Genomic DNA, 72,089 nt, shown 5'->3' with positions numbered 1-72,089 from the left:
CTACAAGAAAATAGAACATTTGTAACAAAAAATTTGTATCAAATTTAAAATTGTTACAAATTATAGCTTTTTTGTAACAATAATTAGTTATTGTTACAAAATAAGAATATTTTGTAACAATAAAAAAATTTGTTACAAAACATTTCAATATTTTGTAACAACTTGATTTGTTTTGTTACAAATTATGTTGGCTTTCGTATCGAATTGTTGTTTTGTTACAAAATGTTATAATGTTTTGTAACAAAAGATTATATTGTTGCAAAAATTCAAAATATTTTGTAACAAAATATCTATTTGTTTTAAAAGCTCTAAATATTTTGTAACAAAAAATTAATTTGTCACAAAATACAATATTTTTGTAACAAGTTATTTATTTGTCACAAAATTCAAAGATTTTTTGTAACTAATAAACAATTTTGTTTCAACGTACTAAATATAAGACTTTGTGTAAGATCTAGAAATTTTAGAAGATCTTATTAAGAGCTAATTTAGATGTATTTATCATTAAATATTTTAATCCCTGAAAATATTTTATTAAAGATAATTGAATCAAATTTTGATTAATTGAGTTTAAAATAATTTAAAATTTTATCTGATTTTATAATTATCGAATTATTTTTTATATTTAGATTATAAAATTTAACAAATGTAAAATAATAAGAATTTTATACGATTCGATTTAAATAATTGAGATTTCAAAATTTAATACTTATTTTTATAAATAAAAAAAATTAATTATATTATCTTATAATTTCAATTAGAGTATTTAATTTCAAATCAACTAATATTTTGATACAATAAATAATATTTTAAAATAATTTTAAAAATTTAATTAATTTTCAGATAAATTCAAAAACTCCAATTTACCCAAAATTCCTAATTTCACTTTTTGTCCCAAAATTAAACTATAATTTCCAAATTAAATCCAAACCTTTAATTTCACCAAATTAAACCCTAACCCCAGTCATCTAACCCTATCCCTCATTTTACTCACTCACCCACTGCCAGTCCCTCTCCCCCATATACACATAACACAGCCTCAGAAAACAAAAAGGAAAGAAAAAAAACGGGGATTAAGGGAGATGAGAGAAAGAAGGTTGAGATCGGAGAGGAGAGAGTGCTGCGAGCCAGGGACAATGCGAGGAAGGAGAGGAGCCGTCGCGCTCGGCCGCTACCAGCTCCGTCGCATCCTGCGCCGCGCCATTGCTGCCCAGACCGCGTCCGTTTCGTTCAGCCACCGCCGCTGCCGTCATGTGGGTGAGAGAGAGAAGCTGAGAAAGGCTCAGCCATGAGAACCAGAGGCGCGTGAGAGAGGGAAGACGCGATCGACAAAGGGAAGGGAAAAGGGTTTCACCACCGCGGTGTCCTGCCACCACTGCTGCCTCCGATCGGAGCCCTAGCCACCGGAGCCCCTACCGTCACCATTGCATGTGGGAGGAGGAGATGATGTTGCCGATTCTGATTCTGCTCAAGTCACTCATCGTCATTGGAATCATGAACCAGAGGCGGAAGGAGGCGTTCCTCCATCGTGAGCCAGCCACCAAGCTATGACCAAATTGGAGACATTGTTTTTATTACCTTCCGTTTTAGTAAGCTTATGAAGAAATTGCCCTGTATCACCTTGCTCTGCAATTGTTTCTGATTCATTTAGTTTTTCAGAGTCATTATTGTCATTGTTCGGCGTTACCGCCCTTGTCTAGAGCTATTGAATGTTTTTGCTGCGAGAATATTACTAGAATCGCTGCTGCTGCCACGAATTGGGGATAAAGGGGATTCCTGCGTCAAATCCTACTATTGCGACATTGAGGTAGGGGGTTCATTTGTAAATTGAAAGCTTTTAAATTAACAATGCCCAAAGATTTTATTGAGTAATGAAAATAACTTATAAATGTTATGTATGGCTAATTGATAAAAGTTAGAATTGTTGGTAATAGTGAATACGATTGATTGTGATAAGATTGATTTGTTGTTGTGTTTTGTTTGAGGATGATTTTTATTTTTTATGTGATTTGATGATGATAAGGGTATGCTTGGAAACTTGGTTGGTAGCTGATGAACTATTATGAACATGTGCTTGATTTCTTAAATGTTTGAGAATGCTGGAAAATTCTGTGTTTCGCTGGTTGTGATAAAGAATTGCCGGAGTTGTGTTTAATTACTGAGTTTTGGCTAATTGAGGTAGGAGATTTTATTTTGAAATTAACTTTAATGCCATGGAAGTCTAGGATTTAATTTATTAGAACTTCTGATTAGGGATATTGTTTTTGATTATCAAAATTTGTGAATATTAGGGCTGTTGATTATTGTTCTGTGTAGTTTTTTTTCTGATTTGTTACTTGTTTTTTTTTACTTGTTCTGATTAGTAATTTAGTATTATTGGAACTTCAAATTATTACTTGTTTTTGTTTTTAATTTGTTCTTAATTTAATTGATGCTAGATTGATGCCCAACAAAATTCATTCATAATAATAATTATTTACATGTTCATACCATCGATTGAGTTGTTACTCTTGAGAAACTTAGGGCTAAAGGAATTGAAGTTTTGGCCCTTGTTTGCCATGTCTCCAACGATCAACAGAGAAAGGATTTAATTCAAAAAACTGCATATTGTGTAATTATGCTGATTTATACATGTTGTACTAACTTGATTTCGTGGGATATTTTTTAATGCAGCTGCCAAGACTCAGAAAAAGGCAAGGGCTGGAAGCGATTTGAGTTTGACAAGGATGCGCCTCTTGAAGATGAGGAAATTGAAGGTTGGACTTGTTTGCCAATTTCATTATTCTAAATAAATTTGTGCAGATTTCTTCATTGAAAATATAATCTGTTTTAATACTATTGTTGTGTGCTTGTTAATACCACTAATACTTCCTAATTTTAATTGTTCATTGCTTAGTCATGGTGATTCTTTTAATTATTGAATGCCAATGATATTTTTTCTTATAAATGATAATGAGTAATGGTTTGGGGTTTGGCTTGAAGCCTGAAACTTAATTGAACTGATTGTATTTGCCCACCTATCTGCAGTGGCTGAAGATGATGCTTCTTTGGTCAAGAAAATTGGTCAGAGTTTCTAGTATTCTAAAATAGAGGTATATTCCTCTTCTTATATTTATGAATAGTCAGTTTTGTTCCTTGTTAACATACATGCATCATCTATGTATGGAAGACTAAACATAGATCGAATCCATTTTCTTATCAAGGCAAGAAGGGAGGAACAAATCCAAGCTGCTCATGACAAAGCCATGTTTGGTGCTTCAGCACTTCCACCTCCTACCAGTACTGACAGTGAGCCTGAAAGGGAGAATGAGAAAGAAGTTGATAAAAAAGCTGTTGTTACAAGCCTCTTAAGTGAAACGGTAAGTGGTTTCACTGCAGACTTATGTGGATAAGCATGATGAGTCATTTAAGTCATCCTTGTATTTGTGTGTGCATTTGTTGTTGAATAATTTCTCAGATTAAGTTGTTATTCCTGCTCTATACTTGCTATTGGTTGCTGCTGATTTTCCACCTCATTACTTGCTTATTGAATGATTGTTAAATTCAATGAAAAAGGAAATGCTGTTGAGTTATTGTTGTTTGTGTTGGAATAGATGATGATTGCTGAACTGAGATTGATTCTATTGATAAATTTGTTGCTGAAATCGTTTAGTTTGACTTGATTGATTTTCTGTTGAGTTAATGGATAAACTGCTATGCCCTTGCTGCTTGCAAGTGTAATGGTTATTGACTTCAATGAGTAGAATGCTGCCTAAATCCAGTACCTTTGTTCATTTTACTGTTTTGGATGCTGTATGATGGGCCATTGATTGCTGTTCTGCTGAGTGCTGCTCTGCTTCTTGCTGGTTGGATTAGTTTTAATTGTTTCCTCATGTTTTCTTGTTGGAATTGGCTTATTTACTTCCTTCCTATGAATTTATTATGATTTTTTGTGTTTTTAACTGTCAAAGAATTCATATGGAATTTGAATTAATTGATTGAGTTGGTATTTAATTGCTTTTGGTTTTCAACTATTGCTAAGCTCAATTGATTGATTATCCGGCTAAGTGCTTCACTGTTTTGGTTGTTGGAAGCTGGAAGCTTTGGGTTTTATTATTCACTATTTGGTTGTTGTCCTATTTGGTTGCTCAATTAAACTGCATTGTGTTGTTTGAAAGGGTGCAAGTTGTGAATTGGTTGTGTTTGTTGGAACCGTGGACGGTGAAAATATCCAAGTTTTAGGGGAGGTTATGCCGAAAATTTTCTAAACATTTTGGATAAAACTTAGTGGAAAATTATAATTAGTGTTATATCTTGTTTCTAACTTTTTTGTTTCGGTTTTTCTTATTTACAGGAGTGTTGAAATGGTGACCATATGCTACCTTGAGGGCTTAAGAATATTTTGATGCATAGAGACACTAATCTATGTTAGAACTTTTATGTTTTGGTTAAACTTTTATGTTAGAACTTTTATGTTTTGGTTGAACTAATCAATGTACTCACTAACTAATGTTATTTTGTTTCAAGACAATTTTAGCTAAAGGATCTTGTTTGACTTATGTATGTTTTTGCATATTATATACAAGTAAACTTGCTTATTAAAAGTGTTAATATATTAGTTAATTTAAAAAATAGTTTAGTAAATTATGCATGTAATTTGTAATAAAAAAAAAGTTGTTACAAAATAATTAATTTGCTTTCGAAATTAAAGAAAAAAAATGTTACAAAATCATGTTACATTTTGTAACAAAATTTTTTGATAGGAAAAAAATTGACTGTCACGAAAAATACCTTCAAGATAAAAAATTGTTACCACTTTTGTAACGGCTTCTGGTTTTTTGTATCAGGAAAAATTGTTACAAAATATGGTATTGAATTGTAACAGTTCCATTTTTCGTTACAAAAACTTTTTGTAACGGGACTTACTGCAATGGACCCTTTTTTTGTTACAAAAAACTTTTGTTTCAAAATTTTGACATTTTGTAACAATATTTTTTGTTACAAATACGTCTTTTTCTTGTAGTGGAGGAGAAGATAGAGGAAGAGAGAGATAAAAAGGAGAGAGGTGAAGAGAGAGAAGAGAGATAAAGGAAGTAGGAGAGATAAGGAGAGATGGAAAAGAGAAGAGGGAGAGAGAGAGGAGAAAGAGAGAGAGAGGAGAAGAAAAGGAGAGAGAGGAGCGGGGGAGAGAAAGAGAGAAAAGAAAAAAGGAGAGAGAGAGGAGGGATAGGAGAGAGAGAAGGGAAAAGAGAGAAAAAGGAGGGAGAGAGAGAGGATGAGGGGGAGAGAGTGGGAGAGGAGAGAGAGAGAAGGGTGGAGAGAGCGGGAGAGAGAGAGAGAGAAAAGAAAAGGAGAGAGAGAAGGGGAAGAGGAGATAGAGAGAAAAAAAGAGTGAGAGAGAGTGAGAAAGAGAAAGGAGACAGAGAGAGAGAAAGAGAAAGGGGAAGTAAGGGAGAGAGGCGGATATGGGAGAGAAAGAGTAGGGGGAGAGAGAAGGAAAGAAAGGGAAAGGAGAGAGAGAAAAGGAAATAGAAGAGAAAGAGAGGGGGAAAGGAGAGAGAAGGAAAGAGAGGAAAATGAGAGAGAGAAGAGGGGGAAAGAGAGAGAGAGACGAGGGGAGAAAGAGGAAAATGAGAGAGAGGAAAAGGAGAGAGGGTGAAGGGGGAGAGAAAGAGAAAAATGAGAGAGAGAGAGAGAGAGAGAGGATGGAAGGGAGGGAGAGAGAGAGAGAAAAAGGGTGGAGAGAGCGGGAGAGAGAGAGAAAGGGAAAGGAGAGAGAGAAGGGGGAGAGGAGATAAAGAGAAAAAAGAGTGAGAGAGAGAGAAAGAAAAAAGAGACACAGAGAGAGAGAGAGAGAGAGAGAGAGAGAGAGAGAGAGAAAGGATAAGTAAGGGGAGAGAGATGGAGATGGGAGAGAAAGAGTAGGGGAGATAGAAGGAGATAGAGGAAAAGAAGAGAGAGAGGGAAATGGGAGAGAAAGAGAGGGGAAAGGAGAGAGAAGGAAAGAGAGGAAAAGGAGAGAGAGACGAGGGGGAGAGAGAGAGAGGAGGGGAAGAAAGAGAAAAATGAGAGAAAGAGGAGGGAGAAAGAAAAGGAAGAGAGATAGAGAGAGAGAGAGAATGGGGAGAAAGAGGAAAAGGAGAGAGAGAGGAGGGGGGAGAAAGAAGAAAATGAGAGAGAGAGGAGGGGGAGAGAAAGAGAGAGAGAGAGGGGGAGGGAAAGAGAGAGAGAGAAGGGAAAGAGAGAGATGAGGAAAGAGACAAGGGAGAGAGGAAGGAGAGAAAGAGGAGAGAGAGGAAGAGAGAAAAAGGAAGGAGAGAGAGAGAGAGAGAGAAAGAGTATGAAAAAACTAATGCTGGAGTTGGAATAAAACCAGTTTTAATTTGGTTTAAAACTAAACTGAACTATAAAAACTGGTTTTTTTTAATAAACTGGTTTTCATAAAAACTATGGTTTCAGTTCAGTATTTTATTTAAAAAAAACTGGTTTATTTAAAACAGTTTTAGTTCAATTTCAATTCAGTTTCAGTGAAACCAGTTTTTTTGCACACCCCTACTAGGACATGAACGTGGAACTCCTCCTCCTCCTCCTCCTCCTCCTCCTCCTCCTCCTCCTCCTCCTCCTCCTCCTCCTCCTCCTCCTCCTCCTCCTCCTCCTCCTCCTCCTCCTCCTCCTCCTCCTCCTCCTCCTCCTCCTCCTCCACTAAATCTTCCCTTAAAACCTGGATGCGCTTTTGCATATAAATATAATAACACAAATTGGTGGATTAATAAGTTGGTGTATATTGGTTAAATTAAAGATAAGTAATATGTAGAGAAGAATATATATCATACCCACAAATGGTAAAAGCCTTCTAGCTACTAGTGGCTCCTTTCACTACCTGAAATATTAAACCATTATTTGTTATAACACAAATTAAACATACAAACTATATTAAAAGAGCTGAATATTCTATTTTACCTTTGATTGGTGGTTGGATCTCTCGAGCTGTTGGGTAGCTGAAGAGTGCAGGAAGGCCATGCAAGCCAAAAGTAACAATGCAATAAAAACTCCCTTCATGCTGTGATTATTCAAAGGTATCAAGAAAAATTCAACACTTAGTTTACAATCTAGTTAAATCTAAAGAGACAAGCAAAATTAGATGAACAGATGTTGCAAAAATTAATAAAAAACACCCAACAAAAGAAAAATAAATCGAAAGAGGTTGAAGAACACAGACCTGAACACGAGGAATTTAGAGAGAGATGGAGGATGTAAAGGATGAAGAGATGAGAGGAGTGAGAGTATACAAAGATGGTATGGGAAAGAGTGATTCTTCTTCACTTGGGTTGTATTTTTTTAAATAATTAATATTATTAGTTTGATTTAATGGGAAATGAAAATGCTTAGCTTGTCTAAAAAAAATTTTTGAATTTTCAAAATCGTTTTCAACTAATTACTTATTTAATCCATCAAAGACCAACCTTGCACTCTACCCCTACCATTCTAATTCTCTCTCTTTCTTCAATTTCTCCTAATACCCAATTTATCATCTCCACGCAAATACTAATATTTAATAGGAGCCAATATTTGTGCAAATAATTAATTTTCTAGTGTAGTAATAAAACTAAAAATGGTTAATGATACTCATCGTACGAAACTTGATCCTTTTTTCTTTTGATCTTTTTATGTATTTCATTGATAATGACATCTACTTTGTTTTATCACCCTTTTCTTTCTTTGTTATTTAATTTGTATCATACTTTAGTCTTCAGCTCCCATTGCTTTTTGCTTTGTCCGAAAAAAAAAAAAGATCATTCATGACAATAATGAAAGTGTAGTTTCTGTTCACGAGGAATTGAAAGAGAAAGAGAGAGATAAAAAATGTGAAGGATGAAGAGATGGGAGAATGGAATGAGAGTATATGAAGATGGCATGGGTTATCATATATTAGCTAAGCCTTCAAATTAGATCCATATGTTAAATTATATCATTTGTTGAATTCACATACATTTTTCTCTGTAATTGATTTATGGCCGAAACAAAACCAACACCCCTATGACCTAACAACAGCCATTCCACTAAAATTGTTTAAAAAGAGTAAAACTTTGAAAAGCAGAAGCTGCCATTTCCATTCTATTCACTCTCTCTTTTTTTGTGACCCACACATCTTTTTCTGCAAACTATGTTTCCTTCCTTCTTTTCTTTCTCACCTTCGTGCCTAGCTAACTCTTTTTCTTTTAATTAAAAAAATTGCTAGCTAACTTATTAGTTATAAGACTAATAAAAAATTGATAATTTATTTCAATAAAATAATTGAAATTTAAAGTTACATAAATATTTTTAATAGAATTTGGTTATGGTTACGATGGGTAACCGGAGATTAGTGGGCTACATTTATTGGGTTGGCCCAATCGTCTGAAGGAGGGAGTTCTTTAGGTAAGTTCGCGTCTGGGAGCATCTGCCCGACTTGTGTATGGGAGAAAGAATGGGGAGTGGTAACTGCAAAGACACTCTGATGCCTAAGTCAGCAAGGGTCTAAGTAAGTTTGGAGAGTATGGGAACTTAGAGATACCTGAGGGGTGTCAGTGTATTTATAGTGGTGAACCAATAACTACCGTTGGAGTAGTTCCACCTTTTAAGGAGGATAACCGTCCCTTTATCTTAGGGAAGTTGAGATATGGCTCCTGGAAGTGGGTTGAGAGATTTTAGGGACAGTCACTTATTCAAATAAGTGTTATCTACCGGCTAACCCTCGTTCCCGACTTCCTTAGGGTGGAGCTTGTGTCGAATCCGACCTCTTCGCAAGAGGTCGGTTACGTGGAGGGGCCAATCTATGAATTGGGCCTTTTATCTTATTTGGTCCTGGGCCTCAGTGTTGGGCCAGGGTATGAATAGTGCCCCTACTAGAGTTCAAGCTCTTTTATTTATCAGTTGGGCTCAAGTATTTAACTCGGGCTTGTAGTCGACTTGGTGAAGGACCGACGTGATTTTTCGTAAACCGACGTGATTCAAAATTCTTCAACCGTCACGTCTAATCAAACGTCGCGTCTCTTTAAGGGGTTTAGCATTTACACGCGGGGAGCAGTTACATTGGTAACGACGCATCTCTTAAATGATTACGTCGCTTTACTGTTATGCCCCTAGCGTGTTAATAAATACTTTTCCCTCTCTTTCCTTGTTTTGTTTCTGAAAACTTTCTTCACTTACACCCTCTGTTCAAAAGAGAAAACTCCTTCCCTTTCGAGTGCTTTGGCTGTTCGTCGTATTTATCTTTTACGTAAGTAAAAGGTCAGTTCCTTTTCTTTCTCCTTTTTTACAAATGTTTTTACTTGCATGTTTTTTTGTTTAGAGCAGCATTGACTGTAGGCCTAGTGACTCTGTTTGTCTGAAAAACTTACTTTAGGCCCTTTAGAGACCCTGTTTTTTATTCTTTTTCCTTTTTTTTTGTAGGGTTCGTCACTCTTTTAGAAAAAGATGTCTTTTTTAGAGTCTCTTTCACTGTGGGTGGATGGCACCGTTCTTGGGGAGAGCCCCCTGGTAGATACCAACTACCTTACTGACCTGCGTACTCATCATAGGATCTGTGCTTTTGATGAGGATGAGCCAAAATATGAATTGATTACCCCGGGTCCAGAAGATCGGGTTTGTTTCGGGAGGACTTCTGATGCGGACCCCATTTCTTCTTTATGTATGAAAGCTTTTTTATCCGCCTGGGTGTTTTTCATCCTTTTTCTGACTTTGAGATAGCTGTTTTATCTCATTGCCGTGTTGCCCCTACTCAGCTTCACCCCAACTCTTGGGGTTTCATGAAAATTTACCAATTCATTAGCCGTGCATTAGATTTTCCGACTTCTTTGAAGATTTTCTTCTTTCTTTTTCACATGATCAAGTCCTTTAGTGGGAAAAATAATAAACAGCAGTGGGTATCTTTCCAAGCCATTCAAGGTCAGAGAGTTTTTACTCTTTTTGATGGATCTTTTCATGACTTCAAAAATTTCTTTTTTAAAGTTCAAGCCGTGGAGGGTCACCACCCCTTTTTTTCTTGGATGAAAATTCTTCTCCCCGTTTCTCCCGTACTGGTTAGAGACCTCTCCTCTAGAGAAATATAACCTGGATGATTTGAATGAGGCATAGGAGGCTATATTGGGGTTCTTCCAAGAAGTTTGGGGAAGAGCCCCTTATCTTGATATAAAAAAGTTCCTCCAGGAGTCTCCGACCTTTGTACAGACTCAATTAGGTAGCTTTATTGTTTATTTTCTATTATTTCCTGACTTGATTTTATTTTCGAGCTGTTGTCTTTGACTTGTAGGCTGATTCTTTTATTACTTAATGGTTTTTGCAGAAATGGTGAAGAAGAATTCCAGCTCCTCTTATCAAAGGGTCCAGGATGCCAAGACAAGATCTCGTGCCAGGGTGAGTGCTGCCAGGGCTGCTGGCATTCTTCCTCCTCTTCCTCCTCACAACTTGGAGACCCCCTCCCGACATATTGTGATATCTTCTTCTGCTTCTTCTCTTCCTTCTCCTCCGCCCTAATCTTTCCCTGAACCAGAAAAGAAGAAGCGCAAGACTTCAGAGTCTGGCTCTTCTTTTGATGGTGAGGCTAAATTTAATGGGCCTCAATTCGTTCGGAATCATGTCTATCCTCAAACTCGAATAAGTATGGATGATGTTTCTGTTCGAAACCATCTTAACATTCTGGTTTAGGGGAGCGTCTGGGCGGCTGGGGTATGTACCAAATTGCTTGATATTTTTGAAAAGACTCCCCTCAACTCTTTGGGTTCTTCCCAAAAGGTTGAGCAGCTGGAGGGGAGAATTTTTTTATATCAAGAGGAAGAGAAGAGGCTTAAGGAGGAGGTCACTGAGTTGAAGGAGGAGAAGGATTATCTCCAAGAGAGGGAGAAGAGGTTGATGGGCCAGTGCGCCATGGCGGAGGGTCTGAAGGAGAAGGCGGAGCAGAACTACATTAGGCTCTTTAGGGAGAATTTGGATCTGAAGAAGGAGTTGGCAGGATGTTGGGAGACCTTCCAGGAGCTGGAGGACTCTGTAGCTGAAGGTTCCGAGGAGGCGTGGAGGATCTTCAAGGAACAGGTGGGAGTTATTGCTCCCGACCTAGATCTTTCTCCACTGGACCCCGACAAGATCGTGGTTGATGGGGCCATTGTTTATCCTCCCCGACCTGAGATGAATTCTGGCCTGAAGACTTGGGGGCAAAGAATAATAGAATCTCCTCCACGACAAGAGGATGTTCCGAGTTCTTCGGGGGTTCCTTCTCAGGGTCCTGATCAGTCTGCTCCGTCCTCCCCTGATGCTGCTCCGACTTCTCTCCCTGGTCCTGGTGGTGCTCCGACTTCTCTCCCTGGTTCTGGTGGTGATGGCCCTTCTCCTGGTGGTGGTGATCTCCCTTCCTCTTAACTGATTATGGCTATATAGGGGACCCAGCCTGTGGGTCCCCTATTTTTTAAACAATTTTTATTTTTGTTTCATTGTGGTGGTTGGTAAACAGTATTTCCTGGCCTTTTGTGGCCGTAAACAAAAAAGATTTAAAAATACCCTTTTTTTGGATAAGGGTTTAGGATATCTTTGTTGCGTGCATGCTTTCCGTTTAGGTTTTGAAAAATCTCTTTGATCTTTTTTGCCTTTTTTGAAAACCTTTTGTCTTAGCTGGCTGTCTTTTGTCTAAGTTATTTTGAATTTTTTCAAAGACTTGGGATAGCCTCTACCTTTGGTTTTTTGACGGATTTTCTTATCTCTTTTTGGTATTCCTCATACTTAACTTTTCTTTTTATTGAGTTTCCATAACTTAGGTTATTTTTACAATGCATTTCATTTCTTCTCGGTTTTTCCGACTTGTAAGTCGACTAATTTTTTAGTTCTTTCATGATCTACTTTTATAACATCTTTACACCGACCTGTATCTCATCGTTTTATCCTGACGACCATCTAGGTCGGTTCATGGAAAGAGTGAGAATAACGTAAAAAGGAACTTATAAAGAGATATGGAAAAAAGATCTTTATTTATTTGCAAAGGTACTTTTTGCTACTAAGGGTTTTGACAATTTGTTCCTCCTTAGTCCCCACTTTGATTCCTCGTTAAAAACCCCCCTTCAGAAAAGCCATTTCTTTGGGAAAAAACCATGAAGTTGGGAAAAGAGTACATCAGGGAGTGGAGTTCGCGTTCAACTATAGTACCTTTTCATATTACAAGCATGCCACGACCTAGGTAGCTCGACGCCGTTTAAGTCGGTCACCTTATAATAGCTTTTTCCTAACACCTCACTAATTTTGTATGGTCCTTTCCAATTGGCAGCAAGCTTTCCATCCCCATATTTGTTGACTTCAATGTCGTTTCTAATCAAAAACCAAGTTTCTGGTGTGAAACTTCTTCGAATGACCTTTTTATTATACCTGTTTGTCATCCTTTGTTTCAACGCTGCTTCTCTTATCTGGGCTTGTTCTCGGATTTTGGGGAGTAGCTCAAGTTCTTCTTTGTGCCCCTGTATGTTTTTGACCTCATCGTAGAAGTTCATCCTTGAACTTTGCTCGTTGATTTCAACTGATATCATGGCTTCTACGCCATAAACAAATGGAAGGGTGTTTCTCCCGTGGCAGACTGAGGTGTAGTCCGATAAGCCCATAGTACTTGTGGGAGTTCTTCAGCCCAAGCTCCCTTTGCATCTTACAACCTTTTCTTTAACCCTGCTAGTATGACTTTATTGGCTGCCTCGACTTGTCTATTTTCTTGTGGATGTTCTACTGAGGTAAACTGATGCTTAATTTTCATACTGGCTTCTAGGTTTCTGAAGATTGAGTCGGTGAACTGAGTGCCATTATCAGTGGTAATGGAGTGAGGTACTCCATACCTTGTGATAATGTTTTTGTAGAGAAACTTCCAACTTCTCTGGGCGTTGATGGTGGCCAATGGTTCTGCTTCGATCTACTTCGTGAAGTAGTTTACCCCCACTATCAGGTATTTTACTTGTCCAGGCGCCGGGAGAAATGGCCCTAACAAGTCCAATCCCCACTTTGCAAAAGGCCATGAAAAAGTTATACTAATGAGCTCCTCGGGGGGAGCGACGTGAAAGTTTGCATGCATTTGGCATGGTTGGCACTTCTTCACGAATTCTGTGACATTTTTCTGCAAGGTCGGCCAGTAGAACCCAGCTCGGATGGCCTTTCTGGCTAATGACCTGGCTCCAAGATGATTTCTGCAGATACCATTGCGGACCTCTTCTAAGACTTCTATTGTCCTTGAGGTTGGGACGCACTTTAATAATAATGTTGATATTCCCCTTTTATAGAGGACGTTTTTCACCAAAGTGTAGTTTTGTGCTTCCCTCCGAATTTTCTTAGCCTCTTTTTTCTCCTTGGGTAGGATGTCGAATTTTAGGTATTCGATTAGAGGGTTCATCCATCCGAGGTCTAATCCAAAGACCTCAAGGATATCTTGCTTGGCCTCTATTTTTTCCACAAAGGGTTCTTGGAGAGTTTCTTGGATCAGGCTTCTGTTATTTTCTCCTGGTTTGGTACTTGCTAACTTGGAGAGGACGTCTGCTCTGCTGTTGAGATCCCGAGTTATGTGTTTGACCTCGATTTCTGCGAAGTGCCTAAGATGTTCCAAGATTTTGTCCAGGTACCTCTTCATATTGGGATCTTTAGCTTGATACTCTCCGTTTATTTGGGAGGTCACCACCTGAGAGTCACTGAATATCACTACTTTTGTAGCACCGACCTCTTCTGCCAGCTTTAATCCTGTAATCAAGGCTTCATATTCTACCTGATTATTGGAAGCCGGGAATTCAAATTTGAGGGAGACTTCTATTTGTATTTCCCCTTTGTTGACCAATATTATGCATGCACCGCTTCCTATTTTGTTTGAGGATCCATCTACATATAGCTCCCATGTAGTAGATTCTTCCTCTTGGTCTCTTGCATATTCTGCTACAAAGTCGGTGAGGCATTGGGCTTTTATTGTTGTCCAAGTTTCGTACTTTAGGTCGAACTCGGATAGCTCTATTGCCCACTGAACCACCCTACCCGTAATATCCATTTTCTGGAGGATTTACTTCATGGGTTGGTTCGTTAGAACTTTGATTGTGTGGGCTTGAACATAAGGTTGTAGCCTCCGTGAGGCTATACTGAGGAGTATGCAAACTTCTTCAGTTCTTGATACCTCAGTTCAGGGCCTTGTAGAACTTTGCTGGTGAAGTATACAGGATGCTGTCTGACCTCATCTTCCTGTATTAGAGCTGATGCCACAGCTTTGTCTACTATGGAAAAATACATGACGAGTTCTTCCCCGACTATAGGTCAGGTCAGAATTGGAGGTTGGCTTAAAAATCTTTTGAACTCCTAGAATGCTTCTTCGCACTCAATAGTCCATTCGAACTGGCATCCTTTCCTTAGTAGAGAGAAGAGTGGTAGGGATCTTAGTGCTGATCCTGCCAAGAAGCTGGAGAGAGCAGTGATAAACCCCTATGTCATGGTTTATCGTGTGCTCAATTGAGTGATTTTTATCAAGTCCTTGCCCACTTATTCATATGATTTGCATGGTTTTACATTCTTCTTCCTGATTTTGTGCTATGATTGAAAATATTCTTCTTTAGCCTTATATTTGCTAATATTAATCCTCTCTTATTACCTTTAGATGCCTTGATATGTGTGTTAAATGATTTCAGAGATTACAGGGCAGGAATGGCTCAGAGGATGGAAAGAAAGCATGCAAAAGTTGAAGGAATACAAGAAGTTGAAGGAACTGCAAAGCTGTCAGCTTGACCCTCTCGAACTAAAACGATCATAACTTGAGCTACAGAAATTCAAATGATGCGGTTCCACTTGCGTTAAAAAGATAACGTCCGGGGCTTCGGTTTGATATATAATTCACCATAGTGGCCGTACAGATATGTGACGCGAACGCGCGCTCCACGCGGACGCATCGCATCTGCGAATCTCATTCTACGCAAATGCGTGGATGACACCTCCGCGTCACTTTGCCGCGACCTGTACGGACCAGATTTCACAATCAGTGATTTCTGGGCTGTTTCTGACCTAGTTTTTGGCCCAGAGAACACAGATTAGAGGTCATAAAGTGGGGGAGTCCACCCATACAACGGAGATACACTCATAACACACTTTTCATAATTTTAGATGTAGTTTTCAGAGAGAGAGGTTCTCTCCTCTTTCTTAGGATTTAAGATTAGGATTTCTATTAGGATTAGGATTGTTTCTTCATACCAGGTTCAATAATTTATGTTTCTCTTCTATTTTTGTTTATTCTGAAGCTTTTATTTGTATTTGATTTATGTTGCCCAATTGACTTATAAACTTTTCCATGTTAGAATTGACATTTCCATGCAATTTAAGGTATTCCAGATATTTATGATTTTAATTTAGTTTTCTATATTCTTGGCTCTGGTTGATTAATTGGTGACTCTTGAGTTATCAAACTCATCGTGATTGATAATTGCTATTTTTACTAATTGAATTGAATTCCAATAACTTTAGTCTTTTCTTAGGAATTGACTAGGACCTGAGGATCAAACTAATTAGTCCATTTGACTTTCCTTTGCTTTAGTAAAGGTTAACTAAGTGGGATTAAACTCAATTCTTAGCACCATCGATAAGGATAACTAGGATAGGACTTCTAATTTCTCATATCTTGCCGAGAGTTTATTTTATAGTTATTTATTTATTTTACCTGTCAATTAACATACTTCTTCCTTACTTTCAAAACCCCCAATTCACAAGACTCATCATAACCAATAATAAGAACATACCTCCCTGCAATTCCTTGAAAAGATGATCCGAGGTTTGAATACTTCGGTTATCAATTTATTTAGGGGTTTGTTACTTATGACAACCAAAACGTTTGTACGAAAGAATTTTTTGTTGGTTTAGAAGCTATACTCACAACGTGACTATATTTTTACAAAATTATTTACTAGCAAAAATCCTAACATCAAAATGGCGCCGTTGCCAGGGAATTTCAAACGTGTGCCTTATTATTGGTTATTGTAAATATTTTTCAAAAAAAATTCAGATTTTTATTTTAAAATTTTTATCTTATCTTATCTTATTTTTTCAAAATTCAAATCTTTTTTCAAAAATTGTATCTTTTTCAAAATCTTATCTTATCCTTTTTCAAAAATCATATCTTTTTCAAAATCTTATCTTATTTTTTTTCAAAAATCATATCTTTTCAAAATATTTTCTTTTTGTTAGTTTTTGCTTTTATTTTCTTCTACTACTATGAACTCTCACCCATTTGGCTATGAGTCTGGTTACAACTATGTTGCAGGAAGAGAAAGCTATAACAGGAATATGCATCAAGGTCAAAGCAATCAAAGATGGACGGAGCCAAGAGGATCTGATCAACCCTTTAGGCGACAACACCTTCCAAGATATCATGGACGAAGACCATTCTATAATGCATACCAAGATGATAGGTATGGTGAACCCCCTTGTAGTTACCAACAAGCCCCATCATATGCCAATAAACCACCTCCTCAACATAGCTTTGAACCACCACACTCACAAGCCCCTTTCCACCATTCACCTCCATATGACCCCAATCCTTATTCACCACACCAGCCACCATATGAACCATACCCAGAACCACCACCTCAATATACACCATCTCCATATCCTTATCAAGAGGAACCACCTCCGTGTTATGAACATTTTCTCCCAACAAATGAACCCTCCTACCCACCCCAAACCTCCATGGAGAGCACACTTGCCTCTATCACTAGTCTCACCTCTACTCTTCAAGCACTTATATCCCGCATGGACCAACCCTCTACCCCCAATATTCAACCCTCAAGCTCCAATGCACTTTCATCTCAACCACATAATGATCCACCCATCCCATCACCACCATCCTTGGAAGAGCACCAACATCCATCAATCCAAGAGCAACATGATCCCACTGATACTATTGACACAGAACAAGAGAGAGAGGATCATCTTCGCGAATCCATACTTCATAAGGAGCTAGAGGAGGCACTAAAGGTGAAGGTAGTAGAGACCCTTGAAGTTGACAGCGCGGTTGAAGAACTAGTGAAGGAAGACAACAAGGAGGATTTTGTACTGAAGAACGTAGCAGGAAGGAGAAGTTAGGCACTCCAGTGGATAGTGAGCAGCACGATTTGGTATTGGAACAAGTGGAGGAAGCTGGAATTATTGAAAAAGAAGAAGTGGTTCAAGACTTAGGAGATGCTGAACCTCCATGGGAAAGTCAAGTTATAGAACCTCCTTCAAAGACGTTTGAACTGATGTTGAGGAAGGTGTACAACCTCCAAGACATATCATGGTTGAAGACTTTGAAGGGAACGATCAAGAGATGGATTCAATCATTAATGAATTCTTATCTACATTTGAATCCTCTCCCATCGGACTTGACATGGAGATTAAAGAAGAAGAAGAACAACCTCCCATGCCCTTGGTGAACAATAAAGAAGAAATTGAATTAGAAGAAAGCTACCAAGAGGAAGAGGTTGATATTGAAGAAGCTTGCAAAGAGGTGGAAGATGTCAAAGAAGAGCACAAAGGAGTGGAGCTTGCAAGTTCATTAGAAACCCCTCCCCCTAAGTTGCCGTCATCCTTCACAACATTCAAGTGGGTAAAATTCATATCCCTTAGCTTTCTAATTCCACTTGAATATGGGCTACTGGAGACGGATGGTCAACTTAGAGCTCTTTGTGGCATTAAGAGTAAGAGGAAGATGGTCAGTGGTAAGAATTGTCCTGTAAGGTTCATTATGGTTGGAAGCTCAAAGTTTAAACGCAAAGGTTGGTATAGAGCTCAACTGAATGAGTCTAGGAAGTTGTTTGGCTGCTTCAGTGAGAATTCAGACTGCTTGCCACCGGATGGAACAATATTGCTCAACAAGAAGACGGGTGCAAAAGCAAGGTTTGGGACCCCGAAATTCATTCTGGCAATCAACACTCTTGGGACCTTGTCACTTGCTTTAACTTACTTGAAGGCTTTCTGCGCCTAGTTTGGGATCCCGGAGGATACTGGAACTCCAAACATTGGTGGAGATTTTTGGATGAATACAAGCACAAGCCACCATGACAGGAAGCTCCTCAAATGTCCAACTTAAGGACTTTAACTAAAAGTGCTAGGTGGGAGACAACCCACCATGGTATGACCGTTCCTTTTTCAGTTTAAATTTTAGTCTGTTTTTGAGTTTTGATTGAACCTAGAATTTTGCATAACATTCATTGCATTCTGTATACTACAAAAAAAGAAGAAATCGCACGCGACGCGTCCGCGTCATAGGTGCGTTGAGAAGAAAACAAAACTGAACAGATAGTCACGCGAGAGCGTGGCTGGAGGCGTGCCTTTGGCACAAATTGATCCACACGACCGCGTCGCTGACGCGTCCACGTCATGTGGGAAAAATGCCTCCCACGCAAACGCGTGCCTTGAAATCGACGTAAAAAGGGTGTATGGCCGAAAGTTGAGCTAGAATTGGGCTGGACTCGTGCTAGAAGCACAAGTCCTGCCACGCGTACGCGTGCCCCACGCGTCCGCGCCGTTTTCAAATTTAGGTCATCCACGCGATCGCGTCAACCACGCGACTGCGTCACCCCAGATTTTTGGCATAAATGCATTTAAACAGAGAGTTGTGCGTATGCGAGGCTACTCTCACGCCACTAGCACAAATCGAGTCACGCGTCCGCGTCACTTGAATTTATCACACCCTACGCGATCGCGTGCACCATGCGTCCGCGTCATATGCGACACACAACTTATCCAGACCAGCGCCAATTATCTTATCTTTTCTTTTCTAATCCTAATTTCTTCTATCTTTTCTTCTTTCTTCCTCCTTTCTTACTTTCGTTTTCTTTTCCATTGGTTTTAAATTTTCTTATTCAACTGTTGTATCTTTTCTGCTATTATCTTGGTGCTTAGTGACTTGTTTTATTCTTGTTAGGTAATATTAATTAAATCAATGCCTATCTTTTATACATGAATTACTTCTGCATTGACATGAATTTATATCATCTCTCTTTACCCACTCTCTTCCCCGTTGTTGCAATTTTTGCACTCTTGATATGCCATTTGCTTCCACTATTTTTTCCGTTGCATGTTGTAGCTACCATGTAATTGAGACCTTTATCATTTGGCATTAACACCCATATTTCATTTATGTTCTTATCTTTACTTCTGGGTTACTTTTCTTCTTTTCCTCTTCTTTCAGGATGGCCACCGAGAAAGGAAAAGGAAAAGCTTCTAAATGGGAAGACAAACAAGTCAATCTGCACAATCTATAGCGAAAGGCATCAGTTGGAGCAGCCCGTCCACTTATACATCTTAGCATGCACCGAGGATGGTGCAACCTTTAAGTGTGGGGAGGTCGGTACCGACTTTCATGGGTTAGTTATTTTCTGACTCAACACCAATGTTTAAACTTCTCTGTAGTTAGTTCTTGTATTTGCATGTTTGATTGCATTATAGTTAGATTTTGTGCATATTTTACCACCACTTGGTTGAAGTAATAAATTTCTTTTCAAGACTTTATTTTATAATATTTCACTAATTTAAATTAAAAATTAAAATTTTCTATGTGTTAAATTTGTTTGAAGTTGTATTTGGAACATGGTTTTTGAGCTAAAGAACACACAACCCGTGAGATTTTGAGCTTAATTGCATGGTTACATTATTTAACCATAATATTTTATTCTTGTGTGTTTTCTTCTCTATGATTGTAATCTTTACTTTGTTTCACTCTATATGTCCAATATAGAATGTAGATACGTACCTGCATATGATTGAGGCCATTATTTAAATTTTTGCTTACTTATCTCAAATAAGCCTATCTTTTACATCACCCTTGTTAGCCCCCTTGAGCCTTTTAATCCCCTTCTGTTCTATAACCACATTACTAGCCTTAAGTAGAAAAACAAATTAAAAAAATCCCAAGTTGAATCCTTAATTAGCTTAAGATAGATATTGTGTATAATTTAAGTGTGGGGAATTTTATGGGAACATGGGATGATAGAAAAAAGTAGGAAATTAAATTAAATAAGTTATTTGAAAATTTGGGAAGCATGCTCATGTGAAATCAAAATAATTAAATTACCATGTGCATTAAAAAAATAAAAAAATAAAAAAATAAAAAAAAATTATTAAGTAATTAAATAAGGAAATACAATATATATATATATATATATATATATATATATATATATATATATATATATATATATATATATATATATATATATTACCCCAAATGCAAAATAAAAAAATTAATGCATATGGGACAAAATTCAAAAATAAGTTTGATACATGAGCATGCAATACAAAAGTGGGAAAAATTTGGGGAGCTAGGTAAAGCATTTTAAATTGTATAAAGTATGTATATGTTAGGTGAGATCTTAGACTAATCAAGGGTTCAATTATTTAGCTCATTTAGCCTTATATATATACCCTTACCCTTACCTTAGCCCCATTACAACCTTGAAAAAGACCTCATATTGTTTGTATGTATACATTAAATATTTGTTGATTGGTTAGATGAAGAACGAAGTTTAGAAAGCATGATTAGAGAAGAATAGAGTGATTGACCCTAGACACTTGAGAGATTAGAGTGATATACACTACCAGTGAGGGTTCAATGCTTGATTCTATGTTCCCTGCTTTCATGAGCTATCTTCTTACAAGTTTACTTGCTTTTTATTGTATAATTTGAATTAGTGGAATTTGGTTCATATTTGTCTTGAAGAACTTATTTACTTTTAACCAAGTAGGTAGAAATATTTTGCACGTAGTTGCATCCGCATAGATAGGTTGCATTGCATACTCTCTATCATTCCTCTTCACTCTTTTATAGCTTCTCTTGAGCTTAGCATGAGGACATTCTAATGTTTAAGTGTGGGGAGGTTGATAAACCCCTATTTCATGATTTATCTTGTGCTCAATTGAGTGATTTTTATCAAGTCCTTGCCCACTTATTCATATGATTTGCATAGTTTTACATTCTCCTTCCTGATTTTGTGCTACGATTGAAAACATGCTTCTTTAGCCTTATATTTGCTAATATTAATCCTCTCTTATTACCATTAGATGCCTTGATATGTGTGTTAAGTGATTTCAGAGATTATAATGCAGGAATGGCTGAGAGGATGGAAAGGAAGTATGCAAAAGTGGAAGGAATACAAGAAGTTGAAGGAACTGCAAAGCTGTCAGCCTGACCCTCTCGCACTAAAACGATCATAACTTGAGTTACAGAGGTCCAAATGATGCGGTTTCACTTTCGTTGGAAAGCTAACGTTCGGGGCTTCAATTTGATATATAATTTGTTATAGTGGCCGTACAGATAAGCAACGCGAACGCGCGCTCCATGTGGATGCATCATATCTGCGAATCTCATTCCACGCAAGCGCGTGGATGACGCCTCCGCGTCACTTTGCCGCGACCTGTACGGACCAGATTTCATAATCAGCGATTTCTGAGCTGTTTCTGACCCAGTTTTCGGCTCAGAGAACATAGATTAGAGGCCATAAAGTGGGGGAGTCCACCCATACAACGGAGATACACTCATAACACACTTTTCATAATTTTAGATGTAGTTTTCAGAGAGAGAGGTTCTCTCCTCTCTCTTAGGATTTAGGATTAAGATTTCTATTAGGATTAGGATTGTTTCTTCATACCAGGTTCAATAATTTATGTTTCTCTTCTATTTTTGTTTATTCTGAAGCTTTTATTTGTATTTGATTTATGTTGCCCAATTGGCTTATGAACTTTTTCATGTTAGAATTGACATCTCCATGCAATTTGAGGTATTCCAGATATTTATGATTTTAATTTAGTTTTCTATATTCTTGGCTCTGGTTGATTAACTGGTGACTCTTGAGTTATCAAACTCATCGTGATTGATAATTGCTATTTTTACTAATTGAATTGAATTCCAATAACTCTAGTCCTTTCTTAGGAATTGACTAGGACCTGAGGATCAAACTAATTAGTCAACTTGACTTTCCTTTGCTTTAGTAAAGGTTAACTAAGTGGGATTAAAACTCAATTCTCATCACCATCGATAAAGATAACTAGGATATGACTTCCAATTTCTCATATCTTGCCAAGAGTTTATTTTATAGTTATTTATTTATTTTACCTGTCAATTAACATGCTTCTTCCTTACTTTCAAAACCCCCAATTCACAAGACTTATCATAACCAATAATAAGAACATACCTCCCTGCAATTTCTTGAGAAGACGACCCGAGGTTTGAATACTTTGGTTATCAATTTATTTAGGGGTTTGTTACTTGTGACAACTAAAACGTTTGTACGAAAGGATTTTTTGTTGGTTTAGAAGCTATACTCACAACGTGGCTATATTTTTACAAAATTCTTTACCAGCAAAAATCCTAACGTCAAGCAGCAAGTCGTCCATTCAACTGTTGGACCTCCCTTAGGCAAGTTGGGCTTTTCATTTCTAGGATTGCTTTGCACTTGTTGGGGTTTGCTTCAATCCCCCTTTGTGTCAGCATAAACCCCAAAAATTTCCCAGCCTCTACCGCGAAGGTGTACTTTGTGGGATTCAACCTCATCCCATGCAACCTTAGGGTGTTGAAGAGTTGCGAGAGATCTGTCAAGGGTTCGGTCTCCTCCTTGGTTTTTACTAGCATGTCGTTCACGTAGACTTCCATTAAATTCCCAAGGTGAGGAGCAAACACCTTATTCATCAGCTTTTGGTATGTGGCCCCAGCATTTTTTAACCCAAAAGGCATGACCATGTAGCAATAGTTTGCTCTGGACGTGATGAAGGATGTTTTTTCTTGATCTGGCTTGTACATCGGGATTTGATTATATCCTGAGTAGGCATCCATAAACAACAAGTATTGGTACCCTGAGCTAGAGTCTACTAGGGTATCAATACTGAAAAGTGGGTATGGGTCTTTGGGACACGTCTTGTTCAGGTCAGTGTAGTCGACGCACATCCTCCATTTGCCGTTTTGCTTCCTGACCAGCACTACATTTGCCAGCCATGCTGGATACTTGACCTCTTTGATGAAGCCGGCATCTAAGAGGGCTTGTACTTGCTCTTCCACCATTTGAGCTCATTCTGGTCCGAGTTTCCTTCTTCGCTGTTGTACAGGTCATGATCCGGGGTATACTGAAAGCTTGTGGGACATGAGTTCGGGATCTATCCCTAGCATGTCGGAAGCTTTCCAGGCGAAGAGGTCGGAATTATCTTGTTGGAGCCTTATCAGTCTATGTTTTAGGTCTTCCCCCTAGACTGACCCCTATATTGATGTTTTTTCCTTCCTCTCTTCCAACCTATACTTCTTCAGTTTTTCCCCCTGGTTGCGGCCGTAGCTCTTTTTTAGCACTGACTCCGCCGAGCTCTATGGTGTGAACTTCCTTGCCCTTTCCTCTCAGGTTCAGGCTTTCATTGTAGCACTTTCTTGCCAATTTCTGGTCTCCCCGGATGGTTGCTATTCCCTCTGGTGTTGGGAATTTCATACAAAGATGAGGGGTGGACACCACTACTCCGAGCCGATTTAGGGTAGTTCTGCCGATTAAGGCGTTGTAGGCTAACCCCACGTCGACGACTATGAAGTCGATGCTCAAAGTTTTGGATTTTTTCCCTTTTCCAAAAGTCGTGTGGAGGGGTATGAATCCTAGTGGTTTTATTGGTGTATCCCCTAATCTGTACAGGGTGTCCGAGTAAGCTCTTAACTCCTTTTCATCCAATTCCAGCTTATCGAACGCTTGCTTGAAAAGGATGTCGGCTGAACTCCCCTGATCTACCAGGGTTCTGTGAAGATGGGCGTTGGCAAGGACCATGGTTATTACCACTGGGTCATCGTGTCCAGGAATGATTCATTGCCCATCTTCTTTGGTGAATGAGATGGTTGGGATGTCGGGGGCCTCGCTTCTGACCTGGTAGACTTCTTTCAAGTGTCTCTTGCGAGATGACTTTGTGAGCCCACCTCCCCCAAATCCCCCTGAGATCATATGTATATGTCTTTCTGGGGTCTGTCGTGGTGGGTCCCTTCGGTCGCCGTCATCTCGCTTTCTTTATCCATGATTGTCCGACCTTTCCATGAGATATCTATCAAGCCGACCTTTCCTGGCCAGCTTTTCTATCACATTTTTAAGGTCGTAACAGTCATTCGTTGAGTGACCATACATCTTTTGGTACTCACAGTTATCTCCACGACTTCCCCCTCCCCCCTTTTTTTTGCTTTTGATAGGTCTAGGGGGTGGTAGTCTTTCAGTGTGGCAAATTTTCCTGTATACATCAACTAGAAAAACTCTTAGAGGAGTATAAGAGTGATATCTCCTAGCCTTTTCAGGGCCGACTTCCTCTTTTTTCTTGGGCTCTCTTTCTTTCTCTTTCAATGAGTGAGAGTGCCCAAGTCGCCAGTTCGGCTCTCGTAGTCTGGCGTTTTCCTCCATGTTGATGTACTTCTCAGCTCTTTTCTATACATCACTCAAGGAGGTCAGGTGCCTTTTTTATATGGATTGGGAGAAGGGACCTTCTTTGAGTCCATTTACTAGGCCCATAATTACTGCCTCTGTGGGCAGGTCTTGAATCTCCAAGCACGCTTTGTTGAACCTTTCCATGTAGTCCCTTAAAGGTTCCCCGACCTCCTGTTTTACGCCCAGAAGGCTCCGTGCATGTTTTACTTTGTCCTTCTGGATGGAGAATCGCATCAAGAACTTTCGCAAGAGGTCGTCAAAGATAGTGACCGACCTTGGTAGAAGACTGTCAAACCACTTCATCGCTACTTTCGTCAAGGTAGTCGGGAAAGCTTTGCAGCGAGTAGCATCAGAAGCGTCGGCCAGGTACATCCGACTTTTAAAATTGCTCAAATGATGCTTTGGATCCGTGGTCCCGTCATAGAGGTCCATATCGGGTCTTTTGAAATTCTTCGGAACTTTTGCCCTCATTATGTCCTCACTGAATGGGTCTTCTCCTCCCAAGGAGGAATCTTCTCGGTCGCTACGGGAGCTTCGACTTTTGAGAGCGGACTCCAGCCTTAAGAGCTTTTCTTCTAGCTCTTTTCTTCGTTCTATCTCATTCCTCAAGTTTCTCTCTATCTCTCGCTATCGTTCTAACTCCTGCTCCAGTTGCTCCAGGCGCCCTTGGTGGCCATGGAACAGTCCCATGAAGTCGGTTGCATGGGGCTGTCCTTCTTTTCCTGACTCGCGTTCTTCAGAAGAGTTTGCCTTTGGGTCCTTTAACCCAAAGGTACCTTCTCTATGCTAGTTGTTCACCTCTTGGTGGGGGGCTATGTCCGCGTCGTTGTTCCCAATGCCCAGATTCTCTTGCTCAGAATCGGATGCTGTGTGGCCATCTTCAGGTGAATTGTCCACCATTACTGGTTGATCTCTCAGGTTCTCTGGCAAGGGCGCCAATGTTACGATGTGTAATCGAAGATTAGTGGGCTAGACTTGTTGGGTTGGCCCAATCGTCTAAAAGAGGGAGTCCTTTGGGTAGGTTCGCGTCTGGGAGCCTCCGCTCAACTTGTGTGTGGGAGAAAGAATGGGGGGTGGTACCTGCAAAGACACTCCAATGCCTAAGTCAGCAAGGGTCTAAGAAAGTTTGGAGAGTATGGAAACTTAGAGATACCTGAGGGGTGTTAGTGTATTTATAGTAGTGAACCAATAACCACCATTGGAGTAGTTCCACCTTTTAAGAAGGATAACCGTCCCTTTATCTTAGGGAAGTTGAGATATGGGTCCTAAAAGTGGGTTAAGAGATTTTAAGGACAGTTACTTATTCAAATAAGTGTTATCTACTAGTTAACCCTCGTTCCTGACTTCCTTAGGGTGGAGCTTGTGTCGAATCCGACCTCTTCGCGAGAGATCGGTTACGTGGGAGACCAATCCATGGATTGGGTCTTTTATCTTATTTGGTCTTGGACTTCAATGTTGGGTCAAGATATGAACATTTATAAATTTGTTCTATTTTAATTTTTTCTGATCAAATTGATTTATTTTTTTGAAATGATATAAGACAGAGACTTACTTAAATAAGATATCAATAATACAATTGCTAATAGTATTTATTTTTTTAGGAAAAAGATATTATTATTAACTTTTTTAGAAAAGTAATATTTATGTGTAAGATATCCATAAATTTAATATAACTGATAACTTTTGATTTGTTGTGTCATTAATTAGATAAGTTATAGATAAGTTATAGTATATACAAGTTTAATCACCCGTGCCATGCACGTGATAAGATTGAAATTATAATTTTAAATTATTTTATTAAAATTAATTTAAATTATAATAATTTGATTAATAAAAATATGACATGTTATGTATTATTTGTTTTTTCTTAAGCTAGTTAAATATATTAATTCTAAAATAGTTATTAATTGGTTTTAGTAATCTACTTTTTTCAATAAATCAAACATATATATTCAATGTGACCATAAATAACTTAATAATATTTAGACCCACCAACAAAGTTTTATATGTTGTTTTACTGTCAAGTAAGAACATATCAAAATTATCTCAAAATAAATAAGAAATTATTAGAGAATTCTAATGCATAAAATTCTCTAATAAACAATAAATAATCTAAATCTACTAAAAAACAACTCAACACTTTTCTTTGATGCCTGCAAAACATATACGTGAAATAATATTATATCAATGTTAGTATACAATTTTACAATTATCGACCGTATTTACTATATATGACTCATTCTTAAAAGTTATTCTATACACGTGTGTAGTCAGAAGATAAATTACTGGACTTTATTTTACTTTTCTAAATTATTATAATTATGCATTATTCATTAAATGCTAATTGTAATATTGTAATATAATTATAATAAATATATTTTTCTAAAATAAATTTAGAAGAGAGAATAGTACTTTCATTTTGGAGAAAAAATAAATTCATGAGGAATTGACACTTCACTTTTATTAGTTGATAATGTATCAAATATTGATTTTATATAATTATAATAAAAATATTTCTCTAAATTAGTATAATCATGCATTATTCGTTAAATGTTAATTGTAATATAATTATAATAAATATATTTTTCTGAAATAAATTTAGAAAAGAAAATAGTGATTTTATTTTAGAGAAAAAATAAATTCATGAGGAATTAACACCCCACTTTTATTAGTTGGAGAAAAAAATCCAAGTTTTACTATATTTTGTCATTATTATACATTTTTCTCTAATCATATATCCACTGTTTTTTTTTGTTTTAGCATTTTAAACTTGGATTAAACTTCTATTATATGATAGAATTAATATGAGTATATTTTATTATTAAATAAACAAAGTTAATATAAAATAAAATTATACATAAAAAAGCAAAGAAAATAAAATTAAAATAGCAAAAGTGATAAAAAGATTATTTTTATAATTTTGTTTTGTCATTTTTATGTATAGAAGATTAGAAAATATTAAATTTTTAACTAAATTAATTTTTATTTGTTGTATTCAATTTAAATAAGTAATAAATTATCTTATTTTAATTTATTCCTTAAATTTATATATAATAAAAATTAAATCAAATAATTAAAATACATAATTTTAAATTGTGTGATACTTAAATATCTATTCAAATCAATTAGTTGATATAATTAATTCATCATAATAAATTGACTTTAATGAGTTAAACAAAATAAAGCAGAAGCATGCTACGTTGATTCTATCATTAAAGGTAAAAATTCGATTTTTATATAATAGAATAGATAGAATAGATAATATAATAAACGGCGAGAAAGAGAAAGATAAAAATTTTAAATCCTAAGTTGTTTCATTTGGATATTGCAATGTGGGTATCACATTATTTTACTTATTCTACCTATGGACCCTTTTATAACTTTATTTCAGTATTAATGGAAGAATGACTTTAATTAGTATTTGATAAAATATTCAATTAGAATAATTAAAAAAATAAAATTATGATATTATTAAAAATAATACATTTTTATGGTAAAAAATTATATTTAAATAAAATATTTATAAAATATAAAATTTAGAGTAACATAGTTTCATGAACATTAATCAATTATGAAATAATATCAAATTATAATATAATTTATTTATGAAAAAATAATCAATAATTAATATTAATAAATATAAAAATTATCCAAACACTTTGAAAAGTATGAGTGGTTAATTATTATTCATTATTAATAATATTTTGTTCATAACAAAAAATGAAAATATAATTATTCAGATTTATATTTTAAAAAAATAAACGTATAAGTAACAAATGATCCATTTTATCATGTATATTATAAATTAATGAATTAAACTAACTGATATAATAAATTATAATTAATTAATTGGTATAAATTATAATAAATTATATGATATTTAAAAAGAAAATAAAATGAATAAAAAATAAAAAGAAATAGAAGAATAGAAGACTATAATAAAATAAATTGAATAAATTTTTTTTCTTTTTACAAATTTTATATTACATCTGCTTCAATAATAATAAATAAAAATACATTAACTTAATATCTAAGAAAAATGATGAGATAAAATCATAACACAATTCTAAAATAAAAGCTTAAATTAAACCATAATATCATTGTACAACACAAATTAAAAGTAATTTCACACTACAATATACCATACAAATAGGTAAATGACTTAAACTTAATTACAAATTTTTTATTTATTTATGCAAACATGATAACACCATGGTCTATAAATGCTTAATGGATAACATATCATATATTGCTCTAAATGATGAGCACGGGAGTTGAAGAGTGTGTGCTGATTTGTATCCATGATAGTTACCTTCTTGTGACGACGTCTCATAGGAAGAAAAAGAATTGTTGTAAAAGCTACCCAATAAAAGAATAATTGGTAAATGAATGATGTTTTCTTCTAACATATATGATTTTTTATAGTGGTAAAATAAAAATGAAATGAATGAAATTTTGTATTTTTATATTAGAAATAGAATTTGATATTTATCCTAATAAAATTAAATAACAAATTAGTTATATTTAAATAAATAAAATAAGTTAAACAAAAATATTTGTAAGAATTAATCAAATTAATTAGTCAATACAAATAATTAGTATAATTAATTTTATTTGATTTATTGAATTCAAAAAATAAATTAAAAAATAAGTGATTGAATTAATTAGTTGATATAATTAATTTATTATAATTGATTGGATTTAATGAATTAGAAAAAATAAATAAGAAAACATAGGAGACAATGATTTTTTTAACTAAATTAATATGTATTTATTGTATTTAATCATTATAAGTAATAAATCATCTATGTTATTATGTACCTTATAAATTAATGAATTAAAATAATTGATATAATAAATTACAATGATTTGATTGATATAAATTATAATAAATAGTGTAATATTTAAATACATAATCAAATCAATTAGTTGATATAATTAATTTGCTATAATAAATTGTATTCAATGAGTTATAAAAAATAAATTAAGAAAGACGCTAAGAAGTATGTCACGCCCATCATGAAGTGCAGAAATTCAATTTTTATATAATAAAAATATACATTCTTATATATGTTATAGAAATATGATTTGATTCCATGAACTTGCTTATTTTTTTTTTACTTGCCACCTATATTCAGCATGGAATTTTAATTTTTCTAAAATAAATTTAGAAGAGAGAATAGTACTTTCATTTTGGAGAAAAAATAAATTTATAAAGAATTGACACCTCGCTTTCATTAGTTGATAATGCATTAAATATTAATTTTATATAATTATAATAAATATATTTTCCTAAATTAGTATAATCATACATTATTCATTAAATGTTAATTGTAATATAAATATAATAAAGATATTTTTGTAAAATAAATTTAGAAGAGAGAATAGTGCTTTCATTTTAGAAGAAAAATGAATTTATGAAAAATTGACACCTCACTTCAATTAGTTAGAGAAAAATACAATTTTAGTATATTAAGTAGAAGTATATTATTATTATTATTATTATTGTTGTTGTTGTTGTTGTTGTTGTTGTTGTTGTTGTTGTTGTTGTTGTTGTTATTATTATTATCATTAAAAATATTTTTGATTGATAATTGATAAGTAGTTTAATAATGTATTAAATATGAATTTTATATAATTATGCATTATTCATTAAATGCATTCATTTTGGAGGAAAAATGAATTCACGAGGAATTCACACCTCACTCATTAGTTGAAAAAAATCCAATTTTAATATATTAAGTAGATTATATAAATAGAAATACTTGCTAATAAGTATATATATAAAAGAGGAGATATATAGTTATATATAATATAATTGCTATATATGTAACAGATATAAATTGTTATAATTATAGAGACTTACTATAATTATATTAAATTTCATTATAAATGTAAACAAATAAAAGTGATAATAATTAATATTATTTTTTTCTTTTTTACATTTAATATTTACCGTAAATATAAAAAACATTGAGAAAAAAAGTAGATACTGACTTTATTTTATTTTATTTTACGTCATAGATTTCTTTACTAAAATTAATGGAGGAAAAAAAATCTTTATGATTATATATCAATCTCAATCACAATAAATAAAATGAATCGGTTGAGCAACTAACAAATTTACCAAAAAATCTATTCTTTATTTTCATTAAACATTTATATTAATTCAATTAGATGAGTATTTTAATAAAAGAAAAGATTATTATTATTATTATTATTATTATTATTATTATTATTATTATTATTATTGAATAATAACGATAATTATCGTTATTAATATCAAATTGGTTATTAATATATATATATATATATATATATATATATATATATATATATATATATATATATATATATATATATATTGTTGCTTCTACAATTGTCCAATAATATTTTCTTTCATTTGTTAATTAATTAAACTTGGTTATTTATATTAAATATATTTAATGATTACTAAAAATTAATCATATAATTATCATTATTATTAATAACTAATTATTAATAATCAATTTATATTTCTCTAAAATATAATTTTCTATATTATTATTATTATTATTATTATATAGGTCATCATTAAAATAATAACTTGTCACTAATAAAATTTTAGGATAATGAATAAAAAATAGAATTATATTAATATAATTAAAATCAATATAATTAAAATAGTTAAAAATATTTTTGATTGATAATTAGGTTAATAATGCATTAATTATTGATTTTATATAAATATAATAGAGATATTTTTTAAATTAATATAATTATGAATTATTCATTAAATGCTAAGTATAATATTGTTATATAATTATAATTAAGATAATTTTCTGAAATAAATTTAAAAGAGATTAGTATAATTATAATAAAGAGATTATCTTAAATTAGTATAATTATGTATCATTCATTACATACTAATTATAATATAATTATATCAATTAAAGATAATTTTTAAAAATAAATTTAAAAGAGAGAAATAGTGCAATCATTTTGGAAGAAAAATGGGTTCACAAGAAAGTGACACCTCACTTTCATTAGTTGGAGAAAAACACAATTTTAGTATATTAAATAGAAGTAGATTGGTATAAATTATGATAGATTACATACCATTTGAAAAGAAAATAAAATGAATAAGAAGAAAATAAAAATAAATAGAATAGATAGAAGACTACAATAAAATAAATTAAATGTGAGAGTTTTTTTGGTACATTTCATATCACATTCGTTTCAATAATAATAATAATAAATAAAAATACGTCAACTTGATATCTAAGAAAAAATGATGAGATAAAATCATAATACAGTTCTAAAGTAAAAGCTTAAATTAGAACATAATATCATTACATAACACATATTGAAAGTAATTTCACACTACAATATATCACAAACAGGTAAATGACTTAAATTTAAATACACAACAATTTTTATTTATACATACATGATCTATAAATACTTTATAGATAACATATCTTATAGAGCTCCGAATGATAAGCACGAAAGTTGGAGAGTGTGTAGTTTGTATCCACGATAGTTGTCTTCTTGCAACGATGCCTCATAGAATTTGATATTAGGAATAGAATTTGATATTTATCCTAATAAAATTATTATTATTATCAATATAAATGGGTTAACAACTTGCCACTAATAAAATCATTGGATAATGAATAAGAATTAGAAGGATATGAATATAATTAAAATATTTAAAAATATTTTTGATTGATAATTAATTTAATGATGCATTAAATATTGATTTTATATAATTATAATAAAGATATTTTCTTGAATGAGTATAATTATGTATTATTCATTAAAATAATAAAAAATATTTCTAATTAATAATTGATAAGTAGTTTAATAATAAATTAAATATTGATTTTATATAATTAAAATAAAAATATTTTCCTAAATTAGTATAATTATGCATTATTCATTAAATGCATTCATTTTGGAGGGAAAATGGGTTCACGAGAAAGTGACACCTCACTTTCATTAGTCGAGAAAAAACCCAGTTTCAGTGAAGACAACTCGATGAGGTATTTCATGGATGTGATGCATTGTAAATGATTGTGGCAAAAGACAATCGAACTGGTGTAAGACCCATAATTTTCGAAAAAAAATATTATTATGAGTTAATTTCAATTTATTTATTCATTAAAGATTTTATTTTTAGAAAAATTATTTTTATTAAAAGTAATTAAATCAAGTTTTGACTAATAAATTAAAAATTTTATTTAATTTTATAATTATTGAATAATTTTTTTTTATATTTAAATTATAGAGATTAACAGTTGTAAAAGAATAAGAATTTTATACAATTTAGTTAAATAATTGAGATTCTAGAATTTAATACTTTAATTTTATAAACAAAGAAAATTAATTATCTTTAATTTTAAATTGGAATACTTAATTAAAATTCAATTAGCAAATTGATAAATAAATAATATTTTTTTTAAAATAATTTTAAAGAATTAAATTAGATTTTAAATTTATACATTATATCATAATTTTTATTAGAAATCATGTGTAGCTTTTGAAACGTACTTCATTAACAGCCTTCTTTCACCATTGATTTAACCATTATTATTATTATTATTATTATTATTATTATTATTATTACTCCATCCAGCCACATACACACAAACACACCTATACCTCCCATGTTTCCTTCAGTAGCCGCCATTACCCCCTCACCCTTCTAACTCCTTCACATCTGTAACACACACAAACCCACACATACTGAGATAGAGAGAAAAGAAAGGAAAACGAGAAAAGAGGGCTGAACTGAGAAGGAGGAAGGGAGGGGGACGATCGCTGCCGACGCGTCTTGCCATAGCCACCGCCACCGAGCAGCCGGACCGAGCTAAGAAGGAGAAGAGGCCGCTGTTGTCATCGAGCTTGGTAACGCCCATAGCCGCCGCCGTTGTGCTCCAGCTCGTCGCCGCCATCGCAGACCGCCGCTGCCACCGCGTCATTCATCGCCGTCGCAAGGAAGACCAGGATCGAGGGAGAGAGCCGCGCGAGGAGTCACCGTCGCCGCCGTTCGCGAGAGAGAGAGAGACGCGCTGTGCGGGAGTTGTCGTCGTGGGGTGTGTTGCCATTGAGAAGCCGTTGCCGCCAGATCCGCCGCTGCCGGAGCTTCTGTCCGGGTCCTGCCACTGGAGAACACCTCTGTCGCCACCGAGATCTGCCGCCGTCGCCGTTGTCGGAGTTCTGGTCGTCGCTGTCGTTCGAGGTGGCTGCCGGAGCTGCCGCCAAACCGGTTCAGCGATTGCCGCTGTTTCATTTTCTTAGTTTGGTAAGTATTTATGTTTCGGAAACCCGTGGTAGTATTCTGTTATGTTTGGTTATAAACTCTGAGGTTCTGGTAACGTAGGGTTGTGTTTTGAGCGTCATATGTCGCTCTTAAGTTGCTGTGAGTGCTGCGGAAGTGATCAGGGACTGAGTTTGCGGTTGCTGTTGGTTTCGGGTTAAGAGAAATGGTTTCGTTGACGCATTTTAAGCTATGGTTTCGATGAGTCGAGGTAGGGGTTTTTCTTAAAATCTAATTTATATTACAGAGTTGTGATAAATAGATATTAATATGAGAGAATATATGCATATGATTATAATTGCCTTATAAATGTGGTTGTTTGCTGGACTGAATGACTGATTGCTTGACTGCTTGAGTAGTTTGTGATTGCTGAAAAGAAATTAATTTGAAAGGTTATTTAGTTGATTATTATGAGAAATGTCTTTTCTTGGTTTGAAGCTATTTTTGATGATGTAAAGGAATTGGCTTTGGAAGTGGTTTAATTTTGAGTTAGTGACTTTATAAATGATTTAGTATTTGAGCTGATTCGATTTTAAAAAGAGGTTTATTTGTTAGAATTGGTTGATTTGAAAATAATTTGATATTGGAACTGGTTCAATTCTGGAAAATGTTTGAGATTTGAAAATGGTTGAGAAGAGGTTTGAGAAATGTTTGGATGGGACCCGAAAAGGGTGGCAGTGTCCAAGTTTTAGAGGAGATGCTGCCGAAATTTATAAAATTGAAAGTTTTATTTAAAGTAATAAAAAAAAATTAGTTTTTTTTAAGCAATATACGTTTTAAGATTGATTTGTCTATCAAAGAAAGAATTTTTTTTTGGAATCGAGATTGTTAACGAACAGAATGAAAAAGAGGATAATGGGGATTTTCTTTGAAATATGGCTTTGAAATGAACTTGGAAATGAAATTTGGATTGTTGAATGATTATGATATTGAGAATGTTGAGATGTGAACTTTGAATTATTCACAAGGCTTATGAATTTGAAATATCTGAGACACGAGGTTCCCTGGATTAAGTGCCGTGGCTTGCCACCACGTGTACCAGGTTGAAAACTCGATACTCTGTTGACCCTACGACGTAAGTGTGTGACCGGGCACTATATAAATTCCCGGGAATGTTACCCCCATTGAGCAATATTGATTATTTGAGAAAAAGCTATGCATAGACTCTTGGGGATGCACGTCGGGGGACAGTCTAAGTACAATTCAGACTTGTCGGGTTGGCTGGATAACCGACAGATGAGCCTCATCAGCCATAGGACAGGCATGCATCATATGCATTTGTATGCTTTGCTTGGGTTTGAACTTGTTTTGGTTTGCCTAATTGCTAAACTGTTCTTAACTTGCTAAACTGTTCTTAACTGCTACTTGAACTACTTGCTGTAACTGCTACCTACTTGTGCTTTCCTTGTTTGCCTTGCCTGTGTTTATCCTGGTGTGCTACATTTGAGAATGAATCTTGGTGCTGAATTAATGACTGTGTTGTTTGATTGTGTGGTTGGTTTCTGATTGAGATTTGCTTATGAGAAAGGAAAGACTTTGAATTTCTGAAAATGTTAAACACTGCCTCTTTGAAAAGGTTTTAAACGATTAGCTATTGAATTTTAGAAGTATTTATAAGACAATGATAATCACAGAATCTGAAAATAGTTTTTTTATTGAATATCTTCTTATGACAACTTTGAAACTCCGTGGTGAGACCGTGTGGTTAGGTTCTCACCCCCCTACAGCTTTACCTTTTCAGGAACCGGATGAAGAAGCGTTAAGAAGAGTTATACCGCGTTTGGTTGATATGTTGTTGTATTAATTAGATTATTTTATTCCCTCGACTTTGTTATTACAAATTTGTAAGAGGGATAGGATTTGTATGTTTTATATGTATATTATATTATGAGTTATTATGTAAGGAGTCTTGTATATGAATCTATGTCTGATTGTTTTTTTATTAAGATAAAGTGTTTACTTCCGGTTTTCAAGGAAATCAGCGATACAATGTCGAGTCACAGGCTCCTATTTTAGTATTTAGTATGTAAAGTAGTCGTAATACTCCTTGCTATCAGAGTGGCGCAGCCGGAAGCGTGACTACTGATAGTGAGGGTGTTACATTTTGGTATCAGAGCGGTCTTTCCTGTAGAGCCTGAGGAATCGACTGATTATGCTTCAATTGCATACTCTGAGAGTCTGTCATGTAGTAGGTCTTGTTTGAATAACGAGAATTAGAGCTTTATGCACATGACGGTCTATTGATTAATGCCATTAGTCTTGCATTGCATAATTCCTGGTATTAAGTTTGGCCGGCTTAACACTAGTAAATTATGTATATGTTAGCACTAATGAGTTATCATGGACGATATACGAGTTATAGATAACGCGAGTCGCGGGATTTGGGAACGTTAGGAGTTCGTTCTTGAGGTTACTCTGTTATGTGTCTCGAAATTCTGCTGAAGACATGTGACTTGTTCCTTCTTGATGTGCCTTGAAGTCCTTGTTAGAGAATTCTTTCTTGAAAAATAGTTCGACTATTTCCCATCCCCATCCCTTCGTTTATATGCCTTCTGCCTTATGTTGTTTAAACTCTTTTTCTTAACTCATGTACTCTTTGATGTGCGTTGAAACATGTTTGAAATAACAGAGTGATCATTAGAATCTTTGCGATTATGTTATCAATTAAGTTGTTTTCCTTGAGAGTATTGCATTCTTTTGAAATTAGCTGCAAACTTGTTTGAATTGTCATACTCTGTGAACTGATTTCTTTTTTTTTTTACATATTTCACTTCTCTTTGAATATCTTTATAGGGTTGTGATTTTAAGAGTCCTATTCACTCATGTTTTAAATCTTTTTTTTTAAGAACTTTTGGTTTATTCTTGTGTAAGTTGTTATTGACTTTGCATTCTTTTACTTGAACGGTGCATTCTCTATTCCTTTTCATGAGCAAAACTTTATCTCAAGTTTCCTTCTAACTAGATTGCAGTTTCATGCATGCTTTTGTTTTGTTGGTATTTGAATACCTTTCGGAATGTTTGAGAAAATATAATTTTGCCCTTACCCAAATTAAGTCTTTTCTTTTTCAAATATTGCATAGTTTACTTCAAATTAAATTTATATTGGAATAAAGCTACGTTCAAGCTTTTGTTATTCTTTTAAAGAATGTTTGTTGCTTACCTTTTCTTTTAGACTGCGAAATAAATTTTTCGCAAGTTTTCCATTCTTTTATGAATAATGCATTTGAAAGTATTTTTAATGGTACTCTCGAGTTCTGTGAACCTTGTTTTGGGTTTAGGATATTCTTTCCTATAAACTTCGCGCTTCTTTAATTCAGCTTGAACTCATTTCAAAATATTGTATTATTTTTCATCTTGTTGGTCCTATCAAATCCTTTTGATTTAAGTTTCTTATTCAAAATACGATTTGATTCTCTTTTTAGGTGCATCTCAATGTCCTTGAACATCTTTATGAGGTTGCAATTTCAAGAGTACCCTTGGAATTTTGGTTCTAGGCCTTTTTAAAGAAATTTCAAGTCAATATTTTCTTGTTTGATTGTATCCATAGCATGCCCTCCTTTAAATCTGATGAAGATGTTTTGAATTTAGCATGCTTTGATTCATGAGTTCTTGAAAGCATATGTATTTTGAGACCTTATCTCGAATCCTTTTTTTGAAACAAATTTGGATTCTTTTCAACTTTACTGCAATTTCACTACATATCTCTAATTGACTAAATATTTATGAATTTTTGAGAAATTACTTTTGGTTCTTAGCTTAATTAAATTTCATCTTTCAAACTTCACATATTCTATTCTTATCTTAAGAACAGTTCTGAAGTAAAAGAACTTGATTTTCCTTCTAATCCTATTGCAATTTTATGCATATTTTTGTTTGGTTATATATTTAAGCATATTTTGAGATTCTTGAAGGAAGATTTTGTTTCTATTTTACATAACTTTCATTTTATGAACCTCACGTAATATATTTCAGCCCAGGTACGTTTTGAAGCAACGCAAATATCTATACTTTTGTTAGTTCCTTTAAATATTTATTCCATATCTTTTCTTTTTACAAAGTAAGATAATCTTCCTCTTAAATTCATCTATTTTTTTTGTGTGGACATTCCATTTAATTGCGTTCCTAAACATTTTCTTAAATTTTGTAAACGATGTCATTGACTTTGGTTACTCCCTTATGAGTCTTGTACTTTAAATTCAGTTTGAATTCAATTCTGATGAATGTACTGTTTTCTTCTCATAGTCTCCATTAAAGTTCTTTGAACTCTCCATACATCCGACCCTTGCTTATAAAATACTGTTTGAATCTTTATGAGCATCTGTCTTGGTCATTACACTTCCTTACATGAATCCTATACTCTTGACATAACATTAAAATTATTTCGATACAACACCGATCCTTGAATCTTTGAAAATGTTAAGTGTTCCTTTTAATCAGGTCATATAGGCTTATGTGTTCCAATCGTGCCACGTAATTTGACGTGTTGTTTACCCTTTTTCTTTTCTTGAGATGTAATTTATATTTCTTTGCTTCACAATCTGTACCTTACACATATCTTGATCTATTTACATTTTCGAATAAGATAAGATCTCTAGTAACACAGTTGTTGACCTCATATTTCTGTACGAGCTAAGGAAACCTTATAGTATTCCGAAATTGTTCTGTTGTGATGCATCGTTATTGTCTTTAATCATTCCATTTCTACAAAATCTCATACTTCTTTGACTCAGCTTGAAATCTGTTTCAGACTAACACTGTTTTTTTTTCCTTATTAATCTTATCGAATTTCTTTAATTCAAGAGTTATCCTTGTAGTTGTCAATTAATTCCTTTTTGGCAATTTTCATTACTTATGTATCCTTATTTACCTATAATCTCATTCGTTCTTTCAAAATCCTATGAGTACTATTCTTGTCACTTATCATTCTTTTCTAAAATCTTGTGACCTTCTACGTGATTCGAGACTTATTTTAATGTCACGTGTGATCTTAGATGTGGCAAGTAATACATTAGTTCTTAAGACACGGTTAGTGAATGCAAAAGGTAAAATTAGTAAATATGCGATGCCATAGGATGCTGTGGAGCTTTGTTTTACACGAAAGAGTTTTGTTGATGTTAGGTTTGGGACTAGTCAGATTTGCAAAGTGTTTGATGAAGTTGAGAACCCTCAGATGAGTTGTTCGATGAAGTACGGTTGAGAATAGTAGAAATAAGTTATGTTGAAGGTTGAATAGTTGAATATTTGAAGTTGGTGCGAGACTAGTATGTGAATGTTAAGCACATCGTTTAAAGCCCAACCTGTTTTATAATCTTTCGTCACCTTACTTTACCATTACATGTTTGAACCATGTCAGCATTTGCATCAAGCTTGCTTTATAATTTCTGTCTTGCAGTCACACTCCTACTTTTATATTTTTATACTATATGATAATCAAAGTATTTGAAACTATATAAATATGAATGCTAAGGTTCTTTACTTTTTCATAAAATGCTAAAACCATGTAATGTTTTCTGTAATACGCTAATTTTCGAGGACGAAAATTTTTATAAGGTAGGTAGGATGTAAGACCCATAATTTTCGAAAAAAAATATTATTATGAGTTAATTTCAATTTATTTATTCATTAAAGATTTTATTTTTAGAAAAATTATTTTTATTAAAAGTAATTAAATCAAGTTTTGACTAATAAATTAAAAATTTTATTTAATTTTATAATTATTGAATAATTTTTTTTTATATTTAAATTATAGAGATTAACAGTTGTAAAAGAATAAGAATTTTATACAATTTAGTTAAATAATTGAGATTCTAGAATTTAATACTTTAATTTTATAAACAAAGAAAATTAATTATCTTTAATTTTAAATTGGAATACTTAATTAAAATTCAATTAGCAAATTGATAAATAAATAATATTTTTTTTAAAATAATTTTAAAGAATTAAATTAGATTTTAAATTTATACATTATATCATAATTTTTATTAGAAATCATGTGTAGCTTTTGAAACGTACTTCATTAACAGCCTTCTTTCACCATTGATTTAACCATTATTATTATTATTATTATTATTATTATTATTATTATTATTATTATTATTATTATTACTCCATCCAGCCACATACACACAAACACACCTATACCTCCCATGTTTCCTTCAGTAGCCGCCATTACCCCCTCACCCTTCTAACTCCTTCACATCTGTAACACACACAAACCCACACATACTGAGATAGAGAGAAAAGAAAGGAAAACGAGAAAAGAGGGCTGAACTGAGAAGGAGGAAGGGAGGGGGACGACCGCTGCCGACGCGTCTTGCCATAGCCACCGCCACCGAGCAGCCGGACCGAGCTAAGAAGGAGAAGAGGCCGCTGTTGTCATCGAGCTTGGTAACGCCCATAGCCGCCGCCGTTGTGCTCCAGCTCGTCGCCGCCATCGCAAACCGCCGCTGCCACCGCGTCACTCATCGCCGTCGCAAGGAAGACCAGGATCGAGGGAGAGAGCCGCGCGAGGAGTCACCGTCGCCGCCGTTCGCGAGAGAGAGAGAGACGCGCTGTGCGGGAGTTGTCGTCGTGGGGTGTGTTGCCATTGAGAAGCCGTTGCCGCCAGATCCGCCGCTGCCGGAGCTTCTGTCCGGGTCCTGCCACTGGAGAACACCTCTGTCGCCACCGAGATCTGCCGCCGTCGCCGTTGTCGGAGTTCTGGTCGTCGCTGTCGTTCGAGGTGGCTGCCGGAGCTGCCGCCAAACCGGTTCAGCGATTGCCGCTGTTTCATTTTCTTAGTTTGGTAAGTATTTATGTTTCGGAAACCCGTGGTAGTATTCTGTTATGTTTGGTTATAAACTCTGAGGTTCTGGTAACGTAGGGTTGTGTTTTGAGCGTCATATGTCGCTCTTAAGTTGCTGTGAGTGCTGCGGAAGTGATCAGGGACTGAGTTTGCGGTTGCTGTTGGTTTCGGGTTAAGAGAAATGGTTTCGTTGACGCATTTTAAGCTATGGTTTCGATGAGTCGAGGTAGGGGTTTTTCTTAAAATCTAATTTATATTACAGAGTTGTGATAAATAGATATTAATATGAGAGAATATATGCATATGATTATAATTGCCTTATAAATGTGGTTGTTTGCTGGACTGAATGACTGATTGCTTGACTGCTTGAGTAGTTTGTGATTGCTGAAAAGAAATTAATTTGAAAGGTTATTTAGTTGATTATTATGAGAAATGTCTTTTCTTGGTTTGAAGCTATTTTTGATGATGTAAAGGAATTGGCTTTGGAAGTGGTTTAATTTTGAGTTAGTGACTTTATAAATGATTTAGTATTTGAGCTGATTCGATTTTAAAAAGAGGTTTATTTGTTAGAATTGGTTGATTTGAAAATAATTTGATATTGGAACTGGTTCAATTCTGGAAAATGTTTGAGATTTGAAAATGGTTGAGAAGAGGTTTGAGAAATGTTTGGATGGGACCCGAAAAGGGTGGCAGTGTCCAAGTTTTAGAGGAGATGCTGCCGAAATTTATAAAATTGAAAGTTTTATTTAAAGTAATAAAAAAAAATTAGTTTTTTTTAAGCAATATACGTTTTAAGATTGATTTGTCTATCAAAGAAAGAATTTTTTTTTGGAATCGAGATTGTTAACGAACAGAATGAAAAAGAGGATAATGGGGATTTTCTTTGAAATATGGCTTTGAAATGAACTTGGAAATGAAATTTGGATTGTTGAATGATTATGATATTGAGAATGTTGAGATGTGAACTTTGAATTATTCACAAGGCTTATGAATTTGAAATATCTGAGACACGAGGTTCCCTGGATTAAGTGCCGTGGCTTGCCACCACGTGTACCAGGTTGAAAACTCGATACTCTGTTGACCCTACGACGTAAGTGTGTGACCGGGCACTATATAAATTCCCGGGAATGTTACCCCCATTGAGCAATATTGATTATTTGAGAAAAAGCTATGCATAGACTCTTGGGGATGCACGTCGGGGGACAGTCTAAGTACAATTCAGACTTGTCGGGTTGGCTGGATAACCGACAGATGAGCCTCATCAGCCATAGGACAGGCATGCATCATATGCATTTGTATGCTTTGCTTGGGTTTGAACTTGTTTTGGTTTGCCTAATTGCTAAACTGTTCTTAACTGCTACTTGAACTACTTGCTGTAACTGCTACCTACTTGTGCTTTCCTTGTTTGCCTTGCCTGTGTTTATCCTGGTGTGCTACATTTGAGAATGAATCTTGGTGCTGAATTAATGACTGTGTTGTTTGATTGTGTGGTTGGTTTCTGATTGAGATTTGCTTATGAGAAAGGAAAGACTTTGAATTTCTGAAAATGTTAAACACTGCCTCTTTGAAAAGGTTTTAAACGATTAGCTATTGAATTTTAGAAGTATTTATAAGACAATGATAATCACAGAATCTGAAAATAGTTTTCTTATTGAATATCTTCTTATGACAACTTTGAAACTCCGTGGTGAGACCGTGTGGTTAGGTTCTCACCCCCCTACAGCTTTACCTTTTCAGGAACCGGATGAAGAAGCGTTAAGAAGAGTTATACCGTGTTTGGTTGATATGTTGTTGTATTAATTAGATTATTTTATTCCCTCGACTTTGTTATTACAAATTTGTAAGAGGGATAGGATTTGTATGTTTTATATGTATATTATATTATGAGTTATTATGTAAGGAGTCTTGTATATGAATCTATGTCTGATTGTTTTTTTATTAAGATAAAGTGTTTACTTCCGGTTTTCAAGGAAATCAGCGATACAGTGTCGAGTCACAGGCTCCTATTTTAGTATTTAGTATGTAAAGTAGTCGTAATACTCCTTGCTATCAGAGTGGCGCAGCCGGAAGCGTGACTACTGATAGTGAGGGTGTTACAACTGGAACATTAGACGATAAGAATAACTTAGAGTAATAACAAATAAAAAATTATTAAAAGAATAATATAATAAAATGAGTATATGAAAAATATTATAAAAAATTATAAATTGTACCTTAAAAGAGTCAACTTCAATAAAAAACGAGAATACATTCTTATTCTATGAAGTAATAAAAAAGAAAAAATACTAAATATAAAATTATGAATTGACTCTCAAATTTAGATTCATGTACCACAGAAAAACACTATATATAGACTTTAGTAAAACAAAAATAAATATGTAAATTACCTATTATTAAAGTAATTCTTTAATAATGCATTAAATATTGATTTGATACAATTATAATGAATATATGCTCCTAAATTAGTATAATTATATATTAATTTCATCATAGCACGGGTAACAAAGATTTTTTATTATTAGTATTACTATTACTGATATTATTATTATCATTAAAATGAATAAAAGTATTTTTAATTGATAATTGATAAGTAGTTTAATAGTGCATTAAATTTTGATTTGATACAATTATAATGAAAATATGTTTCTAAATTAGTATAATTATATATTATTCATTAAATATTAATTACAATATAATTATATTAAAGATATTTTTTATAAAATAATTTAAAAAAATTATTTGATATACGTGAATCGGGTAACAAAGATTTTATTATTGATATTATTATTATCATTAAAATTATTAAAAGTATTTTTAATTGATAATTGATAAATAGTTTAATAGTGCATTAAATATTGATTTGATATAATTATAATGAAGATATGTTGTTAAATTAGTATAATTATATATTATTCATTTAGTATTAATTATAATATAATTACAATAAAATAATTTAGAATAGAAAAAAAAATTTATTCGTTTTGGAGGGAAAACGGAGGCATGAGAGATCGACACGTCACCTTTAGTAGCGGAGGGAAAACCCAGTTTTAGTATATTAAGTAAATTTTATGTTTATAAGAGATTGTTAGCGTCACATTTTATAAAATAAAAAAGGTCGTGGATGTTATATATTTAATCTCTGAAGAATACTAAAAGATCAATATAATGTATTGTTTTTAGTGAGTAGTTAGTTAATAATATTTAAAAATATAAATTAATAGTATATTATTAAATTTTTAAACTAAAAATATTAGATTAATAACTAAAAATATAACACAAAATAATAAATTCTACTAAATTTTTTTATTATGAGAATAAGATTTTTATATAAAAATATGAGAATATAGTTATAGTCATTAAATTAGTTTTAATAGTTAAAATTAAATATAACTAATAAATAATTTACAGATAATATATTTATAGTCATTAAATTTACATGACAATACATTTAAAATTTATATAGTCATTGTCTTTAATTTGATAATTTCTATTAAAATATACTTGATAAATAAATCAATATTTATTGTTATTGTCTTTATATGACTTTGTGTAAAAAAAAACAATATTATTAAAATAGAAATGAAAATATATGGATACTCAAACGATCACATTCATATTATTATATGCTATGCATGTTAAATTAATTGATTGAATGTGACGCGCGCTCTTCCAGTGGTGTTACTAAAGTGATAAATAATATTGTCGTAGCTTCGTTCAATGGAGTAAACCAATATGTTGAAAAAACAAAAACTAAATAAATAGAAGTATGTAAAGCGTTTAGGGATGTGCCCCTTTTGTAGCTCATTTATGTCTATCTATATTCACATGATGTTTGATGAAATGCCTCAGATTTTTTGTGTGTATATTTGCACCAATGTGTCACGGTCTTGGATACACTCCAATGCTACCGTGTCGGCATTCGGACTTACTCAACCTCTTGAGCTAAGACCAAGTCAGCCTAACCCTCAATACTTAGCAAGAAAGCTAATAACACAAGAGAATACAAGAGAAAGGAAGCTTGGTGGAAAGAACACTTTATTACTTAAGTGTGGTTACAAATGATTCACACACCCTCACACTAACTTTTACCTCCTATTTATAGCCATCAACCTCCTCAATGGATGGTTAGGATTAAATCTAATCAATGGTCTAGATTAATCATCTAGAACCTTCTTTATAAATATCTATCCTACCACTACTTTCTAAATACTTCTAGATTGTTCCATACAACTCTTCATACTTTTATATCAATCCACACTCTTCTAGAATATTCTATGATCTTCTAGAGTCTTCTAGAATCTTCTAGGGTATTTCAGGAACTTCTAGGACATTCTAGAACGTTCCAGAACCATCTAGAGTATTCTCAAACATTCCAAAAAACTATACAAACATTGTTAAATCTAACCTTCTAAAAATTTACCGTGACATTCTCCCCCACCTAATGCGCAGACGTCCTCGTCGCGTTCTGTTCATGATAGCACTCTAGGTGTTCTTGGAATTGCCACAGATCTTCACGAGCTTCCCAACTAGCTTCAGTTATCAGAAGTCCTTTCCACTTGATCAAGTATTGGATACTTGGTGGTACTCCTCTTCGTCGCACGACGTGATTAGCTAAGATCTCTTCGATTTCTTTATCAAAGGATCTAATCACCACAGGCGGAGCACGACTCGAATCACCTCTACTCGGTTCACCTTGGTCTTCGTGATATGGTTTAAGCATACTCACATGGAAGACCGGGTGGATCTTCATAGAGGGAGGGAGTTGTACTTTATAAGTAACTTCCCCAACACGTCCAATGATCTCAAATGACCCTTCGTATTTACGGATTAAGCCTTTATGAACCTTGCGAAAGGCTTTGAATTGTTGTGGAAGAAGTTTGATCATTACCTTGTCTCCCACTTTATAGCTTGCATGCCTCAACTTCTTATCTGCCCATTTATTCATCCTCTTTGCAGCTTTGTCGAGGTAAGAACGAGTGACATCTGCTTGTTCTTCCCAAGACTTAATCATATGATAAGCTCCAGGGCTCTTCCCTGAGTAAGGGGAAGGAAGAGAGTGAGGTGTAAGCGGTTGTTGTCTAGTCACAATCTCGAACGGACTCTTCCCTGTAGACTCACTCCTTTGCAAATTATATGAGAACTGAGCAACGTCGAGGAGTTTTGTCCAATCTTTCTGATTAGCGCTTACAAAATGCCTCAAGTAACACTCGAGTAAGGCATTCACTCTCTCAGTCTGCCCATCGGTTTGAGGATGGAAGCTTGTTGAAAAATGAAGCTCCGACCCAAGGAGTTTGAATAGCTCTGTCCATAGTCGTCCTGTGAAGCGTGGATCTCAATCACTAATGATGCTCTTAGGCAATCCCCAATATTTCACCACATTCTTGAAGAATAGTCGTGCTGCCTCCTCTGCAGTGCAGTCAGTAGGGGCGGGTATAAAGGTAGCATACTTCGAAAATCGATCCACTACCACGAGAATAGATCCAAACCCCTCAAACTTCGGTAAGGCAGAAATGAAATCTAGAGAGACACTTTCCCATGATCGCTCTGATGGAGGCAGAGGTTCCAACAACCCGCTTGGTGTCTTGTTTTCAATCTTATCTTGTTGGCACACAAGACAAGTCTTCACATAGCTCTCTACTTCATCTCTCATCTGAGGCCAATAATAAGAAGATTCAATGAGTGCCAAGGTCCTTCGCTAACCTTGGTAACCAGCCCACTTGGTGTCGTGGCATTCTCTTACTAATTTTCTTCTTAGATTTTTCCATTTAGGGACGTATAGCCTTCTCCCTTTAGTGTAGAGAAGTTCATTTTCTAGCCAAAATCCTTTGGTCTTACCTTCTCTAGCCAACTCCACCAACTTCTTGGCTAATGGATCGTGATGCAACCCTTCCTTGATGGTGTGCACAATATCTCCTTCAACCATAGAAATGGCCGCCAATTCAGCCTTGCGACTCAGCACATCTGCTACCACATTAGTCTTGCCTGACTTGTATTCAAACTCAAAATCAAACTCAGCCAAGAAGTCCTGCCACCTAGCTTGTTTGGGGCTCAACTTCTTTTGAGTTTGGAAGTAGCTTGTAGCCACATTGTCTGTCTTGACGATAAAGTGTGAACCAAGCAAGTAATGACGCCAAGTTCTCAAACAATGCACTACCGCGGTCATCTCCTTCTCTTGGATGGTGTATCGCCTCTCTGTATCATTCAACTTGCGACTCTCAAAGGCCTTTGATACTCCTTTAACCATTCCCAAGTGTGATTGTTCTTGAGAAGATCAGTTAATGGTGCAGCCTTGGCAGAGTATCCCTTGATAAACCTCCGATAGTAATTGGCCAACCCAAGGAATGACCTCAATTCAGATACCTTGTTTGGCGGCTCCCACTCTTTGATAGCCTTCACCTTTCCTTGATCCATGCAGAGAGTTCCACCTTTAATGATGTGTCCCAAGAAGTGGACTTCGTCCCTTACAAAGGAACACTTTTCCTTCTTCACATATAGGTTATTCTCTTGCAAGATCTTGAACACGGTTCGTAAGTGTTCTACATGTTCCTCCAAAGTATTACTATAGACAACAATGTCATCCAAGTAGACCACTACAAACCGATCAAGGTAAGGTCGAAAGATTTCGTTCATCAAGGTACAAAAGGTCGCAGGAGCATTGGTCAAGCCAAAAGGCATTACCAACCACTCATACGATCCATACCTCATGACACACGTGGTCTTAGGCTCATCACCATCAGCAATTCTCACTTGGTGATATCCTGACCTCAAATCTAGCTTTGAGAACCACTTGGCTCTACCAAGTTGATCAAACAAATCGGTTATCCAAGGAATGGGGTATTTGTTCTTGATGGTTACCTTATTCAGTGCTCGATAGTCGATGCATAGTCTCAATGAACCATCATGCTTCTTTTGGAACAAGACGGGTGCGCCATAAAGTGCCTTCAATGGACGGATGAATCCAGCATCTAGCAAATCCTTGAGTTGCTTCTTCAACTCTTCAAGTTCTGGCGGTGCCATCCTATAAGGTGTTGAGGCGGGCGGCTTTGCTCCTGACTCCAATTCAATCTTGTGGTCCACCTTCCTCCTAGGTGGTAATTATTTTGGCAACTCGGGAGGCATCACATTCTTATTTTCTTCAAGGACTTCCTTGATTTTGGGAGGAACGTCTTCTCTTTCAGATGTTGACTCCTCTTGTAATAGAGCCAAATATGTAATCTCTCCCTTCTTGAACCCTTTCTTGAGTTGCATAGCAGAGAGTATCGGTGGTCCTCCAACTTTAGAGACTGTAGGGACCATGCATGGAGACCCTTTCTCCATGACGCATACTACGTCGTAGTATGGCATAGGTATTATATTTGCCTTCCTTTGCAAATCGAGCCCAATGACTATTTTAAAATCATCCATGGGTGCTACTGAGAAATCTACAAGGCCCTTCCAAGAACCAAGAGTCATCTCAACCCCTTTTGCTACTCCCTTAAGGGGTTCACCCTTGGTGTTCACGGGTTTGAACCAACCATTCTTTTCGGTGATCTTCAACCCAAGCCTCTTTGCTTCATCAGGCGTGATGAAGTTGTGTGTAGCACCAGTGTCGATCATAGCCATGACAGGTTTTTCATTGATAAAGGCTTTGACATACATCAAGCCTTTCTTTTCTGCATTGCTTGCCTCTTTGCCCTTCACAGCATTTATGTGTTGGATGGATCCAACACACTCAGTTACTTGAGTTTGGGCCTCTCGTTCCTCGGCGATAGATGCCAGAGTCCCTAACTTGGGACAGTCCTTCATTTGGTGTGGTCCCTTGCACACGAAGCATCCTCCTTTAAGTACGAAAGCCTTCTTCTTTTCCTCGTACTCTTTCTTTGAAGAGTATTTTCCCTCCTTCTTGGTTGAGAAACTCTTCCCCTTGTCTCCCCCACTTTTAGTAGAACTAGGCTTGGAAGAATACTTGGGTTTAGAGTCTCCCCTATGATACTCAGTGAGTGATTCGGCCACCACGATGGCCTCATCGACATCCTTAACATTCCTTCTTTGTAGTTCTTGCTTTGCCCAAGGTTGGAGTCCATCAATGAAGAAGAACAATGCATCCTCTGATGCTAAGTTGGGGATTTAAAGTGTGAGAGTAGTGAACTCCTTTACATAGTCGCTAATCGTACTCTTGTGCTTCAACTCCCTCAACTTCTTCCTTGCTTCATAAACCACATTCTCAGGGAAGAATTGTCTCTTTAATTCCCTTTTGTAAGTACCCTTCTTCATATCTTCCCACTTTCTCCTCCACCATAAAGTAGCATTATCAGAAAGGTAGAGAGCTGCAGTACGTACCTTTATTGCTTCTTCGACCACCCCTTGGCCTTCGAAGTACCTCTCCATTTACCATATTTAGTTCTCCACCTCTCGAGCGTCCCTCACGCCCTTGAATTCCTTTGGCTTTGGGAGATCAATCTTTGTCATCTCCCTTATAATGGTTGGTCGAGATTTTGCCTCCTCGAACCAAACTCGAACTTCCTCAAATAGCTTCAAGGAATTCTCAAGCTTCTCTTCGATTTGGAGCATGATTTCTTTGAAAGCATCTAATTCTCCCAACACGTGAGCCTTGAGGGTCTCCTTGTCATGTTCTATCCTTTGGAAGCGCTCATCCATAGAGGATAGAACATTTTCTAACATAGAAACTCTTTCTTCTAAGAAGTTAGAGTCCTTACCTCTAGGCTCACTTGAAGAACGGATCTTCTTGCCTCCCCATTGAGAAGGAATAGCATCCCTTCCCCTTTGAGACTCAACATGCTCCATGGTGATATTAGAAGCCATTCTCACAAACCACTTGTGCTCCCTCTCGAACCTTACTTGGATACCAAGTTGTCACGGCCTTGGACACACTCCAACGCTACTGTGCCGGCACTCGGACTTACTCAACCTCTTGAGTTAAGACCAAGTCAGCCTAACCCTCAATACTTAGCAAGAAAGCTAATAACACAAGAGAACACAAGAAAAAAGAAGCTTGGTGGAAAGAACACTTTATTACTTAAGTGTGGTTACAAATGATTCACACACCCTCACACTAACTCTTACCTCCTATTTATAGCCATCCACCTCCTCAATGGATGGTTAGGATTAAATCTAATCAATGGTCTAGATTAATCATCTAGAACCTTCTTTATAGATATCTATCCTACCACTACTTTCTAAATACTTCTAGATTGTTCCATACAACTCTTCATATTTTTATATCAATCCACACTCTTCTAGAATATTCTATGATCTTCTAAAGTCTTCTAGAATCTTCTAGGGTATTCCAGAAACTTCTAAGACATTTTAGAACGTTCCAGAACCATCTAGAGTATTCTCAAACACTCCAGAAAACTATACAAACACTATTAAATCTAACCTTCTAAAAATTTACCGTGACAAATGGCTTTCAATCATAATCAGGTGCCCCAATTTTAATTCTTTAGTGAAATTTCTTGTTGGATTATGCGAATCTTTAAATATCAAAACATATATTTTGATTATTTACTCATTTTTCAATTAATCTTAGTTACTTCTTAGTTGGTTGGATAAAGTGCAGTATGATTTTAGTATTTTATCATAGTAGTATTATGTGAACAGGTAATTTTCAACTAAGTCTCTTATTAATTGATCCAAAGTCCTGCAAATTTTTTGACTCTCTTGTTCATGTAGTTTAATTGATATATTTATTAGTAGTTTTCTGTGACAACTCTATCACTTTTACGCCGTTTTTTTATAATTGATATAAATTTGACCCACTATAATTTTTTTAATCTATTTCTATTTTCATAATATATAGAAAAAAATCTCACTATTTTATAATGATATTATATTAATTATAAAAATAATTAAATAATAATAAAAAATAATTAAAAATTAAGTCAGTTATTTAAATTGAAGTACTAAAAACAATTTTTTTTATATTCTCCGACATTTTAATTCTCTTCTCTTATTTTTTTTTTATTCTCTGGCTCCTAGTAAGACACAACTTCATTATTTAATTTTTTTGACTCAACTAAAGATTTATTTTTATTTTTTTATTTTTTAATTCATTCAATTATTTTGTATTTTATTTTGTAATTATATTACTATATATTTTTATTATATGTTAAATATTATTGAATAATAAGATCCATTAATAATTTAAATTTTAAAATATAATAATATTAATTAACAACAAATAACAGTTAAAATAAAAAATAACATCTAAATATACGAATATTTATTGATATTTTTTTTTTAAAATTAGTTCTTATTTTAGTGATAACAACATCAATTAAAAAAAATTAATTATGAATATTATAAAGAGTCAATTTCGTAATCTTATAAGACATGAATTTTTAAATGATTATTTACTCATATATATAAAAAATAAAATATTTAATTGTATTAATAATAAAAAAGTTCTTCAATCTTTTTTAAATATCAAATTTAAAAGAAAAAAATTGTAAGTTATATGTTATTATTTAAATTATTATATAGGTGTTTTAATTTATTAGTTAAATAACTAGAAGATTAATTATTTTTTATAATAATAAAATATAATTATAAAATTATTATCATGTGTTATATGTTTTGTCCTCATTAATAAAATTTTTTGAATCCGTCATTGTTTGATACTTGATAAGTACGAAAAAGATTTTTCTTTTATTTGTTTGTTTGACAGTAAAATATGTTCTGTGATGAACTTCTCTTTGTTACTTGTAACCATAAGAAATTTTATATTAATAATTTTGAATGGTCAAAGATGAGAGTAGTACTAGTACCCTTGAGGTTTGGTGAAATCTGATTGGCCATGAAAAAAATATTTATAGTGTAGCTGCAGGTCTACTGCTGTTGTGAATAAAGGTGCAAGAATCACAAAAGTAAAGTCTGAGAAGATTTTGTAATCTTACATTATTATAGTCTATTACTTCAGAATTATTATGGTATTGAAAATGGTAACACTTTTTTCTCTCTTCTATCTCTGCTCTTTCTCTCCTTACTTCTCTCCCCAATAACTCTACATTTACGGGTCAAATATTTGGCCTTTTTTTTTTCAACCATAGGATTTAATTTTCATTAATGAAAATGAATGGTCCAAAATGGACTACAGGTAAGGATAGAAGATGGATCCACCAATATTCTAATACATAACTTATTGTAAGAAAAGAAAAAGGAAAGTGAGGCTTTCATCTTCTTCTACGGTCTTCCATAGCCTTTTGAGCTGCTGCCAAGACTTCATATGGAGGGATTTGATGGCCTTCAAAGATGAAGACGTTACGGGCTTTCCAAATCTGCCAAGTAATGTTTGCTGCGAGTTCTCTTCTTTCTTTAGTTGCTTCATTTCTTCTCAACTCATTTTCCAGTCTCATCCACCATTTTCAGGATTCTTCTTGTTGGTCTGGTGTGGACAAATTTTCTGCGTGCCAAACATCCTTCGATTATGTGCACTCCCAGAAATAATGAAAAGTTGATTCCTCAACTTGGTTGTACTGCCGACAAATTGGGTTCATTTATTGAATTTGGGATTGGAGCTTCTGAAGAACAGGTAATCCCCATGCATTATCTTCCAAAGGTAGTTCATAATTTTTGGAAGTCAATTTATTTTGAACAAACTAGACCATAATACTTTGTGTTGGCAATGTTCTGGCAGGTATTCCAAAGGTGGGTGAAAAAATTAGAAACTTATCATGTATGCTGAGTTCACAGTAAATCTATCTCCTTTTCCTTTCATCCAGGTAACTCTATCTTCTGTTCTATGTATCTGTGTGTTGAGGATCGCTGTAGTAATTTTTGGGCTGAAGATTGATTGAATTAGTGGTTGATTCCATGACTTGTTAGGTAGGATTAGGTCTAAGACCCTCTATGGTCTTTCATCTGTATGTTGTGAGAGAGTAGGAGTGATGGCTACATAGTCTCTGACCCATGAATCCTCCCTAATTCGAATAGATAGACCTCTGCCCACTTCCCAGAGAATTCCTTTCTCTAAGATTTTCCTTCCTTCCATTAATCTACGCCAATTCCAGGAGGGATTTGTACCTATTTCTGCTCTTAGGAAACTAGAATGTCAATAATACTTACTCTGGTAAACTTTACTGATAAGAGAGTTAGGCCTGGTGAGTAGCCGCCAGCCTTGTTTTTCTAACATTGCCAGATTAAAGGCTTTAAGGTCTTTGAAATTGAGTCCTCCTTGATTCTTTGGTCTGCAAGTAATTATCCACCTAATCCACTGCATTCTCTGCTCAGACTCCTTTTGGCCCTACCATAATTGTAGGATGGCTCTTTGAATTTCTTCAAGGAGAGTTTCTGGTAGTTTGAAACAACTTAGAGTATAAATAAGAATTGCCGTGGCCACAACCTTAATTAACACTTCTCTACCACTAGTAGATAAAAGAGCTCGTTTCCAATGACTCAGTTTCTGAATCACCCTATCTTTAATGAAGTTGAAAGTGGCCTTCTTGGATCTCTGAACCACTGTTGGGAGGCCTAGATATTTGTTCTGATTTCCAACGTGTGGTACCAAAAGAATTTGAGCTAACTAGTCGCGGATGTGAACTGGTGTATTCTTGCTGAAAAAAGACGGACGACTTATCAAGATTAACCTTTTGCCCACTTATTTTCTCATAAACCTGTAAAATTTGAAGCAAGTTTTGGCATTTTTCCTCACTTGCTTTGCTGAAAAGTATTGAATCATCTGCAAAAAATAAATGGTTGATTCTAGGACACCTCTGATTGAGTCTCAACCCGGATATTTCCAGTCTCTGTTCTCCTCTGTGGAGCAGATGGGAGAGTCCCTCTGCACAAAATAGGAATAGATAGGGGAATAGACGGTCACCTTATCGTAACCCTCTACATGGCTTGAAAAAACCATGAGGTTGACCTTTCACAGTAACAAAATAGGAAACTGTTGTCATAAGTTCCTTTATCCAAACCATCCAGTTTTCACAAAAAATCCAATTTCTGCATTATATTCCACACAAAGCTCTATTCAACCCGATCATAGGCCTTGCTCATATCTAGCTTCAATGCCATATCATAATCTTTATAATTCTTATTTTTCAGAAAATGCATATATTCATGAGCAATCAATATGTTATCACTAATCAACCTGCCTTTGATGAAAGCACTCTGGGAATCACGTATAATTTTGTTCATCACAGTTTGTAGTCTATGAAACAGAATTTTAGAAATTATTTTATAAAAAATAGTGCTTAAGCTTATAGGGCGGACGTGCTTCATAGATTTAGTATGCAGTACTTTTAGAATAAGACAGATATGTGCTTCATATCTTCTTATTTTTATAATTCATATTAACATCTAGTAAAAAAATATATGCTAAAATCCGTTTGATTGATATTTTTTTTTCACATAAATTACATACTATTATTATAAAAATTAAATTGAAAAAATAATATAAAAAATATATAAATTAGCATATAATGAAAAATAATAAAATGTAAATCTTGCATCTAAGATAGATGAACATTAAAAAAAAAAAATTTTTGTCTACAATAAAAAATATTGGACTGTGCCAAACTCTCAATTCAAATGACCTTTATTTGATAATATAGGTAAAAAATATAGTTACCAAAAATTTTTTATATCATCTATTGAGAAAGCAATTCAAATAAGAGAAAAGAATTGCATTGCTGATGCTTGAAATGATGAGTAAAGACAAAGCTAAGCTTGAATAACTGTATATCAAAACTGATAAAGTATTACAAGACATCATATATTTGTTTTCGTCTCTTTCCTTTTGTAAAGTTGGTAAATGAGAATGGAGACGATTCTATATTCCCTCTAATTTAGAGTTTTGAAATTTCTTTATATTATTAATATTATAATATACATGGGTGTAATATTTGAGAGAATATTTTATTAATGTAGTTTTTAATGTACATTGATAAAATCATTAAGTAATTAATATTTTTTTGGGTAAAATTACAAACACATTAATTATAACTTCTAAAATATATTTTCAATAAAATGAAAATTATAATTATTATTGAATTTTTTTTATGATTTACTATTAAAAATTTAACATATTGTATTGATATATAAGTTATTAAAATTATTAAATTTGTTTATAAATTCTAATTAATTAATAATTTTTATTTTTATTTATTTAATATTATAATTTATCTCATAAAATTTGTCTTATATATTACTTTTTTTTTCATTTATAGCATCATAATTTTAAAAATTAACTATATTATAACATACCATTTAATTAGGATATATATAAGGAAGAAAATTAATATTTTTTAAAGTATTATTTCAAATTAATTTGTTAAAAGATACTTCAAAAGAAAAAGAGATATTAAAAACAAATTTAGATACATTGAGATACTGCATAATTGATTTTTTAATTTTATTAGAGATGTTTATTTTAGGTTATTAGTTGAATGTAATTTTAAATTTTTATAGTTAAAACTAAATTCAAAAATAATTTTAAATAAGTAGTTACAAATCAAAGAGCAAAATAGTGTTACATTATCGTTAGATTCGTAACTAGACTTGTTGTTTCTAATGTTTAATCGATGAAGTTAGGATGTAATAGGATTGGCTTATTCTTATTTTTCTTCATTGCAAATTTTTTCTTTTCTTTTTTTGTTTTTTAGAAATCTAATTCTAATTCGGTATTCAAATCAATGCAAACTGATATGATCGGTCCAGATTTAGTCACAAAAACATATTTATCTGATTTATTTCAAAATGATCAAATTTAATCAGGTCAGTTTTCAATTTCTTCCAAACACAACCCAAGCCAATCTGATTACACCCTAACTTTATGAATTAAACATTAGAAGCAACAACTCTAATTACGAATCTGACGATAATGTAACACTATTCTACTCCTTGATTTATGACTACTTACTTAAAATTATCTTTAAATTTAGTTTTAACTATCAAAATATAAACTTACATTCAACTAATAACCTAAAATAAACATCTCTAATAAAATATTAAAAAAATTATGCAATATCTCAACGCATCTAAATTTGTTTTTAATATCTCTTTTTTTTCAAAATATCTTTTTGACAACTTAATTTAAAATAACACTTTAAAAAATATTAATTTTATTCCTAATATATATTTATATATATCCTAATTAAATAGTATGTTATAATATAATTAATTTTTAAAATCATGATGCTATAGATGAAAAAAAAGTAGTATATAAGACAAATTTTATGAGATAAATTTAAACAATATTTTTTTTATGTATCAATTATTTTTTAGATATCCATATGTATAAACATTCTATTAACAGTATTTCTGAGAAATATAAGACTTATACATTTACATATTAAAAAATATGAGACTTATACATTTAGATATATTAAACTATTAATGTATTAAAATTTTAAAATAAAAATAAATTTTATTTTAGAACGTAGAATAATAATTTTTCATTTTTTCCTTTTGAAAAATATTGTCAAACATCCATCTACTAAAATTAATATACATTTTAAGATGTCTCTTTTAAAAATAATTTTTTGGATTTAAATTTTGTAATTTTCATAATCAATTTTATTTACTAATGTTAAACATTCAAAATTTAAATTTAATTATAAAATACTACTATAATGGAAAAATTATCTAAATGAATTAAAATAATTTTTTAATTTTCAAAACAAATAAAAAATATTACTATACCATATTTATTCATCCATTTTATACCATATTTATTTTTACTCCTCCTTTTTATACCATATTTAAATGTTACTATAAAAAATATTAATCAGTATAATAAAATAATTACTCAATAATATTTTTTATAGTACTTACTAATATATTTTATTGTACTCATTAATAATTTTTATAGTATAATAAAAATATGGTATAAAATAGAAGAATAAAATATTGTATATGTTAAAAGTATAATAAAAGTATTAACGAGTTCGATAAAAAAATATTAATAAGTAATTATTTTATTATATTTTTTAATATTTATTATAGTATAATAAATATTTAAAAATATGTAGTTATTAGTTAAGTATTTATAGTTTAAATATAAATATTTGTTTGTAGTTTTACAAAAATAATACATTAATTACTTAATAATTTTATCGATATACATTAAAAATTTCATTAATATAATACCTTCTAAAATATTGTGTTAACACATATTATAATATTAATAATATAAAAAAGTTTCAAAATTGTAAACAATAAAAGAGTATTGTAACATCACCATAGAGAATTATTCTTCATCTTGCCACATAAAGGAGTTTAATTTATGTAAGACATTGAAAATTATCTACCCTTATATGCCTTTGTTAATGAAAATAATTAATTAGAATGAACAATTTAGTAGATGGAACTTTGAAAGAAGTCACTCTTAGTTAATTAACAGAAGTGGTTGCCTGATTTATTCATTAGTATAATTAATTAACATTCATATAGTACCATACAAATTAAAGTCACAACTCACGAGCAACATTGAGAATTCGTTTTTTTTTGGTGACATGAGAATTCGTTTGAATAACATGAAATTAACTTTTAATTAGCCACTATTATTATAAAATTATATTTTAAATTTTATTTTTTGGAGGATTTATAATTTATGATTAAAATTTAGGATTTAAGATTAAAAATAATTTCATCAAATGGATTGATTTTTTTTATTAACAACGGACTTTAAAATTTAATTAATGAAAAATAAACTAAAAGACAATAATTTTTGAAAATTAAATGCTGATAGAATTAGCATCAAGACAAATAGAAATACAAAAAGGTAAATTAAAGAATACATGGCCAAATTGATTGATATTTTTATTAACTTAAAAAATTGACTCCCTAATTAATTGTTTACACTTTAATTTAAAACAAATATTTTTAGATTTTTTAATATTAAAAATTAAATATTTAAAATTATTTACCTAATTTATTTATACATTTAGATTTGGATACAAAATTTAAATATTAACTAAAGATTGATGTTAACAAATAAATAATATTTTAAATCAATTTACCACGTATTTTTAATGGAAACATTTTTTTGGTATTAACATGAACATATATAATATCATACATACCATGCTGTCATGGCGAAAATTATTTTGTATAAAACTTGAAATATTATCATTAATTTGTTATTAAGAATTTAGGCCCTCAACAGTCACCTGGCCTATTCCTAAGATAGTCAAAAGCAAAATTAATTCTACCACAAAGAGTTCAAATGAAACTATGGGCTATAATAACATAAAAATAATTATTATTTTTTTAAGAAGAAAGAAAGAAATTTTAATCATCCTAAACTTATTTTTTACACAGACCAAACAGATTGACACATTTTTATTTTTAATATTGGATTAACAATGATATTTTTGTAAATTATAATTTATTATGATATTTTTTTAAAATATGAGATAATTTAATTTACGGAGTATAAATTAAATTATCCGATATTTAAGAAATACAGAAATCGAATCCATCAATTTATATTTGAAAGATTAAAAAAATTTGGAGTACACAATCAGTAGGTCCGATTTGCGTATCCCAAATTTTTAAAATTTTTTAAACATAAATCAGAATTAGATTTGTATACCTCCTATAATTTTTAAAAACACTCAAAATTATCACATTAAGGGATAACACTCGTTTTACTTCTATATCCAATTTTTTTAGCCGCAGATTGAAACCATAAATTATAATACCCTATTGATGAAACTTTGAATTAAATTCTCAATCTCCTCTCATTGAGATGCATGGGAAGCATTAAGTTGCATGCCTATATATTAGCCTCTAAAAATTATGGTGATGACCGGTGAGAGAAAGTGTATATGCATTTCAATTCTACTACTCATGCATTCATGTGCCAACTATACACACTTCTCTGCAATGTATTAATACACCCATTCAAGTTTTTTCAATATATTTTGCTGCTTTGTACTAAGGTTGTGTTTAATTTGGATGGGATAACTCTAGAAGGTAATGCATTATTTTAGGATATTTAAATTTGTTAATATAATTCTATAAATTTAATTTTAATATACTATCAGCGTAAAATAATTTTAAACATATATCTAATTATGTAATGTCATATTAGTAAAAATAAATATCTTTCACATTGACCGCAAGAATAATTATTCAAAAAAAAGGATGTAATTGTACAACTGGATAAAACGATTTATACTATTAGTGCATTAAAATTAAACTCAAATTTCATTATAAAAAAATATTTTAAAATGATAGAAACAAAATATTTTAGGGTTTAAGATATCTAATTATGACGAGTTAATTCTTAGTAAGTTGTTCTATAACAAAACAAAATTTAAATTTCAGATATTTATTTACCTAGACAAATGAACTAACTACTCGACTAATAATGTAAAATTGGTTACTAATCATATAATATAATAACGTTAATGTTTGAATATAATTTATTAAGTGAACCGTATATGTAGAATCAAGGTTGCACTTTCCTGTGAAAATTCCTTCAATGCTGCCACTATTAAACACTGTGACTATATAATCACCAAAATATTTTCCAGGTTCCAATATATCCACCGTTTCACATGACCCGTAGATTAGTTTCTCAAACAATTAATCAAAAGTAAAATAAAATGAAATTTATGTATAGTAGATAACTTAGACTACAAAATTAACTGCACTTTAAGGTTGCTTCTAGGTCCATGAGAGTACGTTATATTATTGAATTTGAATTCATGTTGGTCTGTGTATAGTGTAATGTTTTTATGGAATGTGACGGATCTTGCAAATTCTTTCATACTTTCTACCTGTCTAACCTGCCCCAAGTTACGTTCATGTATACATATATACGGGGTGCACGCAATCTTATTTTTCAAGTTTTCATATTAAATTTATCCAAGACCATTGGGTACTTTAACCCAACTATTCTGTCATGTACTTCAAAGATATTCAATGCAACATATTGAGGGAGATTGGTTTATTCAATTGACTACTGTGTTATTTTTTCACTTATTGACTATATATGTATAGTAGCTATTGGTTTATTCAATTTATCCTCATGCTGGTAAATATCCATTGATCTTGTTTTATTTTTTGTAAATATAATACATAATACTAAAACAGTAGTGTCAATAAGACTATAATTTATCTCATACAGTCAGATGAAGATTTTACGTAATTTCTGAATTTAAATTGTTCATTAATTAGAACTTACATATGCTCTTGTCTTAAAGTACACCACCTTCATATTATGAAGAGGTTCAAGCATGCTTAAACTATTAGTAAAAAATTATAGGATCAAAAATTAGTTTAATTTTTGAGTTTACCAAGGATCGAATTCTCGACCTTTCAAATCTAACGCTTTAATATCATGCATGATACCACTCATCCCAAAAGATTCAGCTGATGGAAAAATATAACATTAATAATTATATCTCTAATACTTCATAAACCTCCATTGTACACATTGTATAAATATTTCATTGGCTCCTCATACTTTCCCAAAATTATATTATCAACAAATTAATCATATATTTGTTACATTTAAAAATTCTTGGGCATTAATACATGCCATAATGTGCGCAAACTCCTACAATTTTTGCTGGACCTTCAAGCTCCAATTTGGATTTGTGAACATAAAACCATTGAAATAGAACAATGGAGGGTTAGGACTCCTTTTGGGCCTCAATCCCATTGAAGCCCAATTTCACCCTTGGGGAGAACTTTTATCAAGAAAACAGGGGATATTTCAGGAATTACCGTATAGCGTATCATGTATAGTCTTCGTTGATTATGTTTTGTTTATGCAGCTGAATGAATTGTGCAAATAGCAATTTGTCATCCCAATGCAAACATATCCTTTATTTTTTTGGTTAAAACAAACATTCTTGGTCTATTATGGTATCGGCTAAAAGAGACGTGTTAATTCGTGAAACTAATCCCCTGTATTCATCTTTGTGCTTTTAAGTTTAAACCATGCAAGCAAGGAAAAGATGATATAGTTTATGTTTATGTAGTCACTTGTGAAAAGAGGATATAATTTGATGTATTTGACTGAATTTTCGAATCTCAATTATCAACTTTGCAAGTAGACAACCCTTCATAAAAACAACTTAACATGATTGGTCATGTTCATACATGAATAACAAATCACTTAAAGTGTCGATTATCAATTTTGTACAAAATTACGAAATTAATTGAACCTGAATTTTACCCAAAAATAATTACTGTATTCTAGTTTTCCAAAAATAAATAAATAAAGTAATAACTAGCCTCATTCTTATCCTTACTGCACCAAGATTAATCTATCTTAACTTTAACAAAAAGGATATTCTCTTCTAACATAAAATCATAATTCTTTTTTTTTTAAACAAATAAAGCTTAACACAGTAAAGTGGAGTAAACAAACTAAACAACAAATACTACATAGAAATACTTAAAATTCCTATCATCTTTGGTATTGCCATCAACAATCAAAAAGATCATTATTGGTCCATTCTTTGTAGCTCAAGTACGTCCTCCTTATTACAAACTCAACACCTGCTTCCTTATTATTGAAGATCCTAACATTACGTTCTATCCAAATATTTCAAATCACTGTAAAGAACTCAGTCAGCCACCTTTTCTGCTAATTTTGCTAGCAGCGCTGGTGGGAGGCTCTGAATTCTGATAATGATGGCTGTGTTGTTTTTCTGGTTATTTTTGTCGCTTTATTTATCATTCGGACTTTAGAACTTTATATTGTTAAAACTCTTGAATGCGTTTCTTAATGGAATTAATTTTTGTTTTGGTTAAATTGTTAGTGCCATAAGTGTGTTCTGTATATTACAACTAAAAGCTACTAAAATCACCAATATGCAATAGTGCAGCATTGTAATATTCTCTCCCAATGCAACACATAACACACTGATAGCACTAACAATTTAACCAAAACAAAAATTAATTCTATTAAAAAACGCATTCAAGAATTTTAACAATATAAAGTTTTACAGTTCGAATGATAAATAAAGCGACAAAAATAATCAGGAAAACGACACAGCCATCATTATCAGAATTCAGAGCCTCCCACCAGCGCTCCCAGCAAAACCACCGCAGCCAAACGGAACCTGCTGAACCGCCGTAGGCTCAACCTGCACAACACCAGGAATATCAGACATACCTAACGCAGCAAGCATGTCGATGGTCTGCTTAAAAACAGATATTCATTAATAATAACATAAATATTTTACATAATTAGTAAAAATAGATTGGAAAAGAATAATTGATTGCAAAGTAACTTATAAATTGTTCCAAACTAGTGAAGACATTCTTGAAAGTTTTGTTCAAAACCATTAATTGTAAGACATGTGAGCCTTTGGAGATACATCATGAGCATCCTTAACCATTTCTCAAATTTTTTGGTTTCCTACCTGCCCTTCTCACTACAGTCACCAACATTATTTTGTGCCTCAGACGCCACCGTAAGAGCCACATCAGGGTATTCTATACAAATATTTTGCTCAGGAATCTCATATACATAGCATGTTCCACGAGCCTTCACATGATCCAAAAAAAATTTGTAATGGGGATCCTCATCAGTACCGCCATTACTTGACTCTAATTGCTGCACATAAGCCTTCTCCATAGACAGCAAGAAAAAATGCACTTATTATTCATTTTTATTAACATCCAATCATTTTTTGTCACCATTTACAATATATGCTATGCTTGAATCTTATCTCTTAACTACTATTTTTGAATTTGTGCAACCATATAATAATAGGACACACCTTTTTCCTTAGACGGCTTTTTCTTCCGGTCTATCTGTTTTCAGCCAAACGTCTCAATGCCTGATAGCAAAAGTAATATAGGAAAAAAAAAGGTAAAAGAAGTTAACATAGCTTCAATAATGCAGAAACTATATTATAAAATATAATAGAGAAGGAGATATAGATACAAAAAAAAGGTTTATGGAGAAATAATAATCTATGCTTTCATATTCAAACACCTTTGCATCAAGTGGTTTCTCTGATGTGGAACCAGCTCCCTTCCTCTGCAACTCAAGGGGAAAAAACTTATTTGAAACAGATTGATTATTGCAGAATAAAGAAGAAAAAAAGAACTTATTTGAAACAAAAATTTATTTTTGCTAAAAAAAATCAGTGTAGAATACGGGACTAGAAAATCAGAACAAAAATGTTTCCACAGCAGAAGCTTCTCGGTATAAAAGAGGGAGGGAAATGAATACAAGTTTAGAACATGTTTTAGGTAGCTAAGCTATTAAAGGGTGCTTCAATTTTTTTCAATCCCAAATGAAAAAGAAAAGAAAAATATTGATTATATTTTCTCACAGAATTTCTAGGAAGAGTTTCTGAATGCTGATCAAGTCCCTTAGACCATTTCTCTAGAGGCATGCAACAATCAATATGATGAGGGTAGCAGCAAAAGGGATCATTTTCAGCCATTGTTTTTTTGTGGCTTAGAACTTTGAGAAGAAGAAGAAGAAACTTGGTAGGACACCGGGTTTAAAAAGAGAAAACTTTGATAGTATAGAGAGAAACTGGCACATTTTTAAAGCGTAGTTACAGGTTTTTATTACAATGACGTTTTTAAAATGTGACCCTTTTCTACAAGTCTTTTGGCATGCTTGAAAAATGTTGCCAGAAGGTTTTTCAAAAAACTCACGCGTACCCCTAAGCTCTTTCAGATAACGTGCCTAAGTCCTAAACGTTTATTAGGACGGTCATTTTTTACACACAGTAGTAAATGCAACCTAATTCAAACATGCCTATTACTGAAAGGGTCCATCTACTGTACAGATGTACTTTTGTACAGATTTACAGATTTTTGTCTTTTATTGATTTAAAAGCGTGTCACTAAAAGTGTTACTTAAAGAGAAAATGTTACCCTTAATTATTAACTTGGCTCTGATACCAATTACTTTATAATTTGTAATTTCATAATCAAAAGTATTGAGTATTTCTACTATTACTAATTCTAATTTCATTTTATAGTTTTTCAATCTTGTTTTATTTTATAATATTCTTTTTTGCATTGATTATTGTATATAAAATCTTTTATCTGTTTGTCTTTTTCTTTAATATAATTTTTCAAATCCTCAAAAACTTCTTTTATTTCTACACTTTCTGTTGTTTCTAAATATCTTTTTAATTTTTCAACTTCATTCTTCATTTTTTCTTTCAACAGCTTTAATTCTTTTAAGTCATAATATGGTGTTCCAGGCATTTATAAATTTTTTAAGTTTAGCTCCAACTTGTTTATATTTGTTCTTATTTCTATCCTTTTTATTATAAGGTCATTAATTTCGAACTGAAGATTATTTAATTCCCTTTTATACTCCTTTATTTTACTTTTTAATTTTTTCGTCCTTTTTCTTTTTATTTTATTTTCTGGTCTTTCAATCTTTGTATACTTCATTATTTATCTTAGAATTTCTGCAAATTCTATCATCGATTCATCACTATTTTCTAGAGAATCTATTACTTTTTCTAACTCTTCAACTTCTCCTTTCAATTTGTCATAGATTATTTTTAGAGCTTCAAATGCTCTTTGATTTATTTCAGAAAACTGTAAATAATTCAACTGATTTTCTCTTGCAAAGAGCTCTTATTTCTTGTCTTGATAAGTTACATATATTTTCTCTTTATTTATTGTCATAACTTAGTGTTTAGGGTTTCATTTAATTTTTCGACCTTTTTTGTTAATTCTTTTATTTCAAAATTTTCTTCTTTAATCTTTAACTTAGATAAACTTAAAGGGCTATTAATTTTGGATTCTCTTATTTGAAAATTCGATGAAACTAATTTTCCTGATGGTTCTTTTAGTAAAAAAACTGGGTTTTCAATAGCTTTATATTTTGGTATTTCTGTTTTTACAATTTTCTGAAATAATTCATCGACATAAATTCTTTCTCTGTTTTTAAATATTATACTATGATGGCTATTTGTTAAAGCATAATTTATTGCATATGTAATTGAAAATGGTTCATCGTCTTGTTCCATTAGATTCTTTCTGTGAAATTTATAAGCCAAACTTATAGATCTTCCAAGATTTTCAGTTGATAAAGGTATAGCATATCCAAGATGGGCACTGAATTTAACATTTACGTTTGCCAAGTTTCCATGAACAATTCCAATTATTTGATCTATTGGGTCATCAGTAATTCTTTTGTCACAGATTGCTAAGCTTATTGGTGAATTAATTCCTTTCATATATGTAGATTTGATTAAGACTTGTATAGTACTAATATGAATCCATCCAATTTTAGATCTTTTTTGTTGATCCTTAATTTTCTCAATCTGTTTACTCAATTCTTCATCATTTATCAAAGCTATTTCAAGTTCTCCATTAGCAGATTTTATCTTCATAGGGGCTTCAAGTTGAATTTTTTCATAGTATATTATATTTTTTCTATTAAAAACTTCTTTTAAAAGATTTTGTTTATTAAAATTTTCATTTGATTTGAGATTTAATTCTATTTTTAGAACAGCATGTTTTTCATTATCTAATAAGGCAGATAATCTATAATAATCAGATTCTTCCGTTAATTCTAAACTTTCTAAATAATTCATAACTATGAGATTAAGATAAAGGCGTACCTTTCTGGAGAAAAACTTCCTTTATTTAGAATATTTTACATAAGATGTTTTTATCTCCAGAGGGGAGATTGTAGATACTAACTCCAGAGGGGAGTTTAGAATTGGTTTTTCCTAAGGGAATTCTTCTTCAAACTATAGAATCGCCTCGACCGCTTCCTCCTTGCTCTCCTAGCATATGAGTACTCTTAGCCTTCTGCTTTCTATTGTTTGATGCCTTCTACAATTGCCTAAGCAACCTATTTATAATGGTTGGGTCTGATGGACAATTCCCATCCTTACCCTTCTTATGACGTCATTGCTTACGTCATTGTTTATTGTCTTGCACCAGCTACATTGTTGGTGCTCTATGACCTAAGCGCTTACGTCACTATGCAATAATGTTGAGAGATGCTTCAGATGTGCTGTCCTCCTCTTTCATCATGTGACCTTCAGATGCGTTGTCTTCTTCCTTTATCATGTGGGTTGATTTCGTTTTATTATTGCTTTCTTCAGATAACTCTGAGACACATAGCTGGCACTTGTGGTCTTCTCTGTCTTTTATCAAATAGCAGAGATTCCTCTTTATCCCTTCGGAGAGCTTTTCTAAGAGTCCAGATAAGTTGTAGAATGCTGATTCAAATTCCACTAAGAGTCTCATCTCTTTTTCTTCAATTTCATTCCTTTTACTGGACACAAGCAAAGTATTTCTGCTTTTATAATTGATTCTTGTGTGAAATTCCCTTGTTATCTTTTGAGTTCTTTCGAAGACCCTTGCTAGTGTACTGGCTAGTCTTCCTTCATGACTGTAGATTGTTAAATCTTGAACTTGATCAATTGGTTGAAAATTTTCTGGGAAGACGAACATGAAGATTACTTGATGTGCAGGAACCAAGCATTCTTCTTCTTCATTAAAAATAGGTTGACTATTCGTAAATTTTAGGGATATATCCCTTGGATTTACGTTGTCAATCATATTTTTAAATCTCTTTACTGCATCAATAAATCCTGCAGGAAACTCACTAATAATTTTCAAATCATTAAAAATTAAAATTGTATCAATTAATCCATACTGGAAAAACTGATAGGTGTCAGATGGGGAAGCCTCTGGAAATATAACCAGCTTTGTTAGCTGTTCTTTGGCAATAGGATAATATCCCAAGATTGCCCTTTTTTCTTCAGTCCAATTTAGGACTATGTTAAGGGTTTCTCTGAGATTTGATCTACAGACCCTTTTCTTTTCCTTGATTTCGGCCCTTGTAGGAATGTTTCTTATTATTCCTGTTCTCTGGGTTTGAATTGGAGTTTTATCTGCTCTTTTTAGGGTTTGCTCTGGATGAAGAGCTTTATATTCCCTGAAAGATTCATTTGCTTCTTCCAGTGTTAAAAACCCTCCTTTATGAATTATCCTTGATTGATGTGTAAATGGTGCTGCTTTTTCCCAGGCATCATATACTCCTTTCATGGGGCCATTATAAATTACATAATATTTTTTATCTTGGGTGGATTTTTTGATAATTTCAGCAATTGTTTTATTTTCTGGAATTTTTTCTTCACCTGATTTGTCCTCTGGAATTTTTTCTTCACCTGATTTGTCCACCACGCTTAGCTGGCTGAACTCTGATGGTTTTGGTTGTTGTGTTGATTTCATTGCTTCGATGGCCTTTTTGAGGGATTGGATCTGTATCCTTATTTGCTGACAATGCTTGCATTTTTCAAGTTCTTGTTCGTATTTCTGAATTTCTTGATCTAATGCGTTGTAGACGAACTCCATTCTCTTGTTAATGTATCTGCAATAACATTTTTGTCACCCTTAATATATTCAATTTTTATTGGATATTGTAACAAAAATAATTGCCATCTTACCAATCGTCCATGATTATAATCAACTTTTAAATTATATCGTATGAAACCTGTTAGATAACTTGAATCTGTCCTTAATGTAAATTCTCTGGGTAGTAAATTAATTTTCCATTTCTTAAGAGATTTAATTGCTACTAGAGTTTCCTTTTCATGAGTGGTATATCTCCGTTCTGTTGGAGTAAAAGTCCCTGAAATATACCTGTAAAGTAATTCCTTTGGGGAATATTTAGAATCTAGTGATTCTTTTTCTTGTTCCAAACTTTTTATAGCTTTCTTAGCGTTTAGACATCCTGACCAGGTTATGTCTGAAGCATCTGTTTCTACTATTAAGTAGTCATTTTCTTCTGGAATATAAAGTTCTGAAAGTTTTTCACATAATTGTTTAATCCTTTGAATTTGCATACTGTCTTTTTCATCCCATTTCCATTCTTTTTTAGTACTTATTTTTGGAAATAAGCTTTTAGTGTATTCTGTTATATTCTTTAAAAATCCTTGATCAGAAATATAATTTATACATCCTAAAAATCTTTGTAATTGTTTTCTATCTTCTATTTTATTAGGAAATAAATTTACCTTTTCTAGGACATTTGGCTGAAGTTTTAGCTTTCCTTGAGTGGATAGAATTAATCCAAGAAACTCTATTTCTTGTTTTGCTATTCTTGCTTTCTTTTTGCTAAGAACTAGTCCTTTTTCTTTACATCTTTCTAAAACTATTAATAATTTTTGAAGATGATCTTCTTTATCCTGTTTTGTAAAAATTAGTATATCATCAATGTACACTAAAACAAATTCATTTAACTCTTTTAGATTTTCTTCCATAAATCTTTGATAAATACCTGGAGCTTGTTTTAATCCGAATGGTAATACATTCCATTCATAGAGTAACACACTTGTTGATTCTTTTGTTGGGCAAGTAAAAGCAGTTAATTTCTTTGTTTCTTCGTCTAAACGAAGTTGCCAATATCCTGATTTTGCATCAAGAGATGAAAACCAAGTCGCTCCTTTTATTTTTTCTAAAATAGAATTTTTTCTTGGAAGTTTATGAGCATCACCAATAGTTGCTTCATTCATCTTCTTATAGTTAATAACCATTCTTCGTTTTCCCCTTTTAATTTCATTATTGTTTTCGACATAAAAGGCTGGAGCTGCATGAGGACTTTTACTTAATCTTATAATTCCTTTTTTCAAAAGATCTCTACATTCTAAAGAGAACTCTTCTCTATCTCTTGCAGAATAAGGAATTTTATTTGGAACATTTATCTCTTTTATAAGATCTTTTAATTTAATGCTTACTAATTCGTTATTGTATTTTTAATATCTAAAGGATTTTCAGCATAAATTTCATCCAAAAGTTCCTCTATCTTTATTTTAAGATTATTTTTTGGAATGTTTATCTGAAAGTATAAATTTAAATAACATGTTTCTAATATAGAAAATATTTTAAATTTTAAGATCTTATCTATAGTAGTAGTTGGTATTTTTATACGTTTTGATTTTTGATTTATTGAAGAATCATGTGGAGCTTTTAAAATTATATATGTTAATTCTTGAATGAATGGACGATATAGTTTTAAAAAGTTATTTTCTATGATAAAATCCATTCCAGAATCTAACATATATATAGATGGAACAATGAACCTATAATTTTGAATAAAAATTTCAGTCATCTCTGTTTTTTGGTCAATTTTATGTATTGATTTGTCAGCTATTCTAGCTCTTAATGGTTTCTTTAATTTTTTCCAATCAAGTTTTATGTTTGAACTAGCAAAGCATTGTGTTGCTCCAGAATCTATAAAAGCATTTATAAATTTTTCTGTTATTTTTATAGTAATAAATGTGGCATTATTACTCAGTCTCTGAGTCTGTTTCTGAGACATATTCAAAAATATAGTCTAGGTTATCATCAGATTCCTCTAAAGGTTCCATAAAACAAGACTTAGCAATTTCTATTTGTTTAGTAAGATCTTTTTTATCCTTTTTTTTCGGACATTCATTTGCATAATATCCTTCTTCTTGGCAATACCAGCACTTACAGTTTTCTTTTTTATTTGGGCAATAGTCACTTTTTTGCCTTTTGTTTTTATTGTTATTTCTTGTTCTAAAATACCTCTTTTTTCTCCAGTTTGGATAGTATTTTCTTTTTCTAAATTGATATTTTCTCTTTCTCTGAAAATTTTTTTTAAGTCCATATTTTTGGGGTATCTCTTCATTATCCTGACAGCAGATTCTAATTATATTTGCAAATCTTTTTTGAGTTGCTTCTTGCATACAACGCTCTTTTATTTCCTCTCTTATTGCAGCGGTTGCTCCACCAAAATTATTTTCAATTGTCCCTCTATTTATTTCTCTTATAAATCTTCCCATTATAAATTCATTAGCAGGATATGGAAGTTTTGTTATATACATACTAAGATAATGATTTTTATCTTCTTCTTTTAATTTGTAATAATGTATTCTATATTCACATATATAAGATTCCACATTACATAGATCATATATCTGGATATTAGCTAAATGGTTTTTTGCTTCTTGATATTCTTTATTATAGACTTGTTGTTTATGATCTATAATATTTTTTCCAAAAAATTCTTTATATAGAATCATCATTATATATAATATCTTATCATATGTTGTTATTTTTGTTGCTAAATCTTCTATTATTTGGTTTTCTATTGATGTCATATAATCTCTTATAGTTCCTTTAGTATGAAATCCTATGTAATTCCAAATATCTCTTCCAGACAATTCACTAAGCTTTGGATTAGTAAAAGCTTCTAATAAAAAGGACTTCAACCAATTTTCGAAAATTTCTTTTTCATTCTTTTTACAGTCTAAATCAAGTATTCTTTCTCCTTCCATTTCCTGGATTTTAGGAATGTACTTTGATGGTATTTTTGTATATTTTGAATCTTTATTTATAAACCCTTTTTTAAAGGCATAATTATCAAAACCTGTTTCCCATTTATATTGAGATTGGTTATCTTTAGATGTTCCAGCTTCATTTTTTACTTGTATTGGAATTGCTGGTTCTTCGTCACTTGAATAATCTAGGATGTGTTCTTCATTTTCTATATTTTCAGAATTTACTAATTCTCTTTCTATTTGAAATTCTTGTTCCATAATATTATTTTCTTGAGCCATTTTTAATTGTTTAAAAAGCATTGTAACTTCTTCTAATTTTTCTTCAATATTCATAATTTTAGTGGTGGTTTTACTTTTAGATCTGTTATGTTGATTATATTTTGAAAATTTTTTTCTTTGGGATTCTCTTTTCTTTATTTCTTTAAAATTTTATGGATATTAATATTTCTTCAAGCATATCTACTATAGAATTTAATTGTGGGTTAAAAGTATGATAAAGATGTGGGGAATCATTTCCATAGTAACATTTCTTAGAAATTCCGTGTGAAAAATAAGTTTTTTCAGGTTTTTGAAGTCCTTCAATAAAATTTATAGTAAAATAAAGATTTTGAGAAAAATCATTTTGTATTGATTTTAAGAATTCGGTGTCATTACAGTTAACATTAGTTAAAAACATTAATTTTTGGTCTATTAATTTTGATAACTTGATTATTTCTTCTCTTAAATCTTCTAATTTACTTTTTTCCATTAGGTGACGCTTTTCTTTGTGAAGAGTTACAGTTTAAAATGTGGCTTTAAAAGTGTGGTGTAGACAAATCTTTAAATCTGTACCAACTTTTGCTCTGTATACTAAAATTCTCCTTACTGAAAATATAAATTCTAATTCTGAATTATTATATATAATTGTCTTTGATAAAGAAAAACGTACTGGTTCCAAATTTTGTAGTAAACTGGAAAACACTCTTATCAATTAGACAAATACATTACAAATATAAACATAAAATTAATTTTGATGTATACATAGACAAATAGAACACCGAGTAATTTTAAATTAATATAAAATCCTTAATATCATAATTTATAATTTATAAATATCTAATTTAATAGAAAATTATGAACTATTATACTATAATAAGTTATTACTTAATATCATAATTTATAATTTATAAATATCTAATTTAATAGAAAATTATGAACTATTATATAATAAGTTATTACGTGAGGTGACTATTACTAAATTATAATTAAACGATTATAAATTTATTATAATCCTATTTTATATATATAAAAAATATAAAAACCTGTTTTGTGTGGAGCTTCAGCTGCAAGCCTGCAATAGATTATTAATAATTGTCAACCTACCCCACATGGCAACTATATATTAATATCATGATGGAAAAATATATGTAAATCATTTTTAACTATTTAACTTTAAATAATTATAATTAATAATTATTAATTTTATATTTTTTATATAAAATTTAAATAATCACTAATTAATAATAATTTAAAAATTAGAATTATCAATTAATAATAAATTAATTAATAATTAATTAATTAGATGTTAGTTACTTAGCAAAGTTCTACCATGATAACTTTTAATAATATTAATTCTGCAAGGAATGATTTTAATTTCTCATTAATAATAAAAAATTTGTATATTAATTTAATTTGATTAAAGGTAAATATTATACCATTGATACATAATTTTATTTGATTGCAATGCACATTATATTATACATACATGTTGTATTTTTTAATTCTAATGCTGAGTATTCTTATGCACGGGTCATTAACTATTAACGATACTAGAAGAATGACTTTCAAATAAAGACGGTCAAACCTGACCCATGAAGACCAAACTCTTACTATTACCAACTCATTCTTACAGCGATTCCGATTTTTCACTGTCAGTGGCAAAGTTGTAATTAAGAATAGGAAGTTGGGGCAATTTGTTGCTCTAGTCATTTCCCAAGTGCAATTTGCAAAGCCTACATAATTGCCAAAGTTGTAATTAAGAATAGGAAGTTGGGGCAATTTGTTGCTCTTCTCATTTCCCAATTGCAATTTGCAAAGCCTACATAATTGCAACCACCAATCAAAGATAAAATAGAGTACTCAGCTTCTTCAATATAGTTTACATGTTTAATTTGTATTGTAATAAATAATCGTTTAATATTTCAGATAGTGAAAGAAACTATTAGTAGTTAGAAGGCTTTTATCATTTGTAGATATAATATAGGCGCATCTAGTGTACAGATGCATTTGTAAAGATTTTTGTCTTTTATGGTTATTTGTTGATTTTAAAAGCGTGTCACTAAAAGTGTTGTTTAAAGAGAAAGTGTTACCCTTAATCGTTAACTTGGCTCTGATATCAATTTTTA

At 32.6% G+C, this 72,089-nt stretch overlaps 4 long non-coding RNA genes across 4 annotated transcripts; 3 read left to right on the top strand and 1 right to left on the bottom strand.

The window, feature by feature from the left end:
* The first annotated feature begins 967 nt into the window (after nt 1-967).
* Nucleotides 968-4,538, top strand: LOC112702588 (uncharacterized). The gene is made up of 5 exons (XR_003154197.3): nt 968-1,807; nt 2,674-2,756; nt 3,028-3,092; nt 3,204-3,359; nt 4,334-4,538. It is a non-coding gene; the product is annotated as an uncharacterized lncRNA (long non-coding RNA).
* Nucleotides 4,539-33,020: 28,482 nt separating this feature from the next.
* Nucleotides 33,021-35,680, top strand: LOC112702587 (uncharacterized). The gene is made up of 3 exons (XR_003154196.3): nt 33,021-33,687; nt 33,766-33,913; nt 35,430-35,680. It is a non-coding gene; the product is annotated as an uncharacterized lncRNA (long non-coding RNA).
* A 4,111-nt stretch (nt 35,681-39,791) lies between these two features.
* On the top strand, nt 39,792-42,460 carry LOC112702586 (uncharacterized). Its single transcript, XR_003154195.3, has 3 exons — nt 39,792-40,486; nt 40,565-40,712; nt 42,210-42,460. It is a non-coding gene; the product is annotated as an uncharacterized lncRNA (long non-coding RNA).
* An 18,785-nt stretch (nt 42,461-61,245) lies between these two features.
* LOC140174461 (uncharacterized) lies at nt 61,246-63,006 on the bottom strand. Its single transcript, XR_011863757.1, has 4 exons — nt 62,737-63,006; nt 62,394-62,438; nt 62,176-62,235; nt 61,246-61,536 (listed from the first exon to the last, which is right to left on the bottom strand). It is a non-coding gene; the product is annotated as an uncharacterized lncRNA (long non-coding RNA).
* Between the last annotated feature and the right edge of the window lie 9,083 nt (nt 63,007-72,089).

Source organism: Arachis hypogaea, chromosome 7 (genome assembly GCF_003086295.3).
Source record: "Arachis hypogaea cultivar Tifrunner chromosome 7, arahy.Tifrunner.gnm2.J5K5, whole genome shotgun sequence".
Taxonomy (NCBI): domain Eukaryota; kingdom Viridiplantae; phylum Streptophyta; class Magnoliopsida; order Fabales; family Fabaceae; genus Arachis; species Arachis hypogaea.
This window is presented reverse-complemented; position numbering and strand designations above follow the sequence as displayed.